The sequence below is a fragment of the Zingiber officinale genome, chromosome 6B (assembly GCF_018446385.1).
Source record: "Zingiber officinale cultivar Zhangliang chromosome 6B, Zo_v1.1, whole genome shotgun sequence".
NCBI lineage: Eukaryota > Viridiplantae > Streptophyta > Magnoliopsida > Zingiberales > Zingiberaceae > Zingiber > Zingiber officinale.
In genome coordinates, this window is record NC_055996.1 from 118,319,643 (window position 1) to 118,391,731 (window position 72,089).

Here is a 72,089-nt window from a genome sequence, read left to right on the forward strand (position 1 = left end):
TCTCAAAGGTGTCTTCCATCACCCCAACTCAAGGCGTCTTCCTTCGCATGAAAGGTGCCTTGGGTACCATTTATTCGAGATATTTTATACTCTTTTCACCCTGTAAAATATGTTAGTCCAACACAAAATATCTAACCTATAAAATAAAGTTAGCATAATAATAAGATAGCAATAATAATTAGTTCCTGTCCTTCCAAGACCAGAAACTAGTGATTGTCTCAATTTAGGTTTCTAAAATAGACCAAAATTAGACCTGCGCCTAAAGTCCCAAATTGAGACTCGTCCTCACTAGAACACTCTTCTCCAATGACTTACCTTACTTACCATATAGAATCTCTTGACTCTACCTCGGTCCACCAGGTCTTCCCACCAGTTGTCAAGTCCGCAAACTCAACTAGACTACGACCAGCTCTCAGGTCCCGCATGTTGGAGAAATCTGGGTACCCTAAGTTTTAATGTTTGGCAAAGGTTTAAGTTAGGTTTATTGCTATATTTGATATGCATTGTGTGTGTGTAGGATACAAGTACAACAAGGAAAGTCCAAGTGTGATCTTGGCAAAAGAGGAAAGTTCAAGGATGAGTCTTGGTGGTGTAAGTCCAAACATGTAGTCTTGGCAACGTAAGTCCAAGTGTGACTTGGCAATGGATGAAGTCCCGGAGGCGCGACCTCTTGGCAAAGGAAGACCCGACAACAATGACAAGGCCGATGTAAGCTCCAGAAGGAAAGACGTGAAGGATGGGGAGACATCTGAGGGACGCAAGGCTGATGGAGGAGGCTAGAATGCTAGGTCTAGGTTGGTCGGGCTAGGACGAGTGCTGAGTGAATGTACTCGGGGGTGAAATCCTAGGATTAGAGTTTACTGTAGCAGTACTGTAGCGTTACTGTAGCAGTATTGTAGCAGTCGATTGGTGGTTTCATTAGTTGACTAGTGCAGTCGATTGGGAGCGAACAGAGGGCTGTTATCTAGCCGTTGGGTTGTAACGGTCGAATTTCCACATAGGAAAGTTGACTAATGATTTTGGCAGTCGACTGGTAGGCGGGATTTTCCAACCTGTGGCCTATATAACCAAGACTTGGGGCTTGGTTGAGGTTGACAAAATAGAGGTGGTTAACTCCTATTAGTAGTCTACCTGTGCCCTAGCGTCTCAAGTGTTCTTGTGAGAGTTGTGGTGAGATTTTTCCACCCACAAGGAGATACGTGAGCTAGCCAGAGTTTGCCGGGGAGTCATCCACCGACGGATCGGGATCATCCACCTTACGGACAGCTGTGGAGTAAGAGTAAGTGATCTCTGAACCACGTTACATAAACGTGTTAGAGGTTTGATTGTCTTGGTTATTGCCTCTAGGTTTAGCTTTCTATTTGTTAGATTTGTTTTGTATTTTCGCTGTGCACTAACAAGCGTAGGAAGCGACGATTTGGGTGAGACGCTATTCACCCCCCCTCTATCGGACGTCAAGGTCCCAACACCGCATACCTAGCCGAATTTTTTTGCCAGATATCAAGTTACTCCTTAACCTATCTTAACTTCTACACTGGCTATCAGGTCCTCAAAATCTAGTTGGATTCATTCTAGTGTCAGACCAGTCAAGTCCTGCACACTTGGTAGAAAGATTAGATTACAACAAATCTAACTTTAATCCACTTCTCATTCATCAAAACTTAAGTTTAATCATTGGTGCCAACTATACTAACAATCTCCTCCTTTTTGATTCAATGACAACTTAGGTTAAAGTTTGAAAAATATGAAAAAATAAATAGCAATAAAAATGATTCAAGAGAAAAATTAAGTAACTTCAATTTCTATTTTATTCTCTCGATTATTTTAGGGTTAAGATTTTCAAAATTTTGAATTGTCTTTTAGTTTTTCTTACTTAACTCTTACCTTCCCCCTTTGACATCCATAAAATAACATGCAAATAAGTAAGTGTAAGTAAACAAGTAGGCATATCAAACAACAAATTTTTCAAAGTTTTTCATAAAAATTTACAGGTCTATTTCATGGAGCAGTTAATGATAAGAAAAATGTCCAAAGAATTTTGAAAATTAAATTTTACAAAAACAAATTATTTTGTAAAGCTAAATTTAGCAAAAATTCTATAAACTATTTTTCAAAACAAATTTTAAAACTTTTTTAAAATAATTTTTAGAGAGGTGTTGCAAAGTAATTTTTAAAGTTTAATTTTTCAAGACAACTTTTTAAAAAGAGTATTTCAAATTAATTTTTGGAAGTTAATTTTGAAAGTAATTTTTAAAACAAATTTTAAAGTATTTTTGAAAATGTCTTTCAAGATAGACTTCAAATTATTTTAAAGCAACTCTTAAAGAAATTACTTTTCAAAACATTTCAAGTATTTTAAAAATATTTTTGTAAAGCATTACCAAAGAAAATTTTCAAAGTAATTTTCAAAATAGATATTTGAAAAATATAAAAGTATTTTCAAAGCAAGTTTTGAAAGTATTTTATAAATTTAAAGTTATTTTTCAAGGCTATTAAGGTCAATATTTCAAAAGAGAGTTTTTCACGACTTTTGAAAACATAAAATTTATAACATATTTTGAAAAGGCATATGTTTCAAAATATAAAAAAAAATTCCAAAGAAAAATAATGATTTTGAAATATCCTCCCCCTTAACCTAATATTATTTTGAAAATAAATATTCATCTACAAATTATCTTTAAATGTCTAACCTTTAGTTACTAACTAACTATCAGAAGATAGTAGTTTTCACTTGGTTAGTCAAGTTAAGTACTTTTGTTTAGTTAGATTTTTACTTTAAAAAGGACTATTTAACTTGTTCAATACACTGCTATATTTTTCGCCCAGACTTATGTTGATGCACTGATATAAACATTTAAAGTCCAAGCAAAAGGTCTATGCATCTTCATGATTCTAAGTTTTTGAATACACAATTAAGATAGACCTAGTGTGTTTGTGAGACGTTCGTTACATAGATCTATGGGATCATACTTTCTAGGGGTTTTCCTAGATTAAGGCTAAAACAAATTTTGAAACATTAGATAAATGAATTTTTTTTTTTAAAGAAGTACAAATAAGAGTAGCCTAATATTTAAAAATTTATTTGATAATAAGAGTCCTAGTCTATCGTGCACATTCCCAAGTTACTAAATTCATATTCTCACAGTGATTTAGTGAAGATGTCAATCAGATTTGACTTGGACTCAATATAGTTGAGTTCAATATCTCCTTTGGCGACATGATCTCTAATGAATTGGTGTTTAATTTCAATATATTAAGTTCTTGAATGATGCATTGGATTCTTAGTTAAGTTGATTAAACTTACATTATTAATAAAGATTTTTATATTTTTATGTTCTAAGTTAAAATCTTTTAATGTGTATCATCCATAATAATTGTGTCACACACTTGCCCATTGCTATGTACTCTGTTTCAGTAGTAGATAAAACAATAGAGTATTGTTTTCTACTAAATCAACTGACAAGTGATGATCCAAGTAGTTGACATCCACCACTTGTACTTTTTTGATCTAGTTTACAGCCAACATGATTAAAGTCAGAGTAACCTAGAAGTTCAAAATTAGCTATTCTAGGATGCCAAATTCCTATATTTGGTGTCTTTCAAGCACTTAAAGATTTTTTATACATTAGTTAGGTGAGATTCCTTAACACATATTTGATATCTATCACACATACTAATTGTAAATAAAATATCAGGTCGACTTGTAGTAAGTACAAAAGGCTACCAATGACACTCTTATAATTTTTTAGATCTACTGATTTTTCAATTGGAACATTATCTAAAGTTGTGTTAGTTGCCATTGGTGTTTTTATTTCTTTAGAATTTTTCATTCTAAATTTTTTAAGTAATTCTTTTGTATATTTTTGTTGATAAACATAATTTTCTTCATTTATTTGTTTAATTTATAAACCTAGGAAATATGTTAGTTTACCTACTAATTGTTGGTGCAATCAACCTTTAAGGTTTTAATGTTTGACAATATACCTAAGTTTGGTCAGTTTGACCAATGGTTGATCTAAACATGACTTGATGTTTGGAAGAGAGAAGTCTAGTCAGGACTAGATGACTAGTAAAGGTAAGTCATAACCAAAGGATAGGGAGGTGAGAAGTCTACTGAGTGACTAGTCCTAACTGGAGGTTAGGTAAAGTGGAAGTCCTGGTGAGTGAAGTCGGACCCTAGTGAGTGAAGCCAGGTGGTGGAAGTTCTGGTGAGTGAAGTCGGGCCCTAGTGAGTGAAGCTAAGTGGTGGAAGTCTTGGTGAGTGAAGTCATGTCCTAGTGAGCGAAGCTAGGTGGTGGAAGTCCTGGTGAGAGAAGTCAGACCCTAGTAAGTGAAGCTAGGTAGTGGAAGTCATGGTGAGTGAAGTCGAACCCTAATGAGTGAAGCTAGGTGGTGGAAGTCCTAGTGAGTGAAGCCAGACAATGGATGTCACGCCCCGAGGGTAAAGTTATCCGACGAAAAATCGGACAGCACCTCGCCTGTAGCAGTGACAAATGAAATCAGTATACATTGCCAAAGGCTACTCACAAGCCAACAAAAGCTCACACGACTGAATATAAAATACAATCACGTAGTTATATACACAACCCATACGGCTGGAACAAAAGAACATAACCACGCAGTTGTATAGTAAGCAGCCCACACAGCTATATTAAAAATAGCGGAAGACAAACAAAACATAAAAAAATAATACAACTAACTGCGAGTCGACCCGACTTGACACAACAAGTTCATAACCGAAATAAAGGACACCACAAGTCCAGAAAACCATATAGAAGGTACATAATACAATACATGTACAAAATCAATAATACAAGTGAAAGCAATAACAATAGAGGTCGCTCGATATGACATGAGATTGGTGGACAGGATCTCCAAGCGACTTCAACCTTAAATAGGAATATAATCAACGAAGTGAGTTCAAGAACTCAACAAGTATAGATCAGACATGCATAGTAAGATAAAGCTATCAGCAATAATCATGCAGTATAGTCTTCTGAATGATAATAGGAAATGCAAAATTGAACAACAGAAGAAGATGTACTCACCAGAACCTTCTATCCAGATACAAGGGTCGTCAGACCAAATATCTCATGTCTTCTGTATGTATATCAATCATATGCAATCGTCAAAATGCAACATCCAAAATACAGTAATCACAAGCAATAAATATAATCCATGCATATGATGCAAATGACATGGTCACCCCTGACGCCAGTCAGCCACCTCACACGCGATGGTGAGATCGAGTGGGTAGGGTTATGACAACTATGCACTATGCCATCACTACTCCTGAGTGACCGAATGGACAGGATGCTGTCGGAGTACACCTATTCTCCTATCCCAAACATAGTGGGGGAGTCTAAGCTCTCATCTCCTTGTGTCATAGTCAAGAGGAGGGATCCCTCCCCGCTAGCACGCTGCAGTCACACTACTCATGAACAGACCAGCGGAGCCATGACAGAGCAAACTGCATACACCCTGCCTGATGTACCACTAACCTATGAGTGGTTATGTGTGCAGATCATGTAACTGACGATGTGCTCAATTATAAAGGAGCCGACAATCGCTCAGCATGCAATCATGCAAAATGGCGCATGACACTAAAGCATGTAACTCCTGAAATTATCATCCTCCATATAATATGTACCAAAAGGAAAATTGAGTACATAACAAGGATCTAGGTACACATGCCAGGTAATAAATCTAGGTACAGATGCAAGATAATAACACTAGGTACACATGCCATATAATAAATCTAGGTACACATGTCACGTACATCTAATAGCTAGGCATATACCCGGTAATGCATTGTATGTCACTACTTCTATGAACACAAATACACGTGGCAAGAGTCAAGAGGCATAAACATAAATGTATAACAGATAACAATATGGGCATACTACGGGTATCAAGTAGTGACATACTAAGCAAATATAAAAATAACCATTACTCCTAGCTATAACCTATTACGCATATCAGAATGACAATATCAAAAGAGATAAGTCAAGGTACCCGCCTAAAAAAAACGGTTGTATCAGATAGATCCCACGTCGAGATGCTCGTCTCAAATCAAAGTCCTGCCAAATCATATAATGTACAGTTTAGCTAATCATATATACAACAACTAGCTAAACCTAAATCCAATCCTAATTCGATTAGGTAACCATGCTTAATTCCACCTAATGATCTGAATCCGATCAAACTAATCCATTATCTCTTATCACTATAAATGTTTAGCCTACCAATAAGAGTCAATCCACTATATAACTCAATTATATATCGATTAATCCTCAATTAACAACACAATCATCCATATGATCAATTTCTAACCAATTCATTAAACAATCCAATACTAATTAATCAACTTCCATGATCAATTAACCTATCATTCATTCCATTGTATCCACCACTAAACATAATAGGGAAATGAACGAACCAACCTTACCTAAAATCGGAGACCCTGCTGTTATCACACAACCAGAGATACTTGCCGCCTAGAAATGGTGAATCACTCTCAACAAGTGATGTCCGAATCTACAATGGAGCTGCTGATCTCCGACACAAACACTCCAAATCATCAATCACAATTACATCAGATTTGATATACCTAAGCATTCCATACTCAAATTAGGATAAACAAACTTGAATCAATTCCAACAACTCACCCAAATCTCAGATGCTCCCCTGTTGGTCCACTGTCAGAGGAATAGCGGTTGAAATTTACGGTCGGAGGAATATGAAGCTACTGTCCAACAGATCAAACACCCTCAAGACCAAGAGCCGACTGTTGTCCAATAAATATGATGCCCCAAGGTCAGCAATCCAACATCCAACCCCTAAATCTGCTGCTAGGATTAAGTAATTACCTCAGGTATAGCAATAGGGTAGTCCGATGATCAATGAATAAGATTCAACGGAAAGATCTCGATGGATAAAGCTTGGGGTGTGAGGGAGTGCAGTGGCCACTTGTGTCCTAGACTACTGGCAAAGGCGCTTGACAGCGACGGAGATGCTATCCACCACCGGCACAAGAAGAGAGTCACATAGAGGCATCTTGTCATCCATCATACATAGGGACTGCCCGATCGTCGTCGCGTCCAGTGCTGACCCGATGATTGTCGCACGTAGGTGTGCCTTGGTGAGAAGGTGACTCGATGAGAGGGGATCGGGGTTGGCAACGAAGGGCAGTGGTAGTTCAATGGTGCCGGCGAAATCGGGTGGCGGTGTCGACTATGGCATCACGGTAGAGATGATGAGAGTAGAATAGGGTTTCGACAGTGAGGAGAAAAAGCGCAGATGGAGGCTAGGGCACGAGGCAACATCGAAGGGCAGTGCTATGAGGACACTGTGACTAAACCGCGCCACTACTTGGATTGGCGACCAATGATGGCCGGTGGCATCGATCAACAGAAGTAGAGGACGAAAAGGGTGGTGGCGAATCGGGAGGGAAGAAGAATGGGGGATCGGGAGGAGAGGAAGAGGTATGCGGCAGTGAGAGGAGAAGAAATAAAAAAAAATAGCTTTTATAATCCTTAGATTTAATTAATTAAACCGTAAGTTGACTCCTCAATTAACTCCCACTAAATAGATATTCCAAACAGGTTTTTCTCAAGCATATAAATTCATCCCCTCAAAATACGACATACGAGCTCCTAAAAATTTTCATAAATTTTTTAAAAATTTCTAAAAATTCTATTAAGGTTTATTTGTCTATTAAACTTTATTATACTATTATTATTTTGTTACAGTATTTTACATTCTCCCCCACTAATAGAAATTTGGTCCTCAAATTTCGTTATTTACCATCAGCAAATACTAACAATAGATAATTAGTATAAATGTTGAACGAAAATCTAACCCACATACCTCAAGTAAAAAGCTGGGGGTATCGAGCTCGGATCGTATCCTCGTGCTCCTAGGTAACTTCCTTGTCAGAATGATACTGCCATCCAACTTTCACCAGTCGGACAATCTTGTTCCGCAACTGACGCTCTCTATGGTCCAAAATCCGTACTGGAACCTCCTCGTAGGTAATGTCAAGCTGAATGAGAACTAATATATCTAACAGAACATATGCTAAGTGGGAGACATATCTCCTTAACATGGATACATGGAATATATCGTGAATGTTTGTCAGAGACGGTGGTAGCGCCAGACGATAAGCTACCGCTCCAACCCTCTCCAAGATTTAGAAAGGCCCAATGTATCGTGGGGCTAGCTTACCTCGGAGGTCAAATCTCTTCGCCCTTTTTGTGGGAGAGACTCTCAGAAATACATGATCGCCAGTAGAGAACTCCACGAGTCTCCGTCTCCGATCAACATAACTCTTCTGACGGTTCTGTGCCTCGGACATTCTCTGTCTGATAGTGCGGACCAACTCTGCCTCCTGCTGAGCTCTATGAGGTCCTAGTTGTTGGGCCTCCCCAACCTCCTCCCAGAAGATGGGTATCCAACAAGGTCTACCATACAATGCTTCAAAGGGTGCCATCTGGATAGCCGAATGATAGTTGTTGTTGTAGGCGAACTCTACTAATGGCAAGTGAACCTCCCAGCTGCCTCCGAAATCCATAATGCAAGACCTCAGCAAGTTCTCTAATGTCTGAATGATTCGCTTTGACTGTCCATTTGTCTGTGGATGGAATGCTGTATTGAAACAGAACTGTGTGCCCAAGACCTGTTGCAGACTCTGCCAGAATCGGGACATGAACCGTGGGTCTCTATCCGATATAATGTTCAAAGGAACACTATGCAATATGATGATCTCCCGACAATACAGCTCTATCAATCGATCCAGAGAATCAATTTTCCGAATCGCTAAGAAGTATATAGATTTAATTAATCGGTCAACGATCAACTAAATCGAGTCATGCACCTCCAAAGTCAATTGTACGGTTGGCTAGACCTATGCCCCCTTTCTACTCAAGCACAAAATCTTTTGAAGTATGTTGGTCTTAGACACTCTAAAAATCGGTCTGAATCTGTTTCAGAATTTGATGTGCTAATCACCAACGGGTGCTTCCTTAATGTGTGCGACCAAAAAGTGGCTAATTAATCATAGTTATCCGTAAGCTCTAACTTCCCAGCTTGTAATAGCTTCTCCTTTTAGATGTTTCCAGAAGTCATCCAGAAGTAAAGGTTCATGTATAAAACCCATTGAAAATGAGAGTTCTGATTTCCTAGCAATTAAAATGACTAAATGCATTCAAAAAAAAACTTCAGTAATTAGAAATTAATTCCAAGGCTTTTCTTCATTTTTTTTTTCAGCATTCTGATGCAAAGACTAAGACCTCAGAATTTGCAAGCACTGAGGTGAAGGTGAAGCTGGATAATTTCAGAATTTGCATCCATTGAAAGATTGAGGAGGTTGGAACACCTAACGGCAATAGAAGACTAAGTGCTCCACTTTGAACTTTACTTCAGCGCTCGGTTCTGCTCAGCAGCAGAATTCAATAATTCTATTCCTTTTCTGCTCTTGCTCTGTTCTTCTCAGGTGCAGTAACTACATCAATTGTCAACAAGATAGCAACTCTTGTGCCAGCTAATCAAAACCAAAAACATTGAATATGGGTTGAGTTCTGAAATTTTCAAAAAATTTCAGTAGGTCAACGTGTAGCCTTAGTGTCCCAATTTATCCAATTGTTGTAACTGAATCACTTATCCTATTCCTTTTCTCCACTTCTATTGATGTGAAGTGCAGTATCAAACTCAGCGTGTTGGTCCAAGTGAATTCAAATGCAATTTCTCTGTATGAGACATAATTATTGGAATAAGGACTAAGAAAATTCTCAACTTTTAACAACCCAAGACATTGGCCCTCATTTAATAAAGAGAATCAAATTTACTCATCCATGACCAATTGCTTCAAAGTGAAATGGGCAATGTTTCCATCTCCAAGCTTGGTCTATTCCACAAATATACAAATTATTGGAACTCAACAATACTACAAAGGTAGCTACATAACTCGAGCAGATGGAATTAGAAGGTGGCTGAGGTTCAATAAGATACAACAACACCAAGACTACATGATTACACTATTATCTATGGTGATCATTCATACTCCATAATTAAAACAATTGTAATTTTAATCATTAATTCAATTTCAAATCTGAATAACTTATCGTCAAACATAACCTTGACTAATTCTTTAGGCACAACAATTAACACGCCAATCTAAGGTTCTTTCAATATCCACACAATTTAATCTCATAAAAAAAATAATCATTTACAAGTTCAAAATGAATATCCTTAAAGGTTAGTATCAAAACACTATTACAGTCCTAGAATCTAAAATTCATCTTGCAATCAGCAATCAGCAATCCGTATCAATCAATACATGATCCCATCATTACCTCTCATATCCACCTTAGTCTCAATCAGTTCTTGAAATAAAATAGTTAACCAACATGATCATTTTAATGTCATCAACCTCAATTGCTTGTCACTAAAACAAATTGTCCATCTACACCATCAATGTCATCTATGCACTCAAATACCAAATTCAATCCAATCAACCTATAACATCCATACTTATGGTCATACTCCCCACTCAAATCTCACCTCTTAATTTAATGACTAAAACTCCACTAATCATATACAAAGATAGAAGAACTATGACAATGCTACAACATCCAACCATTATGAAAACTAGCTGCTACAAAGAAATAGGATAAGAGTCGAACCTTAATTGGTTGGCTCAATTACGAAGATAATCAACTCAATGGGAACCACCATTGTTTGTTCTAAGATTCAAACGATACACAAATAACACACCATTTAAAATAATGCAACCACAAATAAATTACCAAATACAAGTGCCTTCTAAGGGAATGCACTGCAATAAGGCTACTGCAGATAGGTATATATATAAATCAAAATAAGAACATACATAAAAGATATTTTATAATCATAGGACATGCAAAATTTATGAGCACACAAGAACAAGTCGTGAGCGAGAATTAACTAGAAACAATTGAATGAATCATATTCATCCATTAAAGATTTTATTCATATTTGCAAGCAGTTCTTTTAAGTCATTTTAAATATGTCGTGTATAAGTGTTTTGGTCTCTCTATATAGTCTACCTTTATACTCCAAATCCAGATGATTCAAGTTGTCCATCTGCAGAATCTATCAAATGTGTTCATGAGTCAGGATCTTCCATGGAACAGCGTTAAGTGAGTCGACTGATCATCACCTTATAAACTATCATGCCACCAAATGGGGTAGAGAAATACTCTCTCTCCAAACACCTCAAAGTAATCACCAAGAGTTACCTTGTTCTCAAAATTCATCTTCTGCATCTTCCTTCACGTGGTGCCGGGTCACACAAAGGATAAGCAGCTAACAACATCTATTCCACATTAGCACAAGTCATATTTTCAAATACACTCTCCAGATTATACGCCCTAGTAACGGTTGTGTCTCGTAAGCGTTAAGCAGATAGCTGTACAGCTGATAGCTCTGCACTTTTTCACATCAATGGGGGCATCTCTCCATATGTACCTTTTAAATTCTCAAGTCAGGAATAGCCAGTCCATGGTCAAAGTACACATGGAATACGATACCTCGATCCTCTATAAACTAGTCGAGCTGACAATGGTATACGACTAATTCAGTTCTTTCTATATATGTACAAGTCATGTACTCAAACATATCTTCCAGGTTATCTAACCAACAATAGATAACCCAAAAGTCAGAATCTTCATGAAATAGAGTAAGCCGGTCTCCTACTGACCAAACTAATAAGAGTAAATCAGTACTCTACTAACTACACCAACAAGAATGGATCAGTCTTCTACTGACCAAGTCAACAAAAGAATATTGATCCTCTCCTAATCGAAGCAACATGATATTTAGCAGATACTATCCACTACCAAACTAGTGATAACAGAAATCAATAATACTGGTGATATGATATGACGAATCCCCTGAGACTATTATCATTGATTTCTAGTAGGGTCGATCGTGCTCAGTGGTTGACCCATAACATGAAATATGCTACAAACAACTAGACAGGTATTAAAAGAGTACTAACACATGTCATAACTAACTATCATAGACAACTATGTATGTACTAAAAGAAGTGCATGATAACAGTAAACAAACATACCTCTTAGGGTGCGTTTGGTTCAAGTTATCATGTATAATCTTGGTTATGTGATTACCAGGTAATCACATAACCAAGGTTATGGGAAATAAAACATAACCAAATGTTGTTTGGTTCAATCTAGGTAATACAACAAAAATATATTTGTTTGAAGGTTTTAATGAATAACCTAGTTTAATATTTTACTAGATTACCCTTAGTTACAAAATCAACTATACATAATAATAATAATAATAATAATAATTATTATTATTATTATTATTATTATTTAAACTCTATTCTATTTTACTATATTTTCACATTTTTTATTTTTATATATATTTTATTTTTTATTTTATTTTTTTATTTTATTTTTTTATTTTTTTTACTTTTTTTATTTTTTAGGGGTTTTTACATTTTTCTATTTTTAAAATTTTTTTAATGTTTTTAACATTTTTTTATTATTTTTTACATTTTTTCTATTTTTTTTTTGTATTTTTTAAAATTTTTTTAATGGTTTTTCTATTTTTGTTAGTTTTTTTGTATTTTATTAATTTTTTAATGGCTTTTCTATTTTTTTTAATTTTTTTATTTTTTAAAGTTTTTTACCATTTTTTTATTTTTTAATTCTTTTTAATGATTTTTTTATTTTTTATTTTATTTTTTATATTTTTCATTTTTTTTCTTTACATTTTACTTTTTTTTCACATTTTTCTTTTATCCGAGGGTATTTTAGGTAAAAAAAATTCGATAACCCCGGAATCAAGAAAAACCTCAATTTTTCGAGGTTTTCCGATTCCTGGTTGCATGCCCCTTTTGCTGACGTGTCGGGCATGGAACATTTCTCGGGAATCATCGATTACCTAAACCAAACAGGATTTTTGTTGATAACCTTGGATGGATAACCAAGGTTATCAAGGATAACCCCCAACCAAACGCACCCTTATAGTCTGAAGATGTCCTGCCGCTGCCTGGTCCCAAAATTCGAAAGTTACATCGAGAAACCAAATCATGAAAATCCAACAATACAGAAAATAAGTCTCGTAAACCTGTGGCTCTGATACCAATAAATTGTCAGGCCTCGAGGCTAAGGTTGTCCGATGAAAAATCGGACAACACCTCCCTTGTAGCAGTGACAAATAAAACCAGTATGCATTGCCCAAGGCTACTCACAAGCGAACAACAGCCCACACGGCTGAATATAAAACACAACCACGCAGTTATATACACAACCCACACGGCTAAAACAAAAGAACATAATCATGCAGTTATATAGTAAGCAACCCTCATGACTGTATTAAAAACATAGCGGAAGACATAAACAAAACATAAAAAAAATAATACAACTAACTGCGAGTCGACCCGATTTGACACAACAAGTTCATAACCGAAATAAAGGACACCACAAGTCCGGAAAACCATATAGAAGGTACATAATACAAATACAAGTACAAAACCAATAATGCAAGTGAAAACAATAACAATAGAGGTCGCTCGATGTGACATGAGACTGGCGGATAGAATCTCCAAGCGGCTTCAATCTGAAATAGGAATATAATCAATGGAGTGAGTTCAAGAACTCAGCGGGTATAGATCAGACATGCACAGTAAGATATAGCTATCAGCAATAATCATACAGTACAATCTTCTGAATAATAACAGAAAATGCAAAACTGAACAACAGAAGAAGATGTACTCACCAGAACCTCTTATCCAGATACAAGGGTCGTCAGACCAAATACCTCTTGTCTTCTGTATGCATGTTAATCATATGTAACCACCAAAATACAGCATCCAAAATACAGCAATCACAAGCAATAAATGTAATCCATGCATATGATGCAAATGACATGGTCACCCCTGACACTAATCAGCCATCTCACGTGTGATGGTGAGGTCGAGTGGGTAGGGCTATGATAACTGTACACTCTGCCATCACTACTCCTGAGTGACCGAATGGATAGGATGCTGTCGGAGTACACATATCCTTCTACCCCAAATATAGTGGGGGAGTCTAAGCTCTCATCTCTCTGTATCATAGTCAAGAGGAGGGATCCCTCCCCACTATCACGTTGTAGTCACACTACCCATGAGCGGACCAGCGGAGCCCTGACAGAGCAAACTGCACACACCTTGCCTGATGTACCACTAACCCATGAGTGGTTCTGTGTGCAGATCATGTAACTGGCGATGTGCTCAATTATAAAGGAGCCGACAATCGCTCAGCATGCAATCATGCAAAATGGTGTATGACACTAAAGCATGTAACTCCTAAAAGTATCATCCTCCATAAAATATACACCAAAAGGAAAACCGAGTCCATAACAAGGATCTAGGTACACATGTCAGGTAATAAATCTAGGTACAGATCCCAGATAATAACACTAGGTACACATGCCCGATAATAAATATAGGTACACATGTCATGTACATCTAGTAGCTAGACATATACCCGGTAATGCAATGTATGCACATGTCATGTACATCTAGTAGCTAGACATATACCCGGTAATGCATTGTATGCCACTACTTATATGAACATAAATACACATAGCAAGAATCAAGAGGCATAAACATAAATACATAACAGATAACAATATGGGCATACTACGGGTATCAAGTAGTGGTATACCAAGCAAATATAAACATAACCATTACTCCTAGCTATAACCTATTACGCATATCAGAATGACAATATCAAAAGAGATAAGTCAAGATACCTGCCTAAAAAAGAAGGTCATATCAGATAGATCCCACGTTGAGATACTCGTCTCGAATCAAAGTCCCGCCAAATCATATAATGTACAGTTAGCTAATCACATATACAACAACTAGCTAAACCTAAACTCAATCCTAACCCGATTAGGTAACTATGTTTAATTCCACCTAATGATCTGAATCTAATCAAACTAATCCATTATCTCTTATCACTATAAATGTTTAGCCTACCAATAAGAGTCAATCCACTATATAACTCAATTATATATCAATTAATCCTCAATTAACAACACAATCATCCATATGATCAATTTCTAACCAATTCATTAAACAATCCAATACTAATTAAGCAATTTCCATGATCAATTAACCTATCATTCATTCCATTGTATCCACCACTAAACATAATAGGGAAATGAACGAACCAACCTTACCTAAAATTGGAGACTCTATTGTTATCACACAGCCAGAGAAACTTGCTGCCGAGAAATGGTGAATCGCTCTTAACAAGTGATATCCAAATCTACAATGGAGCTGCTGATCTCCGACACAAACACCCCAAATCATCAATCACAATTACATCAGATTTGATATACCTTAGCATTCCATAATCAAATTAGGATAAACAAACTTGAATTAATTCCAACAGCTCATCCAAATCTCAGATGCTCCCCTGTTGGTCCACTGTCGGAGGAATAGTTGTTGAAATTTACGGCCGGAGGAATATGAAGCTACTGTCCAACAAATCAAACACCCTCAAGACCAAGAGTCGGCTGCTGTCCAAAAAATATGATGCCCAAGGTCAGCAATCCAACATCCAACCCCTAAATCTACTGCTAGGATTAAGTAATTACCTCAGGTATAGCAATAGGGTAGTCCGATGATCAATGAAGAAGATTAAACGGAAAGAACTCGATGGAGAAAGCTTTGGGTGTGAGGGAGTGCAATGGCCACTTGTGTCCTAGACTGCTGGCAAAGGCGTCTGGCAGCGGCGGAGATGCTACTCACCCCCAGCACAAGAAGAGAGTCACATAGAGGCATCTTGTCATCCGTCACGCATAGGGATTGCCCGATCATCATCACGTCCAGGGCTGACCCGATGATTGTCGTACGCAGGGGTGCCCTGGTGAGAAGGTGACTCGATGAGAGGGGATCGGGGCTGGCAATGAAGGGCAGTGGTAGTTTGATGGTGCCGGCGAAATCAGGTGGCGGTGTCGGCTATGACATCATGGTAGTGATGATGAGACTAGAATAGGGATTCGGTAGTGAGGAGGAAAATCGCAGATGGAGGCTAGGGCACGAGGCAACATCGAAGGGCAGTGTTATGAGGACACTGTGACTAAACCGTGCCACTGCTTGGATTGGCGACCAATGATGGCCGGTGTCGTCGATTGACAGAAGGAGGAGAAGGGTGGTGGCGAATCGGGAGGGAAGAAGAAGGGGGATTGTGAGGAGAGGAAGAGGTATGCAGCGGTGCCGGTGAGAGGAGAAGAAATAAAAAAATAGCTTTTATAATCCTAACTTAGGTTTAATTAATTAAACAGTAAGTTGACTCTTCAATTAACTCTCACTAAATGGATATTCCAAACAGATTTTTTTCAAATCTATAAATTTATCCTCTCAAAATACGTCATACGAGTTCCGAAAATTTCCAAAAAATTTCTAAAAATTTCATTAAAGTTTATTCATCTATTAAACCTTATTATACTATTATTATTTTGTTATGATATTTTACAATGGAAGTCCTAGTGAGTGAAACTGAGCAACCCTAAGGGAGGTAACCCTAGGTTATATGTGACCGACTGGTTTCCGATCGACCACGCGTGGTTGATTGGACCAGCGAATCTTGAAATATGTTAACACTGTCTTACTTTACTGTTTTATCTATTGTGCTAACTCAGTGTTGTAGGGAAGTCCGGTTAAGTCAATGGACTGATCAGATAGCTAGCACGAAGTCTAGATAGGTCGACGGACTAACCAAATGTCTGGTAAAGCGGTAAGTTAAGGTAAGTCATTAGAGGGGAGTAACTTGGTGAGGACGCGTTCCCCGTTTGAGGGAACAGTAGGTGCCGATCCAACATAGATCCATTTCATAAATCTAAATTGAGATCTTGACTAGATTCTGATTTCGAAGAGACAGAATCTAATTACTACTCTATTTTTATAAATTGTGCTAACTTTTATTTTGCAGGTTAGTATAATGTTTATTGCCTCGGCTTAATCTTTTTCTTGTAGGAAAAAGCTTTCCTGAAAAAAGTGGTCCTGGCGCCCGGAAGGGATCTAGGTGCCCGGAGTTGGTCCGGGCACCTAAAATGCAAAAGATTATCTCATCACAAACGTGGAGCGCGCTAATTGGCTGCCTTGACTTCACAGTCAAGGTGCTCAGAAGGGATCCGAGCTCCTAGAGCTACCTACATAAGAAGCCTTCCGCCAGAGCATGAAACAGAATTTTCTATCACGATTGCTCTATTGCGCACTGTTCCAAAGATGCTACTGCGATGTTGTGAAGCACCTCGGACAACCTACAACTCAGTTTTAATTTCCTTATTGTCGGTAATTTAGTTTTATAGTTCTTGTACTAATCTTGTAACTCTTTTTACAAACTATTAGTGGATTGCCCAACGAAAACACTCGACGAGTGCGGACCTTGGAGTAGGAGTCGACGAAAGCTCTGAACCAAGTAAAAACTTGGTGTGTTAGCATTGCTCTTATTTTTCTATTTCCGTTACTCGATTAAGTTTCAACGATCGCTATTCACTCACCTCTAGCGAACTTTACAATCCAACATTAAGTTCATTTCAAATTCTTGTTCCATCAAGGCTATAAATTCTTACAAAAATTTTGAGTTGGTTGAACCAAAGATTATATCATCAACATATACTTGGGCTATAAAAATATCTTGTTTAAGTGATTTTACAAATAAAGTTGGATCAATTTGACCTTGGTTGGATCCTTTAGAAATTAGATAGGAGGTTAACCTTTCATACCAAGTCCTAGGTGTTTGTCTAAGATCATACAATACTTTCTTTAGTTTAAACACATGGTCAAGATGATCTAGACTCTCAAACATAGGTAGTTGACCTACATAGACCCCTTCTTTTATTAGCCCGTTTAAGAAGGTAAATTTAACATCCATTTGATAAAGTTTAAGTCTTTTATGGGCTGCATAACTTAGTATTATTTTAATAGACTCAAGTCTGACTACTGAGGCATAGGTTTCATCATAGTCAAGTTCCTCTACTTGACTAAACTCTTTAGCAACTAGTCTAGCTTTGTTTTAAATAATTTTCTCATTTTCACTTAGTTTATTTCTAAACACCTATTTTATTTTTATGACCTTTTTATGATTTGGTAATGGTCCTAAATCCCAGACTTCATTTCTTTTAAATTTGGTCAGTTTGTCCTACATGACTATAATCTAGTCTAGGTCAAGTAGAGATTCTTCTACTATTTTGGGTTAAATTTTAGAAATTAAGGATATTTGGCTTAGATTTCTAACTGACGATCTTGTTTGAACTCTTAGGTTCGGGTCACTTATTATTTATTCAACTGGATGGTCTGAGCTAATTTTTATTTTTCTAGATTCAATTTGTATTTGTTTATTTTCTTGTAGTTGATTTTATTCATCTTCATGTTCATCTATTTGATTTAGGTTTTCACTTGCTCTCCCTATATCAATGCTAGCTCTAACAAAGTCAATTGGTTGAGGTTGAGTTTGATGTGAGTTAGTTTCTTTAGAGTTAGATTAATCAAATTTTACATGTGTTATTTCTTTAATTTTTAGGGTATTTTTATTATAAACTTTATAGCCTCTACTATTTATTGAGTATCCTATAAAAATTCCATTTTCAACTTTTGAGGTAAATTTTCCTAAACATTCTTTTGTATCTAATATGTAGACTGAACACCCAAATACTTTAAACTATTTGATATTATGTATTTTATTATAGTAAATTTCAAATGAGATTTTATTATATTTCTTATTTATTGTTGTTCTATTTTGTACATAACATGTTGTACTAGCAGCTTCTGCCCAGAAATATTTTGGTAGTTGGTATTCATTAAGCAATGTCCTAGTGGCTTCTTGGAGGGTTCTATTTTTTCTTTTAACTATTCCATTTTGTTGAGGTGTATTAGGACATAAGAATTCTTAATGATAGCCATTTTCTAAGTAAAATTTTGTAAACCTATGGTTTTTAAATTCTCCACCGTTATCACTCCTAATTCTTTTGATTTCTAAGTCTTTTTCATTTTCCGTTTGTTTATAACAACCACTAAATATTTCAAATGTTTCATCTTTATTTTTAAGAATTGTACCCAAGTGAATCTTGAGTAATCATCAGTTATTACTAGACAGTATAAGCTTCCATTAATAGATTTAATCTCATGTGAGTCAAATAAATCTAAGTATAATAATTCAAGTGGTGAATTGGTTTGAGTTTGATTAGTTGATTTGTGAGTTAATTTGGTATGTTTTCCTTGTTGACAAGCATTATAAATTGTCGAGTCTAAATTAGGTAGTTTTGGTAGTCCTCTAACTATGTCATTTAATTTGGTGAGATTTCTAAATTGAGTGTGAGACAATCTTCTATGCCATAGCCAGATTTCCTTCTTTTGTGCCAAGTGACACTTAAGTGAGGGTGAGGAGCTGGTTAGGTTGATTGCATAGATATTGTCCCTTCTAAACTCTTTAAGTCTTATGTTAGGGTTGTCTATATGCTTGATCAAGCATTCAGAGGATAAGAACTTAACCTTATAATTAGAATCACATAATTGACTAATTCTAAGTAAGTTAAATTTAAAATCATCAATAAGTAACACTTTGTGAATAATAAAATTTGATTCAAGTTATATGTTACCTATTTCAATTATCTTAAGTTTACCGTTGTTTCCAAAGGTAACGATTCCTAGTCTTTTGAATGTCAATTTTGTGAATATTGTTTGATCCCTGGTCATGTGTCGGGAGCAACCGCTGTCCAATATTCATTTAGATTCCTACAAAGAGAAGCAGTGATTATCTAATTGTGAAGGCATTAAGTAAGCTTTGGGTTATGTTTAGGTTAGTTTTACCATTAAAAAGAAATATCTAAGTTAAAAGAAAACCCTTTAATTTTACTTTGAATTTTAATTTAATTTTTAATTTAAGTTTAAATTTATAATTTTTTTTAATTTTAAATTTAAGTTTTATTGATCTAATCATCTCATCTAGTCTAAGTTCTCAGACAAAGTATCCTATCATTTTGTGATATGAGTTAAGTTAGAGTTTTAGGGGTTGGTTTAACTTGGGTTAGATTCAAGTTTAGCTTTGGGTTAATCAAGCAGACATTCTTTGAATAAATTTCTAGTTTAGGCTGTGGTGAGTCACATGGACATCATTAGAATAACCACATGTTTCGAGATTTCTCAAATAGTCCTGCCCAAAGAACTTTGTATAAAACTTTGGTCTAACCAGTTAAGATTGATAATGGGTAGTTTTAGTTAGTTCCACTAAGCCAAATATACCAAGTCGAAGACATATGATTTTTCCTAGACATGCATAGACAAAATTTCTCTAACCTACTATCATCCCAAACTTCTCTAGTATTGTTTGTCAAGTTAAATGAGTCTCTAATTTATCTAGTCCTAATAATCCAACCGGATAAACTATTATTTTGGAGGTGCCAATAGTTTGGTGCCTCCCCCTGAATTATTAAACTTGGGTTTAAGTTTTAGGTTTATGTCGATTTATTTTATAGTTATAATAAACTTGATTATAGTTTGAGTTTAACTTGAATTTGTAGTTATTTGATTTAAATTTAGTTTTTTTATTGGAGTTTGATTTATTTGATTAAGTTTTATGGTTTGGATTTGAATTAGTAGTTTTGACTTTTGTTTTCAAGTTTGAGTTTGAATTACTTGGTTTATTTTGATTTAATGTTAAGTAGTGGATTTCATTTTTGGGTATATAATATTAATTGAGTTCTACTTGCTTGGTTAGACAAGCTTTTGGAACCCAAACTTTGGTTGGTTTGTTGTTTTAGGTTACGAGTGATATAAATATTTTATTTGAGTTGTTTTGTATCTGAGTCCGGATTTGTTATAGACAACTCTTTGTGATCCAAGTATAAGGTCTAGGTTTTTGGATTTTGTTATAAATTTTTCAAGTAAGCTTGTAAGGTTTAATATGTTAGTTTTTAGAGTGAAATTTTCTTCTTCAAGTTTGGTATTCTAAATTGAATTTTCAAGCTGACTTAGTTTAGGGTTTGATTTAAGTTATTCTTTTAGCTCCTTATTTTCTTTACTAAGTGTATCTATTTGACTTTCAGCAACATATAACTTCCTATGTAGATATGAAATAATTTTGAAAAGCTTGCAGCTTATAACAGAGTTTACCCTGGTGGAACCTTCGGAAACGAGTGTGGACTCATGGCTCAACTTGTATTCTGACTCTTTGTCTTGTTCCGATTCATTTTCCAATTCTGGTCTAATTGCTATCAATGCAAGATAGTTGCTATGCTTCGATTTGTCGTTATATGATTCCTCCAAAGATGACTCGTCCCAAGTCGCCTTGAGTACCTTCTTTTTCTTGAGGTTCTTGGGTTTATCTTCCTTGATGTTCAAATACTCGTGCTTGCAGTGACTCTTTTTGCTACATCTGAAGGCGGTGATGCTTGACTTGCTGCTATTGGGGTTAATCATCTTTTGAAGGTCCTTTGTGCTAAAGTCCTTCTTTTCGGTAAACATTCACCTTACGATATTCACCAGCTTCTCTTCTACATCTGAGTTTGGGTCAGACTCATATTTTGTCTCTAGTTTGGACTTGTTCTTTGTCTGCTTTGTAGAACCTGCAAGGAAAGCTGCACCTTTCTTAGTCTTTTGAGTGTTTGTTTGTTCATGCAGTTCAAGTTCACAGAATAGTTCATTTAATTTAAGTTTATTTAGGTTTCTCGAAACTTTATAGACATCCACTATAAATGCCCATAGTACATTTCTAGGAAACAAATTTAAAGCATATCTTATAACATCTCAATTTTAGGTTCATGGTCGATAAGGTGCAGATCGTTGAGGATGCCTTTAATCCTCGCGTGAGGTTGTATTGCCATTTCTCTATCCTGTATTTTGATATTAAATAATGAATTTAATAAGAGGTCTCTTTTTGTTACCTTCGCGTCGCTGGTACCCTCGTATAGTTCGATTAGCTTGTCCCAAAGCTCATTTACATTTTCAAATGGTTCAACACGATTGAGTTTCTCCTCGGTCAATCTGCACTGGAGGGTGTTTAGTGATTTGGAGTTGATCTGAGCTTTCCTCCTCATGTCTGGGTTCCAATTCTTCAGATCCATAGGTGTTTTGGTAGCTTCATCAACCGGTGCCTGGTACCCGCATCGGATTGAGAATCACTGGTCAATGTTCGTCTTGAGGTATACTTCCATTCTCCTCTTCCAATATGTGAAGTTGTCTCTGGTGAAGAGTGGCGGATGTGCGGTACTGAAGTCTTCATTTTGGGCCATATGATTACTGGAATAGAAAACTAGAAAGAAGTACCAGACTTGTCCTTGGATTAGTAGTGCGGGAGAAGAAAGAAAAAAGACTCAAGTAGTGTTGCACCAATTTAAGAAAATTAATGCGAAAAATTTATCTGGAGAGGCAACAGTGCTGGTTCAGATTGATTGGAAAAACCTTAAAACCAAAAAATTAAAGCAAAAAAAACTAGCAAATAATCCCCCTGTTTGATTGGTAGTTGTACCAATTCAGAGTTAATAGGGCTTTGATACCACTTGTTAGATTGTAGCACACGCGAGAGGAGGGGTGAATCACATGGTTTTGAAAACTTGACTATTCTTCGGTTTGGTAAAAAATAAATATGCAGCGGAAAAGATGAAAAGATATAAAAAGGAAAAACTAGAACACAAGTGATTTTTACTTGGTTCAGAGCCCTCGGCGACTCCTACTCCAAGACCCACGATCCTACAGACCGTATCAATGGGAAATCCACTATGATCCTCTCCCGAAACCATTGGAAGAGGGAAATAAGTACAATACAAAAATCAAGACAAGTGTAACACGCTAGACTTTCCTTTCTATAAAAATTAAGTACAAAATTAAACTTTCATTACCTAACATTTTCGAAGATAATCGGATCAGGCTCAGTGTTAGACATCAGCAGTAGTCAAGTGCAACAACGTCGTAGCAAAACAGTAGGACGAAGTCGGAGCAGTCGGAAAGTTAGACGAGCACGTAGAAGCTTGTAGAAGAGTTGTGTAGAAGCCTTGGGTGAGACCTTCTTTTATTGAGCGTTGAAGGCGCCTTCAACCCTAACATTTTATCCTTACAAATCTGGCTCTTATCGTCAATGAAGCCTTCTGTCTTATCCGACCAAAGGCACCTTCCAAGCTCTCGAAGGGGCCTTCCATCACCCAACTCAAGGCGCCTTCCATCACCCAACTCAAGGCGCCTTCCTTCGCATTGAAGGTGCCTCGAGTACTGTTCACCCGATACATTTTGTGCTCTTTTCACCCTGCAAAATATGTTAGTCCAACACAAAATATCTAACATGTAAAATAAAGTTAGCACAATAATAAGATAGCAGTAAGAATTAGTTCATGTCCTTCAAAGACCAAGAACTAGTTATAGTCTCAATTTAGGTTTCCAAAATGAGCCTAAATTAGACCTGTGCCTAAAGTTCGAAATTAGGACTCGTTCTCACTAGAACAATCTCCTCCAGTAACTTATCTTACCTTATAGAATCACTTGATTCCACCTTGGTCCACCAGGTCTTCCAGCTAGTTGTTAGGTCCGCAGACCCAACTAGACTTTGACCAGTTGTTAGGTCTCGCGGACCCAGCAGGACTTTTCGCCAGATATCAAGCCACTCCTTGAGCTATCTGAACTTCTACACCAACTATTAGGTCCTCTAGACCTAGCTGAATTTCAACCTAGTATCAAACTAGTCAAGTCCTACACACTTTGTAGAAAGGTTAGATCATAACACATCTATATTTAATCCACTTGTCATTTATCAAAACTCAGGTTTAATAATTGCTGCCAACTGCACCAATAGTTGTTACTGTTTTTTTAAGATCATCAACAAGAAGACCAACAACAACTTTGTTACTTTCTTAAACTTTGAAATATCATAACTTTTGACTGGGATTGAATCATACGTACATAATATATCAAATCAAAAATCTCTTAGAGATCTTCGATTTGATATATTATATATTTTGTAGTTCAATCAAAGTCAAAAGTAATGATCTCTCAAAATTTAAGTTAGTAACACATTGTTGCTAGTTTTCTGAAGATTAGTAACACGTTGCTGGTTTATTAAGATCAGTAACATGAAAACCAGCAACACATGGTTGCTAGTTTCTTAAGATCAGTAACACAAAGACCAACAACGACATTATTGCTTATTTGAACTTTGAGACACCATCACTTTTGACTGGGATTGAACCATCAAACGCGTAATATATCAAATCAAAGTTCGTTCAGAGATCTTCGATTTGATATATTGTGCATCCCATGACACAAACCAAATTAAAAGTTATGATCTCTTAAAATTTAAATCAGTAACATATTGTTGCTCACTAGAAATGAAATTGGAAGCTCACTATAAATGGTATGACGATAACACTAACTATCCGACACCATAAATAAATAGGACTCTCCTATGTTAGACAAAATTAAAATTTTATTTTTAGAATGTCTTAGGTTCAAATAACTCTAAAAAAACTCAATAAAAAATAATTGTCATACTATAAAAAATATCAATTTACAACTATCATATCATAAAATTACAATAATAATAACAACAATAGTTTTAGACAACAATAAAATTAAAATATTATGAATATTTCTCTTCAAAATCCACTGCAAATCAATATACTTATTATTTAATTGGCTAGAAAGAGCAAAGTTCTTCATATCATCTAATGAAAAATTAAGTTTTCCAGTTTTTGAATAATAAAGTTCTTCAATTTTGTCAAATATCCTAAATAATTTCTTATAATATGATATCTGAAATGGTCTTTCTTGGTATGCCCTTGTAGATTCACCAGCCAAATATCAAACCTAAAAATATAGAAAAACAATAAAAGCATAAAGAAACTAGAAATAGCTTACTAGTAAAATTCATAATTAATAGAAGGAAAACTCAAAAAATAAAAAATAGAATGCTAATTTGTATATGAAAAATTGATTATTTTCCTTATGAATATATCATAATAGATATACTTTTTGAAAATTGCATAAATTTTAGGTAAGGTGAAATTTATTACTTTACCCATTAAATTATGGATATTTCATTACTCATGAAGAACATGATCCAAGTCTAAATTTAGTATACATACTATCAAGTAAGCTTGATTAAATATATACATAGTCTTTTATTTTTCTTTAAAAAAAATATAATCTCTCATCCATCCTCTCTCAACCAATACATACTATCCGCTTTGACATTTAATCAAATAACTACTAATCAAAAAAATAAAATCATCCTAAAACACACAAAATTCATATCTTTAATCCGAAATCAAAAACTTACTTCGCCACTAAGAACACAACGACACTCCTACGACCGAAGTCGTCCTCCGGCGAAGAATCGATAAAGTCAATCTCATCCTCCGAAAGTACTCATTTTTCTCTTTTCGTAATCAGCTTTTCTGACTTATCAAGCTTTACCTCTAATAATAACAAAAAAAAAACTAAAAAAATAAATATTGAAAAATAAAAATAATAAAAATACAACGCAACATCATAGGGATCATGAAAAGAGAGTGAACATAGTTGCAATGAAATGGTGGACAAAGATTACCTGATACTTGACCATCATAAATCAATCAAAAGCTCAACATTGATCTTAAACTGTCACCGACTTATTATGTCTCCTTGAATTATTGGGCCGAGTCAAAGGAGCAACTATAGACAGCCACCATCGATGCTCCGACGATGGAGGAAATGAAGATGAAGAGAATGGCTGGGAGATTATTTTTTAAAAAGAAAATAAAAATAAAAAGGAAGAATAGTATTATGGAAAAGAAAATATAAAAAAAATATTTTGATCAATTTTAAAATAGACTCTTTTTCGGTAATATACAAAACCAGGCGCCTTGCTTCGTAAATCGCCATATATGAAATGTAATGAAAAGAGTATTCTTTATTTAAAAAAATAATATTCATTCAATTATTCATTTATCTATCCATGATAAATTAACATTTCATTTTCTTTATGACTTTGGATGAACATGCCCTCAAGGCAGGGACAAATGAAATAGCTACTTCTTAAATAGCTACTTCTCATAATTGACCTTCTGAAAAGAGCAAATTAGAAAATAATCATGTATATAACCAACCTCTAAGCGAGTTTAGATAATTCAATCACCCTACCCTCATTGCCACAAAAAGATAGAGAAGGTTGACACAGTTGATAAATGGTCACTAACACGTAATCATGATTAGTAGAACAACGTAAATGACAAGTAGAATAATCCTAACAAGAACGAAATCCATATCATCAAACATTTAACTACACTAATTAACACATTAAACAAAATCATTACAAGTTACAATACCGATCCAACCTGAATGAATTGTGCTTTGAAAGACAATGGACAAGGGCTTTGGGATTGTTTCTGGTATCTCAGATATGTCCATGGACACACTGACGGCACATACAGATGGCATAGAAATCTACTGCCCTGCAAGTTCTGATATATAAAGCCTAAAGCAACACAGAGACATTCTTCGATACTGATTCCGACCTGAATTGCGCTTTGAAAAACAGCTGAGGTTTTAGGATTGTTTCTGGTAGCTCAGAAATGTCCACGGACACAAGAAAACCTGAAAGGCATACTTCTACACAACCAGAGGTAGAAGACCAGCAAACTGTAAAATGGAAGTATAATAAGTGAAGACCAATGGTGAAGACGTATACAGTACTGATTCAGACCTGAATTGTTCTTGGAAAGACAATAGACCATGCTTTAGGATTGTTTATGGCATCTATGGACTCAAGAAAACATGAAAGCACTCTTCTACATAACCATAGGACACACTGATATACCACATAACAAGCTCTGAAATAGAACTCTGAAAGACTGGAGACAGACCATGGTGAAACACTACAATACTGATTCAGACTTTAAACATGTTGACTGCAGTAGAGAGAGGTTGTGCCTGGAAAGGCAACTGCCAAGACTTCGTCATTGTTTCGGGCATCTCAGGTATCTCCATGGACAACCCACTAACTTCCTTGTAGATGTGAAGTATGGAGTTCATCGATTGCAGCCTTGCCGTCAGTTCACTGATTTGAGCCCTGAGGATGGTGTTCTCCGTATCCACCGTCTCAAAATGTTGTGTCACAACATTGATCTGCATCTCAATCTTACTGTTTTGGCCTTTGAAATCGGCACTTTCCTTCAGCATATCATCCAATTTCTGTTGCTTCCTCATCCGAGACCTTCTTGCGGACTCCCTGTTTGAGAGCATCTTCTTTCTCTTCCTCTCATCGATCGCACGTTGCATGGAGGAATCTCCAGAACTGAAATCTTGATGGACTGGCGAGCAAGGCATGATTTTTCTCGAGGTATTTTCACCAGAACTTAGGAGATAAGCAACGAGAACGGAAAAAGAAATTGGATTTTGCCGCTCAAGGTGGTTGTAACCAGGCAATGAGATCTACTTCATGAGAAGACGTAAAACCAGAAGAGGAACACCACTGAGAAAGAGTGCAAGAAGCAGATCCGCAGAACAGCGAGATTCATATGGGCTAGGCGATCTTTTTCCACCCAATCCAGCGACAAAACATCGAGATCATGGACAGAAAACTAGACGAGAATCAAAAGTTTAAGGCGGCTAGGGTTCAATAAGATGATAAACAGGAACAGCAGGTGGCGAGAAAAGGTAAGATCAGATTTTGCGAGTCAGCGACCACCTCAGAAATAAAATCAACCCTAGAACACACCAGATAACGCCGATTTTTCGAAGAAAAGCACCAAACTTGGCAAGATCAGATTTTTCGAGCCAGACACCACCTCGAAAACGGAATCAACACCAAAAGATCAGATTTGGGGGCGGGATTTCCGAAGTTAAAAAAAAATCAACCGAAAGCTAACAGTAAGTAGCAGAACAACATCCAATCGTCGAAGAAAAAGCACCAATCTTTGGGATGAACAAGGAAAGAAACAAAAAAAAAAAGAAAAAAAAAAGGGTAAACGGAGTGAAATGAGAATACGTATCTGAGGAAAGAAGACGAAGGATCGCACGGTGAGAAGCCAAGCGAAAGGACGAAGTAGCGATGGAGCCTTGAAACGGACTATTTATAGATAAAAATAGTAGGGGTATTTTGGGAACATAAAAATGATCATTTGGGCGTTACAAATAAGAATTCGATACGTCATAATAAATGTAAGCTTTTGACGTCACGCTTGAATTGGAAAGTCAGGGTTGAATTAAAAATAAAAATTAATACCTTCTCTAATTGAGATTAGTAAAATTAAATTATACTTTAGAAACCTAAATACCTATAAATTTAAATAATTTTATTTCTTTTTCTTAATATTAACTAGTTGTAAAGAGATTAATAACCATTTAAGGAGATGCATAGGGACGTATGGATAAAAGGCACTTGAAACAATCCCCTACCCTTCCTTTCCCTTCCATTCAAGCACACAATCTCCAGCCTAATAAACACTTACCAACTAATTAATCATAACAATGACTAGGGATATTCTACTAAAATTTGCCTAACGAAGTCTCTGGCATTCAAAGCACAGGTTACACACATCGAATATAATTAAACTGAAATATAACTAAAACAATTCAAGAAGGATTATTAACTAAAACTTGCTCATATACATTTGAAGAAAGTATTTACATGGGTGACCATTAACAATTGCACAAGTTCATTCATGGTCTTTGATGACGCTTCTATATAAATAGGCTTCTCCAAAAGGAGCCCGAGGGAAGAAAGATATACCGAAATGAACTGCCAGTGAAGCCGTGATTGTAATGTACCGCCAGTGAAGCTGTGATCGTAGCCAAAATTCGTCTCATGATCCATTCATGCGTCTCATGTTGTTCATTCGTGAAACCTATAGAATCGTAAAGCACTTCTAAGACACTATAAGGGCTAAAAGTTTTGGAACTTTGTAACAGTAGTGTCACTTACTATGTGAGATTTCCATTCGACCTTGCAATGCTCCTCTTTGTCACCAGATTGAGGCTGATCGCGCACATGATGGAAAATGTGAACAAGGACAGCAGCATCCAGAGCAGCGTACTCGATCTGCATTTTTTTCATGTACTTTGCTTAGTATGATATGCAAATTATGTGTTGTCCAGATAGGCTAAACAACACATATATCATCGTTATTTAATTCCCGAAGTCCAGTTGCGAGTGGCAGATACCTGATTCTGACTTAAAGGTCTCTGTTCCCAGTTGCTATTTCGTCGGGTCTTGTTCAGACCTGCTCCTAAAATTTTCTAATCCAAGAACATACAGATAAATTCACATGTCAGTATTGCATGATCACAAATTCATAGGTTACACAGTTGAAGGGAGAATATTTCAAATAACAATTTTAAAAGAAATGACTGCTAGTAATTTCACATTTTGTGAATTCATCGTACCTCAGCCAACCCAGAGAGACCTCCATTGCGCTCCTTGAACAATTTCTGAATGTCAAGAAGCATTTCGTAGGATCTGAAACACTCCAGATCTCCATAGGAATGGGACAATTGATGAAGGTCACATTGCAAGTTATATCCTACACGAGGGGCAAAAGATGAGGGGGAAAACTATCATCAGCACGTTTGGACTCTTCATTCATTGTCATCACATGAGGAAATAGCATACCAAGTTTTAGGGTGTTAGAGGAACATAAAATGCGTCTAAGGCAAGAGTCTAATGCTTTTGGTTCATCCTCATATAACTTTATCAAATCAAAGATGAAGGCATGATTCTCTGATGCGATCTGCATAATGGATACCTGAACACATGGAAGCAAAAAGCTAACTGTAGAATCACATCCACTGGTATCTAGAAAGAATAATATGCAGAGGTATCTATCCCTAGTATTTGCTATTTCTGCCTTCTTCCTTGAGAACAATGGCAATCTTTAAATACAAAACACAATACACATAACCCAATTATCCTCACATCAGCCAAATATGTAGTTATTTAAACTTAGTGTTTAAAGCTTTAAGCATGATGGTTCGACCACATTTATTAGCTCACACCCCAGTGCTCACCATGTGGGGCTAGATAAGGGTGTTACAGAAACACATGCTTCATTATGTTTCCCAACACTTAAAGCAGGTCACATGTCCAATAGAAATAAGCCTGTGCTGTATAAGTCAATAATTCCTGATTTGAGTGCCCATATCAAACTACAGTCAAATTTGATGGTTAATAGCAGGTTCCAACTATTTTGCAATAATTACTGTTTTAGAGGGAGCAAATATTGATCCAAATTGACATATGTTTAGGTAATGATTCATCTATTGTTTACAATGTCACATTAACATATCATCTCACTACTTGTAAAATTATATCATATGCAACTCAAGCATAACAGAGTTGAAAAAGTATGCCACATACATCATATTATTTTAACCTATAGACCACTGCAACTTTCAGTCCCATTTGATTTTTGAACTAATAAGCATATTTCATAAACTAGAATAAAAAATTGTTGCCTGATACGAGATCCATGTGAGACAAAAGACAAATTTTAACTGATAACTTTCAAAAAGAAAAAATGTTACCTTGTTTAGTTTGCTCCCTTTTTCATAATTAGGCTTCCATTCACAATCTATTCCAACAATTTTACAACCTTCAATATACTCGGTAGCAGTTAATAGTCTATTAACCTCATCAACCCATACGATATCATCCAAAATAAAGTTCTTAAGATCCAAGTAACGAGGTCTTGAAGAAGTTTCATCAGTGACTGGATAATTTTCAAGCAAGTGTATCAGTATTTCTTTTTTCTGTTTGAAGAAACGGGCGTACAAAAGAGAATAAGCAGGGAACTCATTGTATAGCACCATGAATTTGAAAGAATTACAGCATGTGCAATTTAAGTGTGAGGCAGTTCAAGGAGGAAAAACAGATGCATAATGTTCAAGAATTACAGAAATTTTATTGGACAAATATACTGAAACAAAAGCAATGAAACAATTTTTTCTTTCAATTACTCTGGATGTTATGTTGCCACGATTGATTGGAGCGAAATAATGTTTTTAAAAGTAAAGAAGTGGAGTCCTTACCCAAAAAAAGTACTTGTTTTAGAGGTCTTAAGTCAAACCTTATTATACACAGAATCATGCAACTTAATGTCTTGATTGATAGTACTCGTGAAGTTGCAAGTATAAATGCATTTGGGCAAACATCAAAAGAGCACTCCTATTTTTTTTTGAATCATCACATGAGCGCCTATCTTTCATTTTTTTATCAAAAGAACATCCCCCCTTCCCGACCAAACACAAAATGACACAGTTGCCCTCAAGTGCACTATTTGACATTATTATCTTCCGCCACCCAGTTGTATGAACAAAACAAGTCCCCGTTGTAACAGCTACGAAACTGTAGTTGTTACAAATGTTGTAGCAACTACAATTTTGTAGCTGCTAGCATAGTTATAGCTGCTTAAGTTTCTTAGCAACTACAATGTAAATGTTGTTGAACAGGACAAGTGCAAGTTATAGCAGCTACGGTTTGTAGCTGCTACAACGTGATTGTTGGTCACCACACGGTAGATTTGTAGAAATGGGCAAGAGTCGATTCCCAGCAAAACCGACAGAAATACTCTCCCATATGGTGGCCTACTCGATTTCCTGATTTACCTTGTACAAATGGCTATGGGGTCGATCGTATGGGGTGCCCGGGGTCAGCGTATGAACTTTAAATAAATACAACGTGAATATTGTTGAACAAGACAAGTAGCAGTTATGAAGGTGAACACGTCAAATCTATATTGTAGCAGCTACGAAACCGTAGCTGTTACGACATGAATGTTTTTGAAGATGTTGAGAATGTGTCGTAGCAGCTATGAAAGCAAAGCTACTGCAATGTAAATGTTGATGAAATGGTCATCCGCTCAAATGGTTAAGGGTTTAAATTTGAAACCGACATGTTAAAAAATCAAACCTAGCATGCCAAAAAGTGAAAATTGACCAAACTTTGTACTTGATGGTAGCTGTGTCATTTTAGAGAGAGGGTTGGTAGGGTGGGACGCCCTTTTGATAAAAAAAAGATATTCAAAAAGGGGGAGGGGGTGCATCCCTTAAAAAGGGGCACCCTTTTGGTTATTGCCCAATTTTCTTTGAATAGCCATAGAAATGTCATACAAAGTCATTAGTTTAATGTCCGAATGCAAATATCTATTATTTTATCGCATGACACTTAGAAAAAAAAATAAGTAATTAGTAGTACTTAAAAGATCGGTGAGGCTTAGAAAAATTATGTTTTGTTCATCTTACAGCTATCCAGCATTGTTATAACTTGATCAAGAGTTAAATTTTTCCTAAACAGCCAATTTGGTTCAATGGATGCGAAATCTGATACACCATCAAATTAATTTCACCAGGAGTGAAACACTCATTTACAGAAGTTAAAGACTACTGGTTTGCTTTGCAATACAGTAAAGGATATGCCAAAATAGGTGAAAGGGAATTTCCTAGTACTGCTACTGAAGTGAAGTTTATCAGTATCAAGAACATTAGAAAGCGTAGCGAGTTCCATATGACCTTCAAAAAACAAGTCTTATGGCTATATTTATCACCTGAAACCTTTGAAAAACCTTCAAGGCAATAACGCTCGCAAAGTTCATCAACCTTTTCACTATAGCCAGCTTCCATAGCTAGGTATACCTTTCAAAAGGAAAAAAGAGAGCGGCATATAATTTGGATTTAGAGTAAGAAATACAAGGTACTTTAGAACCGACATGAGACATTGCTTGCAGAAAAAAAAACAAAATAAATAGTAATCAATGAAAAAAATTATCAATCAGGAAAATTTGTGAGCAATATCACATAAATTAAACTAGGACAAAACAAAGATTCTCACAAGGTACTCAACAAGATGCTGATCCTTGTTTGTTTTCAGTTCTGCGAGATCCCACAATCCTTTCTCCGCCAGCTTTTTCAATAAGCTGCATTTGCATGTGAATATCTTTATCAAACATGGAAGAAACAAAGAAGAAAGCTTTCAAATTTGTTTACACCTTGTAGTAAACTATATTCAGGTGCACAACATCCGAATAAGAAACATTGGTACCTCTCTTTGTACATATGATACACATCTGGAAATTCCTCCATAAGATTGTTTCTCTTTATTATGTCATAAGCATTTTTCAGCATCTTCATATCCAGATACTTCTGAACAAGCAAACATATAAGAGGCTTTCCCATAAAAGTAGCCCACTTTTCTGCTGCTTTATATTGGTTGCTCTCAATCATCTTTAGAAGCAAGGACTCCCCAGATAGTTGGATAGAAAATCTCTCTAACAGTGTTACAGCAGTCATATAAGATTGTGATTCAATAAAATCAATAACATATTGCTCAATGTATGCCTTCACTCTGTCTAAACGCCCTTTTGTCATGTCAAAACAACCTATAGCATCACCAATATCTTCCAAATTGACATCAAATGCTTCCAGTAACTTAATTAAAATACGTTCCTCATGACCAACAACACAGGCAAGAATATCAAGAATTAGTTGTAGGGCAAGGGGCTTTGCTCTGTAAAAGTCATCTGGACTGAAATTCTGGGATTTACAGTGCCGAAGAGAAGATAGCAGCATATGACTGAATCCCTCAGTGTACTGATGTCCCAATAAAGGTACCACATAAAGACAATGAATAAGAAAAGTAAATGGGCCTGGTTGAGGAGCATTATGCAATGCTCGTGATACTTGCTGCTGAAGTACTCGGAACTTGGGGGTTGCTTTACATGTACCTACAAAGAAATCATTATTATCTTCAATCATCGATCTTATTTTAAAAAAGTCATTTTTATGCAAAATTCAATATCTCCATTCATTCAATTATATGACCTATGGGATATTACATCAGTTAACTTCAAAGTGTTGATCTTGACCATTTAGGACAACTCTCTTGATTATCACATTATGAAATCAAGACAACACCACAAAGATTTAAAACAGAAAATATACTCAAAATAACAGGGAATACTACCCTCTTCTTGCCTGTGTTTCATTAGCATAGAACTATGAACTACATTATTATAGTGAATACAGAAGGAAATCCTACAAGGCAAAGTATATCAGGAAGCCAAACATTGATTATCAAGTTAGAAAAGGAAATCATTGTCACTTGATTAGAAATGTGAAACTGCATTTTAAGGTATCACAGTATTAGCATCCTGATCCACCAAAGTAAATAGCAAGAGACACAGAAAGGAATGCAGTCAAAACTCAAGTGATGCTCGATCAAGTGAATAAATACAACAAATGCATTCAAGTAGATAACACTTACCACATACATAACACTCCTTTAGCAAGTATACAAATGTTGCTGGGCAAATATGTGACAAATCAGAGAAAGCATGCAAACAAATGGCCCTATTTTCATGTAGGTGTTCTCCATTTTCTTTTTCTTTCTTGATATTCTGCCTATAATAACCCATATTTGATGGGTACAACCTGTAAAGAAAAAGAGGAAACTACATAAGCAACATTTAGGACAAGGCATAATGATGTTAATCTTCGCTAGCAACAGCAAATAAAACTAGTGATAAATGTGCAATAATTCAGTTTCTAAACAATAACAAATCATCACTATGATTTAACCCAAGTAAAGCAACAAAAACTTATAATTACATGGCAACATCGCAAATTTGCAACTTGCAAGTAGTTCATAAATTTGCAATGATTTAGTTTCTGTGCCATTATAATTTAATCCACGTAAACCAACAGAAACTTATAATACATGGCAGTTGCAACTTGCAAGTAGTTCAAGCATCTAAAATGTATCATGGCATTGATCCCATGCTAATATCACCACTTGAACTAAAAGGTGGCTCGATGTCCGAAGCTCCCGCCAATGTGGGGTCCTCACATTAGGTCTATTGTATACAGCTTTACCTTACATTGCAAGAGGGTGTTTCTACAACTCAAACCCATGACCACACGTTCACATGACAAAAACTTCACCACTTGAACTGTTCGGGAATATTTCTTTAGACTCCAGTAGCAAGTGAGGCAAGTGAAGACAAGAAGAAGAAGCGAGCAAGGCACCTACTGTTCATGTTTTCATGTTGCAAGGTTTTCTAGGTAGTATACCAAGGTACATCATGGTTAATAAACTAAATACTAATTTGTTAGTGTACTTCAGTACAGTAAAGTATATTGAGCATTAGTAATCCATCAGACTAAACCAGTTGACATAACAAAGTATTTCAATGTGTTACACATTGAGTCATAAAAAACTACTAATTTTTCAGAATGCCAAATAATAAGTGCATATGAGGTGGTGCAAGTCTCACACTAATTAAACAAAAAAGGAGCTTTTATTAAATTGAAAGATGACCATACATCGGAGACCTCTTTCATAGACCTAAATTCAAAAAAAAATTGCAAATTGGGAAATAAAACATTTTAAATTAAACTCCTAACAAAACTACTCTATTTCTTAATTAAAGCATACCAAACTTATTTAACACCCTAAAAGGAAACCATTATCATCTTAAAATACTTCCTTTAACCTTCATTCTTTATAGACAAAATCTTACCAGAATTAATCCTCACAAATATAAACTTAGAATAATAAGAATAAAAATCCTATTTAACATCAACATAAGCTGTTTTCTCCTCAGCAAATAGAAAATATGTCCCTTAAATTTTGTTTGGTCAGAGTCCTCTACATCTCGCTTTAGTTTTGTTTGCAAGCGCATAACCTCTGAACCACTTTTCCTAAAGTTCCGACCGGTAAGAATCTTGAATAAGAATCCTCAAAGCATCTTTATTAGTTTCAAGTGAACACATCAACGTACAAAAAAAAAAAAAATCCTGCATCAAACCGACGTCTAAGAGATCACTTTTCCCATTGGGCGATAAGCAATTTTTTTTTAAAAAAAAAGGACACACAAAAATCCTCGCTGCAAATGATCATATGAGACCATCAGTCTAGCATTTGCTTCAGTTCCAAACCAACAATTAGCTCAACTACATCCAACATAGACCGAAAGGAATAGGCCAAAAGGGCAAAAAGACGGATAGTGAAAACGAAGAGGTGAAGTACCCGGAAGGATTAGGGTTTAGAAGCATATGGAACAGGTCGAGACGTCGAGTCGGAGACGGAGAAAGCGAAGACCGAGTGATCTTAGTTCGCAGAGGATCGACGGCGGAAGAAATCCACCGAGGAAGAGACAAAGTCAAAAGCGCAGAGAGATCGAACCGGAAACCTAATAAAAATCTCTTTTCTCTTTGGTCTTAAACGGAATGATATTTTTGGCCCACCAGATCATCGGTTTACCAAAAAGGGATAGTGGAATAAAAATATATTATTTCCTTTTTCCAACAATTTCTTTAAATATATAAAGATTACTATAGCTTTCAAATCGTATTAAAATAATAATAATAATAAATCTTTCTATTTTTCATCTATCTCACCTTAAAATCAAAATCAATGGCCCATTAATTATTTGCTTAATTTTTTAAACGGGCATATAAGATGAACTAAGATTCCTTTATTAAACATAGGGTGTTATCTTATGAAATTTTGGATTGAAATTCGACGTAAGAGTATACCTCCTTTCTATACCTTGTCATTTGTACTAATAGTTAGTAATCATCCGTGATTTATCTCCTACGTGTTGACCTAAAGACGAGTTGACAAAAGCGTTGGGACAAGCGAATTACTTTTTGTCACATGATAAGGAACAATATCTGTCCATAAGACATCTAAATTGTCACCCATAATTCAATCTCCAATTATGATATATTTATAAAAAAAAATTCTTCAAATATGGATATAGGGGTCATGAACAATAATCCCTACGGGATAAATTTAACATTGGAGCATGATCAGGAACAATAAGCCCCTGCGGGTAAGTGATTGATGGTTTACCACTTAAGGATGTGGGATCAAACTTGTCACAATTATCCTACTTTACCTTCCTCGTTCTGATCGTGAAACGGATTAATGGGGACTGGACGAGTAAATCATCTGTTTGCCACATGATCCAAGACAATACCTTGAAGAACAGGCCGAACATATAAATCATTAAGTTAATATATTTCTGTAGAATACAACATTGAGACACAGGAGATTCGTGTGACGAACTCCAAATGGAAGGATTATTAGTTAATTCATTTTCCATAATCTAATCAAGACAAAAACTATCTAATGTTCAAAGTTTCCACGAAGAATGGTGACAGATTACAACAATGTTTCAAAAACTAACTAAAACAAGAGCGATAATAAACAAGTTGTATTATATTTGATGTGAAGCTCGAAACCTCCGTGTTTTTTCATGGAGGAACATCAGAGTGTCTTTTGGGTCGTAAAGCTAAATCCAAGAGCTGAGAGACAGTCAGTTTCAAATCGAAAGTAATTCGCTGGAGCACATTGCAGAGCAGTGTGACATCCGGCATTGCTCGGTGAGCAGGTCCGACTAAAGGGATTCCATAATGCTCACCAAGTGATTGCAATTTTACGGATGGAAGCTTGGATCCTGTAAAAGATAAAACAGAAATAGAAGGGGTGTTATTGAAGTATACGTTGCTTGTAATTTTGGATCTTCAGGCATTTTATGGCTCTATCGTAGTCAAGCATGCTGAAATACAATAAATGCGTCTAGGAATGAAATGATGCTAAAATAAGAATCAGCATAATGTAAGATATTACAGATGTTTTGGATCATGGCAGTTATTTGATCTCTGTCATTTTTGTTGTATCAACAATGATATAAACTTGCACTCTGCAAGATTTAACCACACTGCATGAAGTAAAGAACTAATACCAACAGATACAGTTTCAATCACTCGGTTTCAACACAATTTGACTTGCATGTAAGAGTTGTTAAAAGTGGTATGATTAATAGAATAAATCAGAATGAATGTTTAATATGTGATTCCCATTAATTGTGGTTACTGCAACCTTGATTAGTCAGGTTAAGCATGTCAACTTGCCTATCACTGGCAAGGATTAAAGTCTTGTGTCGTGAGTGCCCCTGACACAGCTGAGAATAACGGTTGTTCCTCTTTCGCTCCAAGACACAAAAACAACACCAATACAAAATTCTTCCTTGTGGGCATGAGGTTTCCTCCTACTCATGATCCTTCCTCCGCTCAAAACACAAATGCTCAAGACCTGGTTTGCTGAAGGGCCTGAAATCCTTGTAGCTCAGCTCTCCATTCATAGAGATCCCATCCTCAGTCCTCAGTCCCAACCCCTCGTCTGCCTTGCCACCGAACAAGTACACTAGAAAGAGAGCGCCCTTCCCTCAACGGGCAAGGATCCAAATCAAGGCATTGCATCGATTGTATACCTATAGTTTAATAGCTTGTAAAAAAGCTTATATATCCACTAGTAGATATACTACTTGAGTATTGTTACTAACACAAATACAAAATCTCAATAAGTCAGCATACAGTTTAAGGAAAAGATTAAATGTGAATCAAATGCCAAAGTTGACTGGAGCCCTTTCTATCAGTTTTAAACGTGCAACTTGCTTCATGCTATTAAATTGAGAATCTCAAGTTATATTAGAAGGCTGATGGCTCACAACAAAAAATGACTTCAAGTTTCCAGTAAAAGTTTTCTTGAAATTACATATTACTAATGGTGACATAGCCTTTTACAGACATGGATTTTTCATTGTCATATATATATATATAATAAAAAAGTCAAGACAAATTTACCAAAGAAGAAAACAGAACCAAGGAAACAGCAACGTACCGTCTGGCATTACCAATTGACGTGCAAGAGGAAGAGTATCGAGAAATCCCCAGTCTTCAGGAATATCCATCGAACAGCGCTGGAATTCATTGGTGATAAATGGTACATCAAACAGACGCGCATTGTGAGCGACCAATATAACAGGTTTTCCAGGCATTTGGCGACTCCGAACATATTGCAGGAGGATAGGAAGTAGCTCTCTAAACCTATGAGATAAGGAAGCAAAGTTAAATTGACACGTGAACTGATCACTTTAGAGAAAAGACAAAGAAGATGCTGGTGCCTTAAGAAATACACAACACTGGAAATTGGAACAGATCAAACAGAAAAATATCCATGATTTCAGCACAAGAAATGTTAACAGCTAGAGCTGTAACATTAAAACATCATTTGATTTACTCATTTGCATTCTATAACGTTGAATATGACATAATAACAAAGATTTGCAACAAACTTCTATTTCGAAATGCCATGGTCTACCTATGCATAATACTGTTATGGAGCTCAATAAGGGAACTACAACAGTAAACAATTTGAAGAGCAAATGTTTAAATCTGACAGAGAGACTTAAAAAGATATCTAAATGAGAGTATTAACAACAATCAGTCTGTAAAAGTAATAAGCAATTCAAGCAACATGGATAATAAAGTTGAAGTCGACCCCACCTAGTGGGATAAGACTTGATTGTTATTGTATGGTTAATAAAGTTGAAAACAAGAATAATAATATAAATTCAGAACTGTACACAATCATGCGTTGCTTCAGAATGCTAGTTACTTGTAAATTGTGAATGGATGTTAGACTCTACGTGAAAAAATAAAGATCAAGATTTCCAGCATCAACAGTACTAAAATAGAACATCAAAAGCGAGCTATTCTAACTTTAATTTGCAGATGTCCATATATCTGTTTTAATAGGCAGATCAACTATTTGATCCGTGGTTATTCTAACAAGAGGATAAGCACTTAAAGGACCTTCAAGATTTAAATAAGCATACGTTGGGACATCAGGCCGGTTAACCATATCATATTGAATTCCATGAACATATGTATTTGATACAGGTTTCTTCGGATTAATAAGTGTTTCAAAAGTACTGTCCTTGCCACCAATAAGATCGCGAATTGCAATCTCAATGATCCTTTCATTTTGTCGACTGAACCCTGTTGTTTCAATGTCAAAAACAAGAATAGTCGCAGGCCAATCTATAGCTTTCCTAACAGAAGTACTTTGCTGGAAACCATTACAATTAACAGTTTTAGGTTGAAGAAGCTCTGTCTGATTTTTGCTATTTGTTGTTGATGCCCTCACTATTAGTTTCTCAATTTTACGTGGAGTAGCTCTGTTTGTTGATAACTTTCTCGACTTCAACCTGGTAGTTTTACTTGACCAAGCTCTGACAGACACCAATTCATTCTGAAGATTTGACAGAGGGTTGTTACATGCTGCAATAGAACTCTGCAGTCCAAATCTTGCTTCATTTACTGGTGCTGAATTTTGTTGATTGTATCTCCAAACATGAAATTGTTTACAAGTGCAATATTGGAGCTTGAGAAACTTGATAGTTGAATTGCTGCCCAGGTTGTTCAGCAATTGATGAAGATTTCCAAAGAAAACAGATGGTGACATTCTTAAAAGAGTGGAACCTGCATCAAGTATTTTCCCAGCAAAAAATATTACACACAAATTACCAACATCTGGAGTCATGAAAATCAAAGTTAATCAGTAAAAAGCTACAAGATAGCACATTTTCTGCATTGCATATCTGAATGCAACTCTTTCGGAATAAGTTTTTGTGTATAAATGTTCTGAAACTAATTTAGGAAAATACCTCGAGTACATATCATGGAGATTCTATACGGCAAGCTAGGTTATTTGCTAATTAATTAATAACAAACACATAAAAACTTGCCCCAAACCTAGGGAAACTATGTGACAATTGAATTTTAATGTCCTTGAATTCAATTGATTGATGTATCATTCTGCCAAAAGTCTCATGCAAGGTAATTGCAAAAAGAGCATCTAGAGCAGAAGAAAAAATATATCATAATGACTTAATTACTAGACATTACCTATGAACGAAGTATAATCATAAGGGATTGTAGACTACCACACTCTCATTAACATCCAGATATTTGTATACAAGGGTTATTCTATTTATAATGTTTGTAAAAAACATTGTAAGAGTGATCATGAAAACACAGTATTCTGGACCCAAAAAATATATAATATATAATATAAAGATATAGATATCTATTAGAACAAAGAAAACAAAATAAAAATAAAAAATAAAAACAAACTCATTCCAAATGTGAGATTGAGAACTGATCAAGGGCTGTTTGTTTGGGGGGTTTGGAATGGGAATGGAATGAAACTTGGTGCTTGGTTTGGGGAAATGATGGTGGGACCCACGGATTCATTCCTCTAAATATAGGAATGGACCATTACTAAGGGGGCGCTTGGTTCGGGTAAGGGAATGGGAATGAGAATAGGAATGATTGCAAATATTAATGAAATGGGAATGATTCCCATACCCCTATATTACTCACAGTAATGGTCCATTCTTATATTTAGAGGAATGAATCAGTGGGTCCCACCATCATTTCCCTAAACCAAGCACAAGTTTCATTCCATTCCCATTCCAAACCCCCCAAACAAGCGGCCCCTGAGTAATATGGGGGTATGGGAATCATTCCCATTTCATTAATATTTGCAATCATTCCTATTCTCATTCTCATTCCCTTACCCGAACCAAGCGCCCCCTGAGATAGTGAGAAGAATAGAAAGTTTCCCATGAGTAAAAAGAAACACGTGTTTAGAGATCAAATAAACAAATTAATCAAGAAACACAATGACCAAAACTGAGCCACCAGGTGCTCGACGGAATTCCCTACTGAGGAATACAAGTACAAACAAATCAAATCCTACTCGCATATCACGTTCAGACACACAAACGCACGCGGATCAGTGGAAGGAGATAAATTGTTGAGAAGGGACGAAACAGACAGCATTATCAACAAAAACAGCGATCAAACCAAGAGCACCAGATGCTGGGCTAAATTTCCGAGCGAGTAATGCGGCCACAAAATGTCGAGAAATGAGAAAGGTGCTCGGGTGGCAAGTTCAATCACGCAAAAGCACGCAGATCAACGTAATGAGAGAAACTATTGATGAGGGATCAAACAAACGACACGGCCACCAAACACAAAAACAAGAAACACCGAGATCAAAGCAAGACCAACAGAAAACTCGACAAAATTCCCAAGCGAAAACCACAAAACGTACAGAAATGAGAAACCTACTAGCAAAGGCACGTGGATCACTGAAAAGGGAGAAATTGCTGAAAGGGATCAAATAAACACCATTATCACGAAAAACAGCAAGATGCTCCATGAAATTCCCAATCGACTGACTGATGCAGCAACAAAAATCCAGAAATCAGAAACCTATTCGATCACGGACTCAACCACGGAAAAGCGCGAGGAACAACGAAAAGGAAAGATTTTTCTTTGAAATGGAACACATGAGCAAGCGAATGAGGAAGAGGACCGCACTGGAAGCAACAGGTTTGGACTCGTCGCGGCGAGGGGAGGAGCGCGAGGGAAAAGGGATCGTGAATGCGGCGCCGGTGGTGGCTACACAAGGCGCTGTGGTTAGTACCGAGCGGAGTTAGGAACCGCAGTGGATATTTGGCATCCAGGGCCAGGGGAGATCTCGTGGTTATTTTTGTGGACCATAGGGAAGAACATAAAATTGCGATTGGAATCGTGAGGGCGATCATATCATAATTAATTGTCATCTTTCGTTAGGTTAATCATCTCCCAAATTATAATTTAGAGCGAGATAAATAGTCGGAGATCACCTAAACGCCATCGGTGGTGAAAAAAAGACTAGATTGTTGATTGCCGAGTAAGGTGACCTTCCGATGGCCTCCGATCATTCGTCCCGACCTAAACTATAACATGAGGAGACGATGAATCCAAGGAAGGATTATAATTTCATGTGATCCATCCCTTAGTCCATAAAAATGTGGACAAAGAAATCTGATCTCTTAGCATCCACAGTCCCCCAATCCTTGGACAGGATCCTCTAGACCTGTACTCCTGGTCCGTTTCTAGACCAAGAGTACCTTTTTGGTGGGGTAACCTAGACCCTACTTGTATAATAGGTGGGGTCTAGGGGATCCCATCAATCAATGGACTATCTATCCTCTAGACCACAAAGTGTGATCCAGAGGATCCGTCCACCCCAATCCCTATATATCTCTTCACTATTTTGTTTTTTAAAAAAATCTTTCAATAATTTCTCCATGGTCTCGTATATTTTCATTATATATATTTCTTTTTTCTCTTTTATATTTTATCTATATATAATTAAATTTTTATAGAATTTAAACATTGAAAAATATTAATTTTTTCATATTTTATCTCAACAATTTTCATATTTTATAAAAATTTTAATAATAAATATTAAAAAAAATTAAAAAATTCACTCAAAACGGAGCACCTCTGGGACGGAGGCCCATCCCTCCCACCAATGTGACGAGCTGATACGGATAGAATTCAATATTTTCTCTTTCTCTTCAAAACGTGTATTTTAGTTCTCTCTAGATCTCTTCCCTTCTCTTCGTTCACGTCGTTGCTTTCTCAAAACCAAAGCCCTAAACCTTCTTCCCCTCTTATCCCGCTCCTCTCTTCTCCCAATTTATACCCTAGACCTAGGCTATCTTCTTCAGCGATCAACTTGTGTGGAGTGAGTTAGGGTTTTTGTCCAACATGTACTGCTTATCTCCCTTCTCTCCTTTTTCTACTCATTTTGTTTAATGGCGCATTCCCCGAGAGTTTATAAGGTATGTTGAGTGTTTTTTACCCATCGTTGTTTCTAAGAATCAGTTGTTTAAAAATCACTGTGAGATATAGTTTAGTGGTTGATTTTGAAGGAACATGATGATATTGGTTTTCAAAAATAAGCACATAGGTGTTGTTTTTCAAAAACTAGTACCGGTGTACTGTTGTTTTACAAAAAATCGAGTTTCTATATGCTAGTTTATTCAAATGGTCACATTGTTGCTAGTTTTTGCAAATCAGCACCAAGATTGGTGCTGATTTTTATAACCTAGCTACAATGTGGTATTGTTTTTTCAATACCAACTACAACATTGTGCTAGTTTGTAAAAACCAACACAACATGTGATGGTTTTCCTTAATCACATCAACATTATTTTTGCATATAGACATTTGTTTATTTATGTTAATAATTGATATTTTGTTATGGGATTACAATCATTAGTTGATGTTGTTCATAAATTCTAATGGACCAATATTTTAGGTCACTTTAATAGTTTTTTTGGCTGTCCAACAATGAAAGGACAAGATCATGACTCTGTTCGTTTACATGATCGACATAAAATGATCATTAAATAGTCCATTTTTGTTATTTTTTTTTAATATACAAGATATTCAACAAATTTATGGTCTACTCGTGAATATATTTCAAAGTTGAGATTCAGCATCTCAAACCTTTATAGTTTTAGGTACATTTTCTAGTTTTGAAAGTTAGAAGTGCATAATAGAAAACTAATCAATTTAAATTTTCAAATGTCCTAGTAGCTTTCACTAGAAAAGATGTATCTATATTGCTTGGTATTTCAGATAGAGATGCTTCTATCCCTATAAACTCAACTAATGCATCAGGGTGACCTTTTTCTTACTCACTTCTCCCATAAAAAAGAACATATTAGATCAAGAATTGAGGAGTTGTTTAAACTCTATTCTCATAGAGTTGAAGTAGATGCTGATGTTTTAGTATTTTATAAATTATACATTTTATATATATTTATTTGTATTTTATTTTCATCTAGTACATATAAGGTTCCATTAGGTCTTGTAGATATTGTAGATGATTTAAAAAAATCTAGGTATATTCAATTGGGTTGAAACGATTCATCAATTTATTGTTCCCCAATTACCTATCATCGAGGATCTTTTTTGCATCAAGTTTAACATCCCATACGACTACTTCAGTTCCATACCTTAAGGAATTTGCTGGTCTTTTAGCTGTAAGTTTTTTTTAAATGGTAAATGTGATTTTTTTTATATATACATTATTATGTATGTAAGATTACATCTAATGTTATAGGCATGGTTTTTGGAGCATGCTTAATACAAAAAACATATAATACTGAAGGCGCACAAATAAATAAGTGGAGGTTTACTTCTTCTCATATTAGTAAGGTGAGAGCTTTGTTGGAGAAAACATCACCTAAAGAGATAAATACCTAAGACTATCATCTAATTTCATATTGCAATTATTAAATAATTATTTCTAATTTGATAGATTATTAGTGAACTAGTCCCTACCCCTTATAAAAAAATATTCGTAGAAAATCTCCCTCAGCTTGATGTTACTCCACATCCATTAGAGACATCACCAGTACATGATATAGAAATAAGTTTCCCAACTGATAGTGAATGCCCTAAATGTATTATTCATCAGAACTGAATTAAGGAGATAACAATAGAGAATAATCAACTAAATAAAAGAGTAAAAGAATTACTTAGAATAACATAAAATCATAGCATCTTAGCTGAATCAAATGATCGAAGTCACTATGATTACAGATATATTCTTATTGATAGCCCTACATGGTTAAAGTTGTTACCTTTGAAGAAGAGAAGCAAGATAGAAATCAGCAAACCTTCAAAGAACATCACAATATCTGTAGCTAGTTTTGATCGGGGAAAAGGAAAAGTTGATATGGATGATAGAGAAAAAGAGGGAGAGTTTATATAAAATCCAGAAGTAAATTCTGAAGAAGATGCCAAGAAGGAGGCTGAAAGAATTGACATATTTAACAAAATGAGAATGTAAGTCATTGTAGTGAGTTTGTATGTATACATCAATTAGTTTTAGTTCTCTGATTTCAATCACTAATTAGATTTTTTTTTTTTGTGGTAGTATTTGAAAAACAATTTAAAACTCCCAACAAGAAAAAACATGATGAAGATGTGACCTATTTGTTAAATGCATTGGAAAAACTAAAGTATGTTAGTTTCAACCCCTCATTATACAGTTATTTTAATTCTGTAACAAGTATAAAAATTCATAGGTTATAATATTTATTGACCTAATTGAAAGTAAATGTTTTTTCTTTTCAGATCTACTATAGAACATGTTTGGAATGAAGCACCTTTTGTTTAACTATGACTTCTTTATTCACTGGTATAAATGCTAATGTGTTTACAAGAGGGGAGTTAATTGATACATATTGTTCAATTCTATTTAGGGGGGGGCCTCCTCATCTAATACGCCATACAACAACTCTATATATTTTTTTTAACCAATTTCACTATAAGGAATTTAACTTATCGGATGACATATAATGGTTGAATATGTTGTATTAATTGGTTGCTTATATATATCTCTGTATACAATTTGTAATCAACATCAAAATATTTATGGAAGACTGCCACAACATATCAAAAAAACTGATATAGTAGAGGGAGAGATTGAGTATCTTTTTATACCTATTACCACAGGTGATGCACACTTTCATTTGTTGTCTATGGACATAGAAGCTATGACTCAATCATTACAACTCTCTTGCACATACTCATAAATCATCATCAAATTTTGAAGTATTGGTGAGAAAATAATAATCCTGTTTATGATACCATTGCAGTATAAATTACAGTTGATATTAGTTTTTGCTTTTTATTCTTATAGGTATCCCAAATAAAAGATTTTCCTAGTGAGCAACTTGCTTTTATTCATCCTGGCTTAGAATATCACCATCCATTTGCCAAATGAGTCAGTGTCAAGTTGATTGTCCACAATAAGAAGCCAGGTCAGTATAAGAGTCAATGTGAATATATAAATTTATCTTATATTTAAAATACTAAATTGCTTATGTTATTTATAGTAATGACTATGACTTTTTTGTGATGCAATACATTAGATGTCTGCTATATTATTTGAAGATGGAATTCAAATAAGTAGACATGAAAAGATTTAGAATAGATGTATTAGTATTAATTATGAAGAAAAAGTTCTCAATATTTTTAATCTAATTACATGGGGTGCTATAACTTGACTACTTGGGAAGGGATTGTAAAACTAATATTGCGTACTTTTGTTACTTGTATATCTATTTTTATAAAATATAGAAGTGTCATGGTTTCATCAGTATTATGTTATTTCCATATTGTATTTGTAACAATATTAATAAATATGGCCTCATTCCAATTTATAATAAAATAGTTGTTATATAGTTGATTTTTTAATATAGTGGTGCTGGTTTTCCAAGACTTGCGCCACGTGGGAGCTATTTTTTCAAGACTAGCACCACGCTATAGATGGTTTTAGAAAAAACAGTGCCAAGGTCCGTGCCACTTGGCATGCAACCATAAATTCAGGTTAGAGTCTCAGAACCAGGTTTGAGGGCATAAATAGATTCTACATACTCACCCCTTCCTATCAATACTAGGATTCAAAATCCAAGGCCTCTAGGTCAATCAATGAGTTTTAGTCAAAACTCATTGATGGACTTAGAGGGGTTGGATCGGACACATTCTAAGTTATAAGGGTTCATATAAAGCACAGTAGTCATAATATGTCCTCAATTATTGTTTAGATATCTTCCCAATGATGGTCTAAACGATTTGAAGCTTTGTTAACATAGTGGTGCTAATTTTCCAAGTACAACGCCACATGAGAGCTATTTTTCTAAGACCAGCGCCACACTATAGTTGGTTTTTGGAAAACAACGTCAAGGTTCATGTCACTTAGCACGCGACTATAAATTCATGTTGGAGTCTCAGAACTAGGTTTAGAGGGCATAAATAGATTCTACACACTCACCCCTTCCTATCAATACCAAAATTTCAAAAATCCAAGGTCTCTAAGTCAATCAATGGGTTTCATTCAAAATTCATTGATGGACCTAAAAGGATCGGACCCATTCCAAGTTGTAAGGGTTCATATGAATCATAGTAGTTAGAATATCCCCTCAATGACTGTTTAGATATCTTCCCAATGATGGTCCACAAGGGTTGAAGCTTTGTTAACATACTAGTGTTAGTTTTCCAAGTATAGCGCCACATCAGAGCTGTTTTTCCAAGACCAACGCCACATTGTAGTTGGTTTTGTAAAAATAACGCCAAGGTCTATGTCATTTGGTATGCAGCCATAAATTCATGTTAGAGTCTCAAAACCAGGTTTGGAGGACATAAATAGATTCTACATACTCACCCCTTCCATCCAATAAGATTTCAGAAATCCAATGCATCTAGCTCAATCAATAGGTTTCGATCAAAATCCATTGATGGACATAAAGAGGTCGAATCGGACTCATTCCAAGTTGTACGGGTTTATATGGATCACAGTAGTCAGAATATTCCTTCAATTACTATTTAGATATTTTTCCAATGATGGTCTAAATGGGTTGAAGTTATGTTAATATAGTGGTGCTAGTTTTCCAAGTACAACACCATGTCGGAGCTATTTTTCCTAGACCAACGCCATGTTGTAGCTGGTTTTGGAAAAATAGCGGCAAGGTCCGTGCCACTTGGCGTGCGACCATAAATTCATGTTGGAGTCTCAGAACTAGGTTTGGAGGGCATAAATAGATTCTACACACTCACCCCTTCCTATTAATACTAGGATTTTAGAAATCCAAGTACTCTAGAACAATCAATGTGTTTCGGACAAATACTTGCAAATCTTTATAGTTGAAAAAAATACCATACAAATATACTTTCAAATCCTTCCAATTTTTTTAAAGTCACTATTCATTTAAAAAATCTAATATTTAAAAATTATTATTTGACAAACATCTTAGTGAAGATTCTTTTTCGAAATTATCTTAATTATCTACCTATTTTCATCTTAAAATTTACTTAATTTATCTTTCAAACTTGTGTTAAAATTTTTTTCTAATTGTTTTGTTTTGTTAAAAATATTTTTTGAAATACTTATTTGTGAAAAATTGTTTAAAAATAATATTTTTCTAAAAAAAAATAACTAGTTAATCAAAACTTTATTCTATTCAAATATTATTTCAAAAATCATGTTTTTCAAAAGTATTGAAAAATTTGTTTCAAAAAGTTTATATGAAAATATTTATTAATTTTTTTTTACTTGAAAAATTTATTCATACTTAAAAAAAATATGTGTTAAAATTCAGTTTTACATGTGTTAAAAATTTATACTTATAAATAATTTTGAAAAATACTTTACAAATATTTTGAAAAGTACTTGTAAACTTTAATACACTACTAGAAAACTAGGCTTTTGAGACAAAAATTTTAAGACAGTGATAAAATTCGTCTCAAATACTAAGTAATTAAGACAGTAATAATAGATGTCTCAAAATTTTATATGGAGACATTAAATTTAAGACAGTATTTAAGATTTTGTCTCAAATTCAACTAAATAAGACACCTAATAAAGACGATTAAAAATATAATTATATAAGACATTCAAATAAGACGGTAAAAAAATATTTGTCTCAAATTATCTTGAATATGGTTCGTCAGAATGGTCACGATAATTGTTACAGACTCTACCGTTCCAGTTCCAATATCTTTCACGGAACGGTCACGACACGGATCGAATATATATATAATAACATAGGAAAATACATCTACAAATTTAACTTAATATTTATTTTTAATTTTTAATTTGTGTTTAGATTATTGATAATTTAAAAATTATGAAAAAAAAATATTAAATATTTAATAATATACTATCTTTTGATAGGCTAGGGTATATACTGAAATAAATAATAAATTTATTATATATCTACATTAATATAATTAAAGGTTTTAAGGTTTTTATTTTAACATTAAATTTACATTTGTTATTATCTCTTTCGTTTATTTAAGGTTTTAAATTTGTTTCGTTTATTTAAGGTTTTAAGATATCTCTTTCGTTTAACATTAAATTTTAAGGTTTTGTTATAAGTTTATTTAAGGTTTCTTTTGTCTCTTTCGTGCGACAAAAGAGAACACGACGATCTCCACGAAGAGGACGACGGAGGCAACGGCGACAGCGAAGAGGGCGACGGAGGCAACGGCGATCTCCACGGCAAATCTCAGGTACTTCTTTAGTTCTTCCGAAGAACCCCCCATTCCTGACCCTAACCCTAATCCCCTGCAGCTCGCGCTCACCTTCGCCAAGATCGGCGTATCGGTCAAGGACCTCGCCTCCTTGCCACCCGTCGCTGACGCCGGCGCGGAGAAGAAGGCCGAGCGACTCGCTCTTAGGGTTGGCGAGAACCTCTTCAATTTCATGCAGTACTTCTGCGGGATTGACGGAAGTCGGCTCGTCGTGCCCATGGATATCCTTGACCGGTGGTTCAAGAAGTTCCAGGAGCGAGCCCGGAAGGATCCCAGTTACCTCAAAGGTTTTGCCTTGTGACAGACAGGTGAATGCCCAATCCACTGCTTTTTGCAAGGATCTCTTTCCTTGATGGTATCGCGTTTCATATTATATTTTGGTTGCATCTGATTTGCTTGAATTGTGCTTAGTAAGTCATTTAGTAATGCATATAATTTTTCTATTAGAACTTAGAAGAACAATGTTGATTCTCTTCCAAAAGGGAATGGCCTGATATCCCATAACAATCAAAAGAGAATGAATCAAATTGTTAAACAGAATACTCGTGTGCTGTTGTATGTTTGGCATCCTCAAACATTTAATATAGGGATCGAGCAACTTGATACAGCGGTACTTTTGAAGTCTTAGCTGTCTATAAAAGAACCAAGCCAAGTCTTCTGAGTTTTTATCGTGCTCAACTAGTGACAGAGCTATCCCTATAATTTAAACTATGAATTGTATAAATAAAATTTGAATATGTATATATATAATACTCTTTATGCATTGGTATTAAAAAAATAAATAAATAAACCCTGACATAAGTGAAATCTCCAAACAGTTAAATCTGAGTTAACCTTCCTTTAAAGTAAAGGTTTTCTTTGATGACTATTCAACTAGCTCCATTCCCATTCCTGCCACATGAATATTTCATTAGTCATGATGTAGATAGCTCCATTCCCATTCCTGCCACATGAATATTTCATTAGTCATGATGTAGAAATGAAATCATTTACTTCCTAGAGCAGCAATCATTCCATTCTTCACATCATAATTAATTTTTTGAGATAATTTCATCATCAATTGTTATTTTGGTAATATGCTTCAATTTGCAATAGTTGCATTAATTATTGTTTTAGTAATATATTTTGTGTATTTCTATCTAATGGTATGCATGAAATAGTCTCCACAATGATTTCAAAAGATTTGTGTACATTTACTTGCTTGATTCTTAAAGACCTATTGACCATTAACAAAATTAGCAAATAGAATAGAAGTTAAAGCAGTTGAAAATTCTAGATACTCTAAGTGCATGTGTTTCCTACTAGACACTAAGAACGGATCTAATAGCTATAATTTTGTGGTGAGTTTAAAAAGTAGCAATATTAGTTTGTCACCTTTCTTTATTATTTTATTTTATTATTATTATGTGTTATATAAATCAACATGAATCCTCCTGATAATTGTAGTAGCATTAACCAAACAAGATAATACTCATTATCCAATAATAATTTTTCATCAACCAAGGTTGGATAATATTAATATAATGGGGTTTTCTAAATGGTCTGATGTTTCCTCTTTTACATAGTTCATATCACACTTCAGCTTATAGTAGTGCGGATAATATTAATATTATGTTTTCATAAGAATTTTTTTTAGTTTTATTAACAATTTTGGTGATGTAGTAGTGTACATATTTTTAAGCTGTAGATAAATTTATTTTACAGGTGCAACAACTTGAAAGACACAAAGATATTGACAAACACATAAACCATCATTTCTTATTACGAGATGAAGAGGTTTGTTTAACTTGAGGTTGTTTATGTTGTATATATATATAGTTGCAAGAAAGAAAATTATGTGTTAGATGATGAGATTTCTTATTGAAATGTTTTGATTTTTTTTTTAACAGTATATATTATAAATCATCTTTACCTCTAATAAGAGTTTTTTTTTTATGTTCAGGATTCTGGTGAAGAAGGATTATAGAAGTTATCTCTAGATCACGAGGAGTTGTTCTTTAGACTTTCTTTTGTGTAACTTTCATGGGAATAATTATTTTTTTATTATCAAATTAATGATAGATATGTAGATATTTCTGTTATTGGATGAATGTTGGATGCACTTCAATTAATGATTATAGAATTTTATATTGTGGATATTATTTTTAATTTATAAAAAGAGAATTTTTCCTTTTGTTTTGAAATGACAATTTAATAAATTTAATCTAGATTAATTTGTATAATAAATGTTCTTTAAAGATTATTAATTTTTGTCATAATTATTGCATCTAACAAGTTGAAATATTAGGGACAGTAATTTACTGTCTTCACTTCTATTTGAGACAGCACATTACCATCTCGATTTAGTGTCTTTAGTTTTTTCACAGGATAAGACATAACATTTGAGACAAAACAATAACTGTCTTAAATACTTTTGAGACAATTGAATAACTGTCTCATTACCGTCTTAAATAGTATTTGAGACAGTACAACTGTCTCAATATTTTTTTGAGACGCTTGTATTAGGGACAACTACATTACCGTCTCATCACCGTCTCAAAAACATTTTGAGACATTAAATTTATAATTTAAGACATATTTTGTTGTGTCTCAAAAGCCTAGTTTTCTAGTAGTGATAGTTGAAAATTATTTTGAAATTTATACTTGAAAATTTATTAGTTAACTGAAAAACATGTGTTAAAAACTCAGTTTCAAAAAGTATTTTGGAAAAAAATTGGTTGTTTTCAAAGTATCTTTCAAAAAGCGAAAAATTTTAATTCTAAAATGTGTGTATTTAAAATTGTGTTTGCAATATATACTAGGGAAAATAACTTAACATATTTTTTTACTTTCAAGTCTCATGAGTGGACTAGAATTATTTTTTAGAAAATTTCTTTACCCACATTGATTAATGCTTATAGTTGCATAGATTATTATTCATGTATTAAATTTTTTGATGAATTCTAAAGGGGAGGGTAATGTGTTAAGTTAGAAATGTTGGAAAACTTACTCAAACCACCCTAGAAAAGTTAACCTTACTTTTTTTTGCAATTTTTTTTTTAAACTTGAACTCAGGTTATCATTGCATCAAAAGGGGAAGATTGTTGGTATAGTTAGCATCAATGGTCAAACTTAGGTTTTGATGAATAACAGATGGTTTAAAGTTAGATGTTGTGTGATATAACCTTGTTACCAAGTGTGTAGGAATTGATGAGCTAGTTGGCCTGACACTAGGTTGATGTCTAGTTATGTCTGAGGACCTAATAATTGGCATGAAGTCCAGATAAATTAAGAAGTAACCTGATATCTAGTAGGAAGCCCAGCTAGATCTGTGGGACCTAACAGCTGGCTAAAGTCTAGTTGGGTCTGTGGACCTGACAATTACAGGAAAATCTGGTGGGTCAAGAGGTAAGTCAAGTAACTGCAAATGGTAAGTAAAGTAAGAACTAGAGGAGAGTGGTCCAGTGAGGATGAGTCCTAGTAGGGACTATAGGTATCAGTTCAACTTACATCCTTATTAAAAATCTAGGTTGAAATCAAGACTAGATCCTGGTCTAGATAAGACAAGATCTAATTTATAAATATATATAAACTATGTTGGTGCGGGAAGCACCAGACGATCAAACCTGTGTTTTGATTATATTAAAGGGTTCAAAGTTAAAGTTATTTATTATCTGACAAGTTTGAATGAGATTACAGGAAAGTCCTAAGTATTCTTAAGTAAAAGTCCTAGCTGCAGTTAGGCAAGTGGAAACCCCTAGGGGGTGGTAACCCTAGGTCCTAGGGGCTGGTAACCCTAGGTGAGGAAAAGTCTTAGTTGTGGTTAGGTAAATGGAAAACCCTAGGGGGCGGTAACCCTAGGTCCTAGAAGGTGGTAACCTTAGGCGGAAAGTCTTGGCGGGTCGAATGCTTCGGGCAAAAATCCTAGAGTCGGGGACTCTAGGTTGAAATTCTGGTGTCGTGAACTGGGTGGAAGTCTGGACGGGTCATGGAGTGGGCATCCAACATGAAGACCAGAAGGTTCGGACGCTGAGCAAAAGTCCAGTTGATCTGGAGGATCAATCTGACAACAGGTAAACTCTCCTGAGAGGAGTAGGTGAGGACGCGCTCCCCGGTGAGGGAACAGTATGCATCGGTTCGACCTAGGGTTTCTGGAGAAAATCCAAAGTCAGAATCGGATAGTCTGATGACTGTCAAGTACTAATATTTATCTTATATTATTGTGATAACTTGGTTTTGTAGGGTATACTTTGTTTGTGGACTAATATGTCTTGCAGGAATGAAGTTACACAAGAGAATTCTTGGATGGACAGTGTCCGAGGTGCCTCCGGGCTGTTAGAGGTGCCTCGGGTGCCTTGGTTGTGGCTGCGCAGGAAGCAAGGCTAAAGGCACCTTCGAAGGGGCTTGAAGGTGCCTTGGATGCTAGATGGAAGGTGCCGCGCATCCATGGATCTTGAAGGCGCCTTCAGATGGATACGCAGCAAATACAGCGAAGCTAATTGATTCCGATCGACGGGGGATAAAGCCTTAGCTGAAGGCGCCTTCCATGGAGGCTAAAGGCACCTTCTGTTGGTTGCTACTCGGAATATCGTCCTAGTTCCATGTGTTCTACTAAAGTTAAATTTGGATTGCAAATGATGCTTAACATTATTAATCCAAAATTTTCCTTTAGGAGTTAAACTTGAATTGGGAACGAAACTTAACATTCTTACTTCAAGTTCAACCGATGTGATCTTCCTAAGTTAAACCATATTACAGAAATTGATCAAATATCTATTTCAAGGATCGGCTTCCAGGTCAAACGTGCGAGGCACTAGGCCTTCTTGGGTATGAGATCATCCACCACTGCCTAGACAAAGCCTTTCAAAGAAATTAGATATTTAAACTTCTCACAGTAAACAAGGTTTAACAATAGAGACCTCAATAGAAACACATTATCGAAATATGAAATTGAAATGAAAATCAATAACAAAAATGATAATTAAAATTGATAACCTCTTGTGTTTGGTTTTACAAAATCTATACAAAAGGATGCACTAGTTATGATGCGGAAACTAATAACTACTTATACCTTATGTAGCTTATAGACCTCTTGATCTTTTATTGTATTCCTCTTCTTATCTCGGGCGTCGTGTGGGCAACCATCTACCAAAATGAGAATCCACCCAAGTCTTCTTCTTCCTTTCAAGTTTCGGCCACCAACTTTCCTCCAAGGGATGCTAGACAAGAGAACCTCCTTCTCTTTTTCTTCTCCTTTAAGCAACCGACCATCAATGGATCTCCACACCAATATGCCGCCGGCCACCAAGAGGGAAAACAAAGGAGAAGAGAGAAAGAGTAAGGGTCGGCCACCACCAAGGAAGAGAGGAGAGGAATAGAAGATGTATTGTTGTGAGGTGAAGCACCCCTACCCTCTCTTTTATATTCTTTGGTCTTGGCAAATAAGGAAAGTTTTAAACATAATTAAAACTTCCTTATATTCCTTTCCAATGACTAAAAAGGAAAGTTTTAAAACAAAAAAATTAAAATTTCCTTTTCTTCTTGTCATGGCCGGCCACATGCTTGTTCTCCAAGTAAGGAAAGATTTTAAACAAAAATTAAAATCTCTCTTTTAAAAATCCCTTTTATGGATAGTTCTAAAAGGAATGTTTTATAAATTAAATCTCTCTCTCTTTTAAATCATTTTATGGATATCTATAAAAGATAAGATTTAAAATAAAATATGGTTTCTAAAGGAAAGTTTTATCAAAAAAATTAAAATCTTCCTTTCACATTATAGATAACTACAAATAAGGAAAGATTTCAAATCTCTCTTTTATTCCTTTGTAGAAAGCTATAAAAGGAAAGATTTTAAAATTTAAAACTCTCTTTTAAAACCAACATAAAAGGAAAGTTTTCAACAAAATAAAAACTCCCTTTTATTTCCTTTTATGACCGATCTAAAAAAAGAAAGTTTTATATTAAAATCATCCTTTTAAATCATTTTAATGGATCTCTATAAAAGGAAAGCTTTTACAAAATAAAACTTCCTTTTGAATTCAATGTGGCCGGCCACCCTTGCTTGGGTTCCAAGCTAGGGCCGACCACAACTTGAACCCATCTAACCTTGGTTTGACCGACCCTAGCTTGGGCTCCAAGCTTGGCTTGGCCGGCCACCTTAAGGTGGGTAAGAAGTTGGGTTTGGGTGGATATAAGACTTTATAAATAAGAGGCTACAATAGGGACCGAGAGGAGGAATTAGTTTTGGTCTCCCGATGAGCTTGAGCTTCCCGTGTTCGCCCCGAACACCCAACTCAAGTTCATCAATAATATCTCATTCTACTAAAGAGTTATTATTGCACTACCGCACCAATCCCATATTACTATATGAGCTCCTTCTTATCATGAGTGTGTTAGTCTTCCTGTGTTTAAGATATTGAATGTCCACTAATTAAATGAGTTACTGACAACTCACTTAATTAATATCTAGCTCCAAGAGTAGTACCACTCAACTTTATCGTCATGTCGGATTAAGTCCACCTGCAGGGTTTACATGACAATCCTTATGAGCTCCTCAAGGGGACATCATCAACCTAAATTACTAGGACACAGTTTCATTCTATAATCAACAACACACCATATAAATAACATCATTTCCCAACTTATCGGGCCTATTGATTTAACGAGCTAAATTGCACCCTTTGATAAATCAAAGAAATAAATACTAAGTATATGTGCTTGTTATTATATCATGATTAAGAGTACACACTTCCATAATAACAGAGGTATTGCTCTTTTATATAATCAGTATAAAAAGATACTACCTCAATTGGTCCTGCTCAATACACTCATAGTGTACTAGTGTAATTTATTAGTTAAGATAAACTAATACCTAATTACACTACAACTACTCCAATGGTTTGTCACATTCCATCTTGGTTGTGAGCAACTGTTTATAATTTATAAGGATATGATAACATGATCTTCTGCGTGTCTCCTCACATCATGTTATCTACAATATAAATTAAATGGACAACTACACATAACATAAATGTAGACATTTGACCAATGTGATTCTTATATATTTATACAAAAGTTAGACTTTTAGTATACACTCTAACACCTTCAGCAGGCTATATAAGGAAGTCTCGAGCAGAGCCTAAGATACAACACAAAATCGAGATCCTTCTTCTGTGCGCTGCTCCAAAAACGATTCGAAGAAGTCGTAACACTACTCCGACAACCTAAAACCCAGAATTTCTTATTTTTAGTTGTTGGTATACTTTTTCTGCACTTAAATTATATATCTATTGTAATTTGTCAAGATTTTATGATTGATTAGTGATTGCCCATCGAAAGCACTCTCACGTGCGGGCCTTGGAGTAGGAGTCATCACAGGCTCCGAACCAAGTAAAATCTTGGTGTTTGCATTTGAGTTTTATTATTCTGCTGCATACTTACGAAACAAACGAATTAGCCACGAGTGCTATTCACCTCCCCCCTCTAGCGATTTTCAATCCTACAATTGGTATCAGAGCCAGGTTGTTCTGAATCAGTACAACTACCGTTCGAGCAAGTTTTGCTTTTTCATCCGTTTTTTCAAAAATTATATTCTTACGCCTTTCATTTTTTCCCTCCAAAATTATTTTTGAAAATTTTATTTTCATCTTTTTACCATTGGTCAGTATTAGCGAAATGTCGTATTTTCCAAATTTTGAAATAATAATTTTTTAATATTTTATTATTATTATTATTTTCCTTTTCATGAAATTAGCATTTTATTTTCTCCCGTACTACTAATCTAAGACCAAGTCTTGGAACATTCATAATTTTCTCTTGTGTGCGAGATTCTATTTCAATGGCTCATCAAGAAGGCTATAGCACAACTCGCCCGCCTCTCTTCTCCGACGAAGACTTCGGCTATTGGAAGGGCCGAATGGAGTACCATCTGAAGACTCAGGTGGAAATGTGGATAATAATCCAGACTAGATTCACATTTCCCATCGAAGATGGAGTCCTCATCCCCTGCAACAAATGGGACGCACCAACCCGCAAGAAGATTAAAGTCAATGCAAAAGCAACCTGCACTCTACAATGCAGCCTGACAAAAGAAGAGCTGAACCGAGTTTGCTCGTTCTCAAGCACGAAAAAGTGATGGGAAAAGTTGATCGAGCTACACGAGGGAACTTCTGACACGAAGGTAAGCAAGCGTGATTCAATTTTAAATAAATTGTATAACATAAAAATGCAGGAAGGAGAGTCAGCGAGTCAACTTCATGCTCGCATACAAGATCTACTGAACGGACTCCATGCAATCGGACAGAAGGTTGAAAATCACGACGTTATTAGGTATTCACTAAATGCGTTTTCAAGGAACACTTTGTGGGCATCCATGGTAGATGCTTACCAAGTATCCAAGGACCTTTCTTTAATTAGACTAGATGAGTTATTTTCAGAATTTGAAATGCACGAACAGACTAATGCACGCTCGACCGAGAAAGGCATTGCTTTGACTGCAGGAACAAGCAGAATACGGGAATCAAAAGCAAAGCGCAAAATCGAACCTGAGACCGAAGATGAGTCAGACTCAGAAGACGACGAGATTATCGCTGAACTAAAAAAATTGGTACGAAAAATGTGCAAAAAGAAAAAGGTGACTCAATCGAACATGAATGTCAAGTCTGGAGTTACTTGCTATGACTGCAAACAGAAGGGACACTACAAGTCGGAGTGTCCGAACTAGAAGCAACGAAGAAGGAAGTCCTTGAAAGCAACGTGGTCCGAGTCCTCTGAAGATTCCGACGAAGAACATGAGCAAGCAAGCTTCCTTGCTCTACCGGTACAAGCGTACATTGCCGAAACCGAGTTTGAGTCTGATATCGAGAGTGAATCGGAAACCAAGTTCGAGAGAAGCCATGGATCCGTATCCATTTCTGAAGGGCCTAATCATATTGTAAGCTCTCTAATTTCTGGCACTAACGTAGATGATTTACACAGTTTAGTTTCATATTTATTAAGAAAGTTAGCCAAATCCAACCTCCGAGTCAAGTCACTCCAAAAGGAGGTAGCAATCCTTAAGGAGGAGACTAACCTAAGTCCTTTGATTGAGCCAATTCAAAATGGAAGTTCAACCCAAGTCCAACAACTTGAGGAAGAAAACTCTAATTTGAAAACTCAAGTTAAAGAACTTAAGGACACGTTGGAACAGTTCGCCTTGGGTTCTAAGAATCTTGATCTGATTCTTGGAAAATAAAAAGTTGTTTACAACTGATTCAGACTTGGATTTAAGGCTAAACATAAATTCAGATCTTATTTGTCTCTAGTAAAACATTCAAATAGAAACTTAGTCCAAGCTTGGGTCCCTAAGTCTAACCTAACTAATTAAGTTGGACTTGGCCAATATTGGATCCCCAAGGATCAGATTCATTACCTTGATAGACCTTATCGAGACTATCATCCAAGGGGAGCTAATAGAAAGATCATTTTTATCAATAGATAGATTTGTTTGATGCTTGTTTCACTGCGTTCAGTATACATGCTTAGACTAGGGTAGATAAGGACCTAGGCTTGATTCACACTTGACTAGTTAGACCGAGGAGTTACTGTAAAGAAATTAAATATTTAATTCCTTTGAAAGGCTTTGTTTAGAAGTGATGGATGATCCCATGTCCAAGAAGGCCTAGTGCCTCGCCACAGCCTGGAAGCAAATCATTGAAATAAATATTTAATTGACTAACTGTAAAAACTTAGTCTAACTCAATTGCAAATCAATCCTTAGATTGTAATCTAATTGAAGATTAAATTAATCATCTCACAAAACTATTAAGGTTCCCTGATTGAAAATCTAAAAAAGGATGAGATGGACCTAGGTTTAAAGTAGTTAAGCAAACCTAAATCAATTAAATTAAAGCTAACTCAATTAAAAATCATAATTAATCTAATTAATTTCATTAATTTTAAAATCATAATTATTTATAAAATCATAATTAATTTCAAAATCATAATTAATTTCAAAATCATAATTAATCTCAAAACCAAATTAATTTTAAAATCATAATGAATTTCAAAAATCTTAATTATTTGATTATTAATCATAATTAAATTTTAAATTATTAATTCTTAAAATTTTAAAATCTTAATTATTTTTAAAATGATAATTAACTTTCAAATCTTACTAATTTTTAAATATTAATTAACTTTCAAATCTTAATTTTCACATGATAGTTAATTTTCAAACATTAATTTCAAAAGCTTAATGAATTACAAAACTCCAATAATTTTAAAAATATTAATTATTTTCAAATGTTCAATTAATCTTCAAATTTTAATTACATTTTAAAATTAGAAATTCAAACTTATATTCTAAAAATTCTAAAATTCGAAATTCAAACTCATTGAAAATTCAAACTTATATTTTAAAATCTCAATTTCATTATTTTTAAATATTGATAAAATTAAAATAAACTTAACTCCATCTCACACAAACTCATAAGTTTTACATATTTGATAACTTAGAAAGAGTGAGATGGAAAATCAGGAAAATAGAAAACTACCTTGGAATATTAGAAAAATAGATAATTTATTTTATCTTATACATGCTTGGACTCTAGGATCCTCAAAAATTTTAAGGTATTAATTAAAGGAAAGTAAAAAGAGTCAAGTTAAGTTTTTTTTTTTTTTTGTTTTGAAAAGTTAAAGTATTCTTTTTCAAAATTTTAAAGTTAAACTTTTCTTTTTTCTCTTTGAAAAGTTAAAGTTTTTTTTTGTTTAACTATTTTTTAAAATAATCCTTAAATATTTTTGTATCTGGAAAAATGATTTTTTTTTTTTTAAAAAAAAGGTACTTAACTTAGCTTCTTATCAAAATCATTTTTAAGCTAAGTACTTAACTAAGCTTTTTATAATTTTTCTTAACTAAATACTTAACTAAGCTTTTTATGAAAATCCTTTTTAATCTGAGTACTTAATTGAGCTTTTATCAATATCTTTTTAAAGCTAAGTACTTAACTAAGTTTTGATCAAATTTTTTGAAACTAAGTTTTTATCAAAAAAAAATTTACAAGAAATTCTTTTTAAAGTTAAATGTTATATCAAAATCTTTTTAAAGCTAAGTTTTTATCAAAAGTTTTTCAAAAATCTAAGTACTTGACAAAGTTTTTTTTAAAAAAGCTAAGTATTTTCAAAGTATTTCTAATTTAGCTAAGTGTTTTTCAAATCAACTATTTTCAAAGCTAAGTTTAGCTATGTTTTTTTAGTGCTACCCTTCAGGGGAAGCCTAGGTTAAACAGAGTAAAAACTTTTCTCTCTACTTATTTTATTTTTAATTTATGTCAAAGGGGGAGAGAGAAGTTAAAAGTTAAGAGTAAAACATATGAAAGGGGGAGCATAAGGAATTTTTTTTTACAAATTATTGTATTTATGCTCAGGCTAAAATTTCTTTAATTATCATTATGTTTTACTTAACTTTGAACCAGGTTGCCATAATAAAAAAGGGAGAGATTGTTGGTGCGGGAAGCACCAGACGATCGAACCTGTGTTTTGATTATGTCAAAGGGTTCAAAGTTAAGGTTATTTGTTGTCTGACAAGTTTGAATGAGATTGCAGGAAAGTCCTAAGTGTTTTAGGTAATTAAAGTCCTAACTGTGGTTAGACAATTGAAAAATCCTAGGGGGTGGTAACCCTATGTGAGGAAAGTCCTAGCTACAGTTAGGCAAATGGAAAACCCTAGGGGGCGATAACCCTAGGTCCTAGGGGGTGGTAACCCTATGCGGAAAGTTTTGGCGGGTCGAAGGCTTAGGGTAAAAATCCTAGAGTTGGGTGTTGGAGCAATCTAGTGACCCTAAGTTTTGATGTTTAGGCAAAGGTTTAAGTTAGGTTTATTATTGTATTTGATATGCATTGTGAGTGTACAGGATACAGGTACAACAAGGAAAGTCCAAGTGTGATCTTGGGAAAGGAGGAAAGTTCAAGGATGACTCTTGGCGGTGTAAGTCCAAGCATGTAGTTTTGACAACGTAAGTCCAAGCATGTAGTCTTGACAACATAAGTCCAAGTGTGACTTGACAATGGATGAAGTCCCGAAGGCGCAACCTCTTGGCAAAGGAAGACCTTACAACAATGATAAGGCCGATGTAAGCTCCAAAAGGCAAGACATGAAGGATGGGGAGTAATCTAAGGGACGTAAGGCTGATGGAGGAGGGTAGAAGACTAGGTCTAGGTTGGTCAGGCGAGGACGAGTGCTGAGTGAATGTACTTAGGGATTAAATCCTAGGATTAAGGTTTTACTGTAGGGCTATTACAGTAGCACTGTAGCGGTACTGTAGCAGTCGACTGGTGTTTTCATCAGTCGACTGGTAGCCAACCGTTGACTTGTAACAGTCGAATTTCACTTAGGACCAGTCGATTGGTGGTTGTACCAGACGACTGGTGGCAGAGAAAATAGTAGGTGTTTTCCTCCCGAGCTCTATTTAATAGAGCTCGGGGTGCTTGGCCAAGGTTGACAAAATAGACTTGGTTAAAGCCTATTAGAGTCTCGTAAGTCTTCGTGTGATCGATGTACTTATATTCAAGTGTTTGTGGCGAGGTTTCTCCACTAACAAGAATCTTGAGCTAGCCGGAGGTTTTCCGAGGAGTCATCCACCGACGGATAGGGATCATCCACTTTATGGATAGCCGTGGAGTAGGAGCTTTATCTCCGAACCACGTTAAATCAATGTGTTAGGTTTGCTTTCTATTGTTAGTATTTGTTTTTGTATTCCACTGTGTATACTAACCATTGTAGGAAGTGACATTTTACGTGAGACGCTATTCACCCCCTCTAGCGGACGCCAAGGTCCCAATATCGGGGACTCTAGGTTGAAATCCTGGTGTCGTGAACTAGGTGAAAGTCTAAACGGGTCATGGAGCAGACGTCTAGCATGAAAACTGAAAGCTTCGGACGCTGAGCAAAAGTCCAGTTGGTCTAGATGATCAATCTGACAATAGGTAAACTCTCCTAAGAGGAGTAGGTGAGGATGCGTTCCCCGATGAGGGAACAGTAGGTGTCGGTTTAATCTAGGGTTTCCTAAGGAAATCGAAAGTCAGAACCGGACAGTCTGATGACTGTCAAGTACTAATAATATTTATCTTATATTATTGTGCTAACTTGGTTTTGCATGATATACTTTGTTTGTGGACTAATATGCCTTGCAGGAATGAAGCTACACAGAAAATTCTTGGATGAACAGTGTCCGAGGCACCTCCGAGCTATTAGAGGTGCCTCAGGCGCCTTGGTTGTGGCTGCGCAGGAAGCAAGGCTGAAGGCCCCTTCAAAGGAGCTTGAAGGCTCCTTAGACGCTGGATGAAAGGTGCCTTCCATAGAGCTTGAAGGCGCCTTCAGATGGATAAGCAGCGAACACAGTGGAGCTAATCAATTCCGATCGATGGGGGATAAAGTCTTGGCTGAAGGCGCCTTCCATGGAGGCTGAAGGTGCCTTCAGCAGGCTATATAAGTAAGTCTCAAGTAGAGCCTAAGATACAACACAAAATCGTGATCCATCTTCTATACGCTGGTCCAAAAATGATCTGAAGAAGTCGTAACACTGCTTCGACAACCTGAAGCCCGAAATTTCTCATTCTTAGTTGTTGGTATATTTTTTCTGCACTTAAATTATATATCTGTTGTAATTTGTAAAGATTTTATTATTGATTAGTGATTGCCCATCAAAAGCACTCTCACGTGCAGACCTTGGAGTAGGAGTCGCCACAGGCTCCGAACCAAGTAAAATCTTGGTGTTTGCATTTGAGTTTTATTATTCTGCTGCGTACTTATGAAATGAACGAATTAGCCACGAGCACTATTCACCCCCCTCTAGCGCTTTTCGATCCTATAAAGTATTCATGCATATATTTTTCTAACTTTGTATTGTAAAAGCAAACGTGAATTTTGCATGCGTGGCAACTGACATATCTTGATTCCAAGTTCAGAGTCAAAAGATATGATCTTCGAAAGATTGTTGTGTCAAATCAGCATATTGAAGGCACCTCGGATGGATTGGAGGCATCTCAGATGGGTTGGAGGCGCCCTAAAAAACTTTGGAGGCGCCTAGGAGAGCATGAAAGGCGCCCTCAAGAGGATAAAATATGCAGGTTGTGGGTTTTTTTACTCCAAAGATGAGGGGATAAAAATTACTTCTGGAGGCGCCTCAGATGAAATCGGAGGCACCTTCAACAGTCTATATAAGCCATGTTCGAGTAGCATTCAACACACATCTCCTCTACGAGATGCAAATACCATTCTGCTGTGGCAAACACGTCCAACTGTTACTGTGCTACTACTCCGCGACTTCCAACTGCTACCGGCAGACTGACACCAACACCTGAGCACTTCTGAATCTTCTTTCTGCGAGTTGGTAACAAAGTTAAATATTGTTTTTATTATTACTTGTAAAAAGGAGTGTAGATTGATACACTTCCTGTTGGACCCCATGGTAGTTTTGATGTGATCAACCAAGTTGGTCAGGTCCTGCGTTGTGTTTGATCCCTGTGTCTGAGTGTGCAGGAGCTTAGGAGCATAGGAAGTCGAGCGGAAGACGCAGCTAGCGAGAAGGACGACACGGGAAGGGAGCCGACGGGCTCGATGCGTCCGAAGGACGAGAGAGCTGCGGAAGAGTACTCCGGTGGGCGTTTCGGACTCATCGAGCTGCGGAAGAGTACTCCGGTGGGCGTGAAGAGCGCGCGCGGTGCTCGAGGGACTTTAAGCCGGGACGGAAGGCTGCTCGAGGAGAAGGCCGGGAATTGAGTTCGGGTGAGCCCTATTCCGGTTGGCCGCAATCACCCAAAAGAACGGAGCGAAGGAAGCTGAAGAAACTAAGTTGGAAGCTTGGAGGCGCCCTTGAAGGCGCCCTGGGAGGCGCCCTTGAAGGCGCCTTCAAGTCTGTTGAAGGCGCCTTCAACAAGTCAGTTTTGACCGTTTGCGTGCGGATAAAGTTTTATCCGCTGACCGAGCTGGAGGCGCCTTGAACCTTGTTGGAGGCGCCTTGGACCCTCGGGATAGACTTTCCAGGAGCTATAAAAAGGCCCCTGGAGCTAGGAATTCAATAACAACTCAAGCATTCAATCTGTAGTGTTTCCTAGCAATAGTTCTGAGCTTTTAAAAGTGTAAAAGGCTTCTCCGCCTTCAGCAAAGGAGAGTTTCTTTTAGTGCGCTTCTATTGCCCTGGATTAACAACCTCCTTGGTTGTAACCAGGTTAATTCTTCTATGTCTTTCTTTTACTGTTTTATTATTTTGTTAACTATTGCACTAACTGAGTTGAAAGTACGAGGAGGGTATAGTTACTTTTGTTTTCAGCAATTCACCCCCCTCTTGCCGGTCTCCGCTGCACCAACAAGTGGTATCAGAGTCTGATCGCCTCAGAAGGACTAACCGTCAACTGAAGCACTACGATCAACACGATGGCCAGAGCGAACATCCATCCCCCGAAGTTCGACGGAGACTTCGTCACATGGAAGCGCAAAATGGAGGTATTTTTTAAAATGGATTTTGATATTCTTATTACAATGAAATATGGTTTTGCAGCGCCGAAAGACAAAGAAGAAAACACATGGAGCAAGATGGAGCAAGCCGATTTCGTCGCCAACGGAAAGGCAGAGTTCCACCTGCTCAGTGTGCTGCCGCCGCAGGAGGTAAATCGACTCAGCGAAAGATCTCTGGGAGAAATTCCTGGAGCTTCACGAAGGTACTTCCGAAGCGAAGCTAGCAAAGCGCGACATCCTCCGGAACCAGTTAACGAACCTCCGGATGAACCAAGGCGAGAAGGTAGCGCAACTCCAAGCGAGAATCAAGGAGCTGATAACGCAACTAACGAATCTTGGAGAAGAGGTAACCAACCGGGATTCTATCCGATACGCGCTCAATGCCTTCCCGAGAACTCCAGAGTGGGCCTCCTTAGTAGATGCGTATTACATCTCTAAGGACCTCGAGGTAAGTACGTTAGAACAATTATTTTCCACTTTCGAACTTCACGAGTCTCGAGTTTCAGAACCCAACGGAGCAGAGAAGACAAGTCAGAATATTGCCTTAAAGGCAAAGATGAACAGTTCTGACTCCGAAGCCTCAGTCGACGTATCCGAAGTGGCACTACTGGTAAGACGCTTCAATAAGTTTTTCAGTACTAATAAATTTAAACCGTAGAGGCATCATCGAAAGAAGAGGACGGTTCGCTGCTATAACTGCAACGAAGAGGGGCACATCAAAGATGACTGCCCAAAGCTAAAGAGAAAGGAGAAAGAAAGGGAAAAGCCAAAATACAAGAAGCCAGAACCCTCCAAACACAAGAATCTGAAGGCTACTTGGTCAGATTCGTCAACCTCTGAGTCAGACATCAAAGAATTCTCAGGGTTAGCGCTATTGGCGAACTATCAACCGGAAGAAGACTCAAGCTCAGAGATGAGCATCGATGAAGGGGGAGAAACCTCAGAAGAAGAAAGCAGCAGTGAAGGGGGAGCGTCACCAGACCAGGTAAGTAAGGTACGCAATCTAACCCCAACTCAATCTTTTAAATTTATCAAGTCTCTTTCTAAAGAGTTAGATCAATTAGAAAAAGAGAATGTTGAACTAAAGTTGAACCTAGCAAGAGCATGCCCGTTAGAAATGTATGATCATCTAAAATCAGAAAATGAAAATTTGAAATTAGAAATTGAAAAACTGAAATATGCTGCATGCTTAAATCAATTTCCAAATTCAAAATTAAGAATTTATGGTAAATTAAATTGGTATATAAGGAAGCATCAAGGTCAACTTAGAAAAATACCAAGAAACTATGTACCCCCTAGATTTTTGAATAATCCTATAGGAAGGAACCTCTATTGGGTTCCAAAATCTGTGCTTAATTAATTTTTCAAAAATTAAAAAGCTTACAGTGAGAAAATTAAACATTGAAATTCTTTATGGAAGCTTTGTCTAAGGAAGTGGTTGTTGCTCCAATAACCAAGAAGGCCTAGTGCCTCGCCATGACCTGGAAGCTAAAATATTGAAAGAAAATGTTTAATTAACTTTCTGAAAAAGCATTAAACAAGTATTAAATAATGCTTTGAAAGTTTATCAAATATTTGTTAAAATAAACAAAAATTCCTAAGAAATTTTTTTTTGGGTTAGAATTTTTTTTTTGAATTCTAAAAGTTCATTGCACTTAACTTAGAAATTTTTTAACATTTACTTAGGATTTTTTTACTTAGAATTTTTTTTTTTTGGAAAATTTATGTTAACTTAGCAATTTTTTCAAAAATTCATTTTTAACTTAGAAAATTTTCAAAAACTTCAATCTTACTTGAAAATTCTTAAGACCCCATTTTTGCTGTGATCAAAGGGGGAGACATAAGTACAAGTTTAGGGGGAGTTAGAAAAAAAAAATTCTGTTATTATTTTTATAAAAAGTGTTGCAATTTTACTAATTGAAAAAATTATGTTTAACTTGTCAGTTTAGTAATTTAACTTTAAAATTACTATTTATGTCTATGTTGTCCCTAACTTGAACATGGGTTGATGCACATCAAAAAGGGAGAGATTGTTGGACCCCATGGTAGTTTTGATGTGATCAACCAAGTTGGTTAGGTCCTGCGTTGTATTTGATCCCTGTGTCTGAGTGTGCAGGAGCTTAGGAGCACAGGAAGTCGAGCGGAAGACGCAGCTAGCGAGAAGGACGGCACGGGAAGGGAGCCGACGGGCTCGGTGCGTTCGAAGGACGAGAGAGCTGCGGAAGAGTACTCCGGTGGGCGTGAAGAGCGCGCGCGATGTTCGAGGGACGTTAAGCCGGGACGGAAGGCTGCTCGAGGAGAAGGCCGGGAATTGGGTTCGGGTGAGCCCTATTCCGGTTGGCCGCAATCACCCAAAAGAACGGAGCGAAGGAAGCTGAAGAAACTAAGCTGGAAGCTTGGAGGCGCCCTTGAAGGCGCCCTTGAAGGCGCCTTCAAGCCTGTTGAAGGCGCCTTCAACAGGTCAGTTTTGACCGTTTGCGTGCAGATAAAGTTTTATCCGCTGACCGAGCTGGAGGCGCCTTGAACCTTGTTGGAGGCACCTTGGACCCTCGGGATAGACTTTCCAGGAGCTATAAAAAGGCCCCTGGAGCTAGGAATTCAATAACAACTCAAGCATTCAATCTGTAGTGTTTCCTAGCAATAGTTCTGAGCTTTTGAAAGTGTAAAAGGCTTCTCCGCCTTCAGCAAAGGAGAGTTTCTTTTAGTGCGCTTCTATTGCCCTGGATTAACAACCTCCTTGGTTGTAACCAGGTTAATTCTTTTGTGTCTTTCTTTTACTGTTTTATTATTTTGTTAACTATTGCACTAACTGAGTTGAAAGTACAAGGAGGGTATAGTTACTTTTGTTTTCAGCAATTCACCCCCCTCTTGCCGGTCTCCACTGCACCAACACTTCCCTTCCTTCGATTTTCTGTACTCGATTCCCTCTTCTAACGGTTCTAGAAGAGGTTTATAGTGGATTATCTATCGATACAGTTTGAGGGATAATGGGTCTTAGAATAGGAGTCGTCAAAAGCTCTGAACCAAGTAACCGATGGTGTACTTGTATTTTTCGTTTATGTTTTTGTTTAATTATGTTGCACGCTTTTCTTTATAGAATCGAAAAGGATACGTTTTTAAAATACACTTGATTCATCCCCTCCTCTCACGTGCACACCGATCCTACACTTCGTTCCTGTTCACCTTTGATCTCACAGGCTCCGCTCCCGCTCAGTTCACGGGATCCACTCTTGCTCAGTTCTCGAGCTCCACGCCTGCTCAGCTCATGGGCTTCACTCCCGTTCGCCTTTAATCTCATTGGCTCTGCGCTCACTCAATTCAAGGGATCCGCTTCTGCTTAACTTACGGGTTTCGCTCTCATTCGCTTTCGATTTCATAGGTTTCATTGTTAACGAGATTCACTCCCGCTCAGCTCACTGTTTCACTCCCATTTGCCTTCGATTTCATGGGCTCTATGCTCACTTTCTTCATGGGATCCGCTCTCGCTCAGATCATGAGCTCCGCTCCCGTTCACCTTCGATCTCATGGGTTTCTGATGCAGGAGGGGATCCAAATTGGTTTGTTTAAAAGTAGTTATCCATTAATTAAGTTTAGTTTATTTTTTATTAATTATATTTAATTTTTTCTAAAATTTTAGCGACCAAGTCTTGTTAGTTAATTTATCTTAAATTTTAAGGAATAAGTCTAGTTGGCTAATTTTTTTGTTTAGATTTTTTTAAGGGTTTTGAGATCTATATAAACCTATTAGATGATGTTTAGGACTGTTAGAGTGTATACTAAAAGCTTAGCTTTTTGTAAACATTTACTTTGAAATAAATAATCACATTGGTCAAATGTCTACATTTATATGCTAAGTGTAGTTGTTCAATTAATTTATATTGTAGATAACATGGTGTGTGGTGTCATACACAGAAGATCATGTTAACAGTTCTTTATAAATTAAAAATAGTTGTTCATGACTAAGATGGATAGGAACAAACCATTGGAGTAGTCGTAGTGTAATTTGGTATTAGTTTATCTTGACTATAAAATTACACTAGTACACTCTGAGTGTATTGAGCAGGACCATTTGAGGTAGTTTCTTTTTATACTGACTATATAAAAGAACAATACCTCTGTTATTATGGCAGTGTGTACTCTTAATCATGATATAATAACAAGCACATATACTTAATACTTATTTCTTTAATTTATCAAAGGATGCGATTTAGCTCGTTAAATCAATAGGCTCGATAAGTTGAGAAATGATATTATTTATATGGTGTATTGTTAATTATAGAATGAAATTGTGTCCTAGTAATCTAGGTTGATGATGCCCCCTTGAGAAGCTTATAAGGATTGTCATGTAAACCCTACAGGTGGACTTAGTCCGACATGACAATGAAGTTGAGTGGTACTACTCTTGGATCTAGATATTAATTAAGTGAGTTGTCAGTAACTCATTTAATTAGTGGACATTCAATATCTTAAACACAGGGAGACTAACACACTCATGATAAGAAGGAGCCCATATAGTAATATGGGATTGGTGCGGTAGTGCAATAATAACTCTTTAGTGGAATGAGATATTATTGATGAACTCGAATTAGGTGTTCGGGGCGAACACGGGAAGCTCAAGTTCATCGGGAGACCAAAACCAATTCCTCCTCGCGGTCCTCGTCGTAGTCTCTTATTTATAAAGTCTTATACCCACCTAAATTCACCTTCTTACCCATCCATAGGTGGCCGGCCAAGCCAAGCTTGGAGCCCAAGTAAGGGCCGACCAAGATAAGCCTTGGATGGATCAAGTGGTGGCCGACCCTAGCTTGGAGCCCAAGTAGGTGGCCGGCCACAATAAAAATAAAAAGGATTTTATTTTAAAATCTTTCCTAATGTGGAAGACATGATTTTAAAATTAAATCTTTCCTTTTATAGTTTCTACAAAAGGATTAAGAGAAAGATTTGATATCTTTCCTTATTTGTAGTTAAAAGGAATATTTTAATTTTGGAGAAAACTTTCTTTTTTGTAATCATCCACATGTTTTAATAGAGATATTTTAATTTATAAAAGTTTCCTTTTATAACCAACCATGAAGAGAATTTTTTAAAAGAGAAATTTTTATTTTAAAAATTTCCGGAAACAAATTAGGAAGTTTTAATTTTGTGTTTAAAACTTTCCTTGTTTGGAGGACTTGTAGGGGCCGACCATTAAAAGAATAAAAGGAAATTTTAATTAAATTTTCCTTTTGTTCATTGGCAAGGAAAAATAAGGAAGTTTTAATTATGTTTAAAACTTTCCTTATTTGCCAAGACCAAGGAATATAAAAGAGAGGGTAGAGGTGTCTCACCTCACAACAACACATCTATTATTCCTCTCTTCTCTTCCTTGGTGGTGGTCGACCCTCATCCTTCCTCTTCTCCTTTTCTTCTTCTTTGGTGGTCGCGGCATCAACTCTTGGGGAGATTTTGGTGGCCGGATTTAGCTTGGAGAAGAAGTAGAGAAATGAGGCTTTGTTTCTTAGCATCCCTTGGAGCTTGGTTGGTAGCAGAAGTTCTTCATCTCTAGGAGATTGTTGGTGGCCGAAACTTACAAGGAGAAGAATGAGGCTTGGGTGGATTCTCATCTCGGTAGATCGTCACCCACACGACATCTGAGATAAGAAGAGGAATACGGCAGAAGATCGTGAGGTCTATAAGCTACAAAAGGTATAACTAGTTATTAGTTTCCACATCATAACTAGTTCATCTTTTGTGTGGATTTTGAAATACCAAACACAAGAGACTAACAATTCTAGGTTTCGGATTTATGATTCGATTTAGTGTTTCTTTTGTTTTTTGATCTTGTGATTCGATTGTTCTTAATGGTTAAACCTAGGGTTACTATAAGGAGATTAAATATTGAATTTCGTTGAAAGGCTTTGTCTAGGAAGTGGTGGATGATCTCATATCCAAGAAGGCCTAGTGCATAGCCATGTTTAACCTGGAAGTCGATCTCTGAAATAAATATTTAATCAAATTTGTAACATGGGTGGATTTGGATTAATAATGTTAAGCATCATTTGTGATCCAAGTCTAAACCTCTAAGAACATATAAGTTGAATTTGGAATCAATAATGTTAAGGTTTATTTACGATTCCAAATTTAACTTCTAAAGAACACAATAGGTTGTTACGAATGGTTAGGGACTTGTACAAAATTTTATACAGGGGAACCAGTACGATATTCCGAGTAGCAACCAACAAGGATAAGTTATTTTGATATTGAATCAATTGGTTTCACTTAAGTCATGTTACAGCTACATCTCTTTTCTTCTTCTATTCCCGCTCTTGTTTTCTCGAGAAGATTTTTAAACATAACTTGGGCTACTTCTTATTTCATTATTTCACTCTTATTTTCTCATTAATTCCTTTGAAACATCATGCCCCAGAATAATCTATATTTTGCTCAGCGTCAGTTGGTATTATAGCTCATTAAGATCCAATAGAGGGTCATCGTGGATGTGGTTGTGGTCGCAGCAAGTAGGTTCTAAATGAGGAAGCCTAGCACTGTGATTGTAATATTCAGGATGTAATGTGATTGAAGATTTGCATAAGCAAGTTACGGAATTAACCCAATGTCTGACAGCATGGGATTTTGAAGATCGTGAGATCTTTGATCGTAACTCTGAGTCCACTTTTGAGAATCCATATCACCATCGTACTACATACCGAGAACACCATGGTCGAGAGGAACGATATAGGGACTTTGGTTTCCGAGTTGATCTTCTTGATTTTTTTTGACACATTACAAGCGGAAGGCTTCATTGATTGGCTCAAC

General features: G+C 35.9%; 4 protein-coding genes across 6 annotated transcripts; 1 reads left to right on the forward strand and 3 right to left on the reverse strand.

Moving 5' to 3' along the window:
- Positions 1-26,669: 26,669 nt before the first annotated feature.
- Positions 26,670-28,064, reverse strand: LOC121989224 (bZIP transcription factor 53-like). Its single transcript, XM_042543124.1, has one exon. It carries the CDS (start codon positions 27,353-27,355, stop codon positions 26,918-26,920), a length of 438 nt encoding a protein of 145 aa, XP_042399058.1. The 5' UTR covers positions 27,356-28,064; the 3' UTR covers positions 26,670-26,917.
- A 549-nt stretch (positions 28,065-28,613) lies between these two features.
- Positions 28,614-36,233, reverse strand: LOC121989225. Its single transcript, XM_042543125.1, has 11 exons — positions 36,048-36,233; positions 34,284-34,450; positions 33,063-33,744; positions 32,853-32,937; positions 32,569-32,656; positions 30,551-30,735; positions 29,640-29,772; positions 29,414-29,550; positions 29,192-29,266; positions 28,953-29,069; positions 28,614-28,875 (listed from the first exon to the last, which is right to left on the reverse strand). Exons 1-11 carry the CDS (start codon positions 36,071-36,073, stop codon positions 28,834-28,836), a joined length of 1,737 nt encoding a protein of 578 aa, XP_042399059.1. The 5' UTR covers positions 36,074-36,233; the 3' UTR covers positions 28,614-28,833.
- Positions 36,234-37,097: 864 nt separating this feature from the next.
- Positions 37,098-42,443, reverse strand: LOC121989226 (exonuclease DPD1, chloroplastic/mitochondrial-like). Of its 3 annotated transcripts, XM_042543127.1 has the most exons (4): positions 42,260-42,443; positions 39,706-40,351; positions 38,709-38,914; positions 37,098-37,482 (listed from the first exon to the last, which is right to left on the reverse strand). In XM_042543127.1, exons 2-4 carry the CDS (start codon positions 40,332-40,334, stop codon positions 37,280-37,282), a joined length of 1,038 nt encoding a protein of 345 aa, XP_042399061.1. In that variant the 5' UTR covers positions 40,335-40,351; positions 42,260-42,443; the 3' UTR covers positions 37,098-37,279. The 3 variants fall into 3 exon arrangements, with proteins under 3 accessions (XP_042399061.1, XP_042399060.1, XP_042399062.1); XM_042543126.1 differs by lacking the exon at positions 42,260-42,443 and having other exon boundaries at positions 39,706-41,160; XM_042543128.1 differs by lacking the exons at positions 37,098-37,482; positions 42,260-42,443 and adding an exon at positions 37,498-38,298 and having other exon boundaries at positions 39,706-41,191.
- Positions 42,229-51,943, forward strand: LOC121991458. The gene is made up of 5 exons (XM_042545456.1): positions 42,229-42,349; positions 49,678-49,801; positions 49,863-50,130; positions 51,527-51,598; positions 51,765-51,943. The coding sequence occupies exons 1-5, from the start codon at positions 42,229-42,231 to the stop codon at positions 51,786-51,788; spliced, it is 609 nt and encodes a 202-aa protein (XP_042401390.1). The 3' UTR covers positions 51,789-51,943.
- Positions 51,944-72,089: the final 20,146 nt, after the last annotated feature.

Bases quoted from the DNA above. Each gene is read 5' to 3' on its own strand.
- LOC121989226 (XM_042543126.1), bottom strand. From the start codon at position 40,412: ATGACTCCAGATGTTGGTAATTTGTGTGTAATATTTTTTGCTGGGAAA. The intron at 38,915-39,705 runs GTATGCTTATTT...CTTATCTCATAG, and splicing joins AACCGGCCTGATGTCCCAAC to GTTTAGAGAGCTACTTCCTA. The intron at 37,483-38,708 runs GTACGTTGCTGT...TATCTTTTACAG, and splicing joins TCAATTGGTAATGCCAGACG to GATCCAAGCTTCCATCCGTA.
- LOC121989224 (XM_042543124.1), bottom strand. From the start codon at position 27,355: ATGCCTTGCTCGCCAGTCCATCAAGATTTCAGTTCTGGAGATTCCTCC.
- LOC121991458 (XM_042545456.1), top strand. From the start codon at position 42,229: ATGAGCAAGCGAATGAGGAAGAGGACCGCACTGGAAGCAACAGGTTTG. The intron at 42,350-49,677 runs GCGCTGTGGTTA...AGTTTATTTAAG, and splicing joins GCCGGTGGTGGCTACACAAG to GTTTCTTTTGTCTCTTTCGT. The intron at 49,802-49,862 runs GTACTTCTTTAG...AATCCCCTGCAG, and splicing joins ATCTCCACGGCAAATCTCAG to CTCGCGCTCACCTTCGCCAA.
- LOC121989225 (XM_042543125.1), bottom strand. From the start codon at position 36,073: ATGCTTCTAAACCCTAATCCTTCCGG. The intron at 33,745-34,283 runs GTAAGTGTTATC...ATTTCTTTGTAG, and splicing joins AAAGGAGTGTTATGTATGTG to GTACATGTAAAGCAACCCCC. The intron at 29,551-29,639 runs GTATGCTATTTC...CCCCTCGTGTAG, and splicing joins CTCTAACACCCTAAAACTTG to GATATAACTTGCAATGTGAC.